Consider the following 72,089-nt stretch of genomic DNA (forward strand, 5'->3'; position numbering starts at 1 on the left):
TACATTTTTGAAGATCTAGCGGTATATTTTACTTTCAATCTAGCATTTGTGTGAAATCCATGCTGGGCCGCGCAACTTTGGTAGGATTTAATGGCTTCAAATCATTCATTCTAGCCCTTCCAACTTATACTCTATTTGCTCTACCTCAGCAATTGATCTCTCAGGACTAGTGCAAATAGAAATGGGGATAGACTCTCTCACCACCAGCTCTGTTGACAGCCACCAGATGAATATATACTTACTTATTACCTCTTTTGATAAAATATATTATTTACATTTGTGAAACACGTCTTATTTATCTTAGTTTGACTATGATAGTTTCTAAATACAAACGTTTCCAAGGTCACTTTTTCATTTCAAAAATATTTGACCACTTGGTTTTGGCCCATTAGTACTAGTAATAACATGGTTTAGAGGGCTATTTTGAAATGTTTTCAATGAACCTCGGGGTTATTAATCCCAAATCACCCGAGAATACCATGTTATTCCGCGTTAATTATATGGTCAAAATAAGAATTGAAGAACACTCAATCGCTATTCTTTTCGAAACTTATAAAAACATTCGAAACTATAAAAAAACATTCGACTGACACTCTTATTTTGATTGGCTTAAAAATTTTGTACGATATTTTGTTAACCAATCAAAATATCGTACGATACTTTTCTTTCAACCAATAGAAATTTTTGTTTACATCAGGGCGATTACAAAAAAGCAGGGCTATTACGGATTTATCGCCCCGCTCGTCCTTTACAAATCTAAGCTAAATGTAATCAACCATATAATTAAAGATTGTAATTTCCCTCTTTAAACTTTTTGTATTAATATTGACTAATTTTCTTTAACTCAACTAATTTTAGAGCTCTGAGATCTCAATATGGAATTAAAATTTGACTCAAAAGAAGATTTAGAAAAATCTATTCGGGAATATGAAAACAAGAATGACACTGCAGAAAACCTTAATGTGGATTGTAATTTCTATATGGATCAGAATACTTTCGAAAAGCTATCTTCTTCAGTTATTGGTCAAAACATGGTCTGTCTCAGTTGTATGCCTCAATATCAGAATTGCTCTTTCAAAATTGATTTTTCAAAGGTTATTTTGCCGCAATTGAAGAACTTTGATCTTAGATGTCAAGGATTTAAAGCTATTCATTTCACCAAGGGAAGCACACCGGTGATCGAATCGATTTCAGTTGATCAACCAAATGGAAAAAGGCTTGAATACTTTCTATTAGATAACTTACCTCATCTAAAATCTCTTGATTTAGAATTTGTAACAATTGTCAACTCAACTAAATTTGGTAAGTCTGTCAGCAGTTGCCCAAACTTAGAATCTATCCATTGTTACAAATTATGGGGACTTGGTGTTACTGGAATCAGACCCATCACGCTTGTTCTCCCAAAATGTGAAACTCTAGATTTCTACAGAAGTGATGATTTGGACCGATTGAAAATCTGGGCACCAAAATTATCTTCGCTTAACTTCCAAGCTTGCTATTCAATCAGCTCTGTAGAAATTCTTGATCGAAAACCTAAAGGATATACAGGCCCAGATTATAAATTCAGAGGAAAACCAGCTGATTATGAGGTGAATTTTTATAACACTTCTCAACCTGAAGGGAATATAACCACACACAAACGATGCAAAAGCATTTTTCCGGAAACTGACGAGAATCACTCAGATATTGACCCTATGGAATGGTTTATGCGTAAATAAGACCACCTGAAAGACTTTATTGTTTGTATTGCTAGTGTTGGAAAGACTTTGGAAGGTCAACAAGACTCACATGTTTTGACCCTATGGAATGGCTTATGCGTAAATAAGACCATCTGAAAGACTTTATTGTTTGTATTGTTAGTGTTGGAAAGACTTTGGAAGGGCAACAAGACTCACATGTTTTGACCATATGGAATGGCTTATGCGTAAATAAGACCATCTGAAAGACTTTATTGTTTGTATTGCTAGTTTTGGAAAGACGTTGGAAAAGCAACAAAAATAAATTCACACACAAGACTGCTGTCCCTCAGACAAGATCAAGTTTGGTTTTTAATTGTAAATACAAAGTACATATTTTATGAAGATTTATGTCAACTCTTGTGTTTTAAAAACGAAAGCTGTAATTATGATTTTATTTTAGATAGAAAGAAACTTATATATTTTATCCAGACATATTCTCTGCTTAAAGTTTTATTCTAGATGCAGTGAATAAGAACATTGGTTAGGTGTACATGCCCTTCTGCAGACTATGTAAGTACTACAGTCAATCCGCTGGGGGGGGTACTTAGTTTACAAGGTGACCGAGCCAAAAATCGAAAATCGAACCTCGGAGAGAGAAAAAATTGGCGTTTTTGGGACACTTAGAGAGATTTTTCTCAAAATTTTTGTTGATTTTCACTCGCTATTTGTCCAGATTTTTGAAAATCACGGCCCTTTGAGAGAGGAAATTTTCGATTTCGTGACTTTTGGATCCTTACAGAGACTCAATCTGTTTTTTAATGAGTTTTGTACATGACTAGTAGGTTACAGTCCAGTGGAGCATATCATGAATACTTAGACATAAATATTATATTTTGAGTTCAGCATGAATTCATTTGCAGGACAAGAACCTCTTTATTAGTTTATACTATGTTAAAAGTTTCTCAGTCTAAGGAGGATTTCCGTCTCAGTAAAGTATAATATAAAGAGGCTTTTCTGTCTCAAAATTCTGCATAATTTACCAACATTTTAAGAATAATATGCTAATTTGCTTTGAAAAAGCCATTTTCTGGCTCAGACGAAACACCTCGCTTTGACTTTTTAGCCTTTTAATATAATTTCATTTTCTTTTTGCAGGAAAAAAAACTAAACAACAAAAATAAACAATTAATTGCAAAAATAATGGCTTTCTTTCGATATCTTGACGATTCGACAGAGAAATTCACCAAATTGGATAGAGTCATTAAAAGTGGATTCAAATTGACTACTGAAGCAGCGGATGACCTTGAAAAGGGTGATGAAAATGTCCGAGAATTGCGAGATTTAATGATCCAATACGCTTCTATGGAGCATGATATGAAGAATTATTTGAAAGCCGCAGCTGAAGCGAAATTGGTATTTGAAGATAGTATGAATGGAGACCCGGATGGGTAAGGGTTTTTTTTGTTTCATCGCGTTTACACGTCAATTTATCTACCCAGGACCAAACTATTTCCACCATATTTGATCGGAGTTTTTTTACTGGTCGATGTGGCTCAATTTATCATTCAATGAAATTTTCTGCACTGCATAGTGCTACTATTAGGGTACCACATTCAAAAGGTACTGCGATCAAAGATTTTGTTTGGCTGACACCGTGAAATGTGTCCAGGTATATAAAGCTCAAAGATATCAAAATCAAAATATCAAAAACTGAATCGATGATCGAATCAAGCGAACTATATGGAACGCAATCGCGATTCTCAGGTTCGATTTGCTCAATTGGGTTCTTCCAGAAAATATCCGTACATGAGGGGTGGAGGATATATTGTCCGAGGGGTAGCGAAAAATCATCAAAATTTGCTTTGTCCGGGGGGTAAATTTGCTCTGTTCGGGGGTAATTTGGGTTGTCCGGGGGGCAAAACCCGTTGTCCGGGGGGCAAAAGTCACTTTGTTCGGGGGTAAATCACTGAAAATTCTTATATCCTCCACCCCCATATTCAAATTTTTTTCTGGAAAAGCCCAATGACAGATATCAACGGAGATTCATTCAATAAATTTTTTCTAGAACTTCGTCTCTAATTGAGATTCTTTACATTTTTGTTTCGATTCCCTATTTAGGTTGTCTTGAGATTTAGGGTGATTTCCAAGTACAGATTTTATAAGAACAAATGATATAAGAACATAAGGATTCAATTCTCAAAATATTTAGAACATTTTAAGGTTTCACGGACCCTAAAACTAAGTTTTGAATATTATTATTTTTTAGGCTTAAAACTCAAAAATTTACGAACATCCGAAGGCCTCAAAATGTTGAATGGTCCTATACAAAAAACTTGCACATAATCTAATTATTTACTTTCTATAGGGAGAACGAGGTTGATTTTGAAGTCATTTTTGCCGACAAACTTCAAACGGTATCCACCAAAAACTCCAAGGACGATTTCAGTAAACATAAATCAGTCAAAGCATTTGATGAAACTGTTATGGAACACCATTTTGGTGGATCCCAAAATGAAAGTGAAAGTGGTGAACATGGGTCCGTTGCGAATGGTGATAATGATGACGATGATGATGAGATTGAAATGACACAAGATGACAGTCAACGGTTTATATGTCCTTTGACCAAGGTTTTTTTTTGTTACTTTTTTACGAAGAACCTGTTGATATGCAATCTTTTCAACGAAATCAGAGCTCACACAATGATCAGGAACGTAGAGGGGCCAAAATATAGTGACTATATTTTGACCCTCTGATATGCCTTAAAATGACGCCGTTTCAGACTGGCTTGGTCTAAAAACAAGCTACTGAAAGAATGAGCAGTGACTCGTGATATTTTAATAATAACGTTTTATTTGAAAAAAAAGTGACGGGGCCTTGCCTCCCGGTTGCTTGGGCCCTGGAGATATAACTTTTGATGACTTTTTTTATCCCTCGTAATATTAGGGGTCATTCTTAAGGATACACGATAAAGATTTTATAAAAGATATGCAATTTGCTAGTCTTAATTGGTGTACCTTCTCTCAAAAAAGTAATTTAGCCAAAATTTGCTTTTACATTCTCAAAAACAAAAACATTGTGACTTCATTTCCTTGTGAATTCATTACCAGTCCAGTTAAGAGTTAATGGGTGTATTACTTTATTTGGGAACTAATTTTCGCGGGAATTAATTTTAGCGCTTGAACCCCGCGAAATACAATTTTTTCCAATTTTATCGAGAAATTTGAAAAATCCCTAGGAAAATGAAAGAAATATGTCCAAAAAAGCGAAAATTAAGGGCTCTGACCATAGTCCAAAAATTGATTTTGGTATTTGCGTATAAAAGTTATGTTTCAGGTTCCTTTACACTTTTAACAAAGAATTGCCCTAACAAATTGCTTTTTGATCAAATCCCTTAAAATTAATTAAGAATTTAATTGCAAAAATGATGTTATGAACTAAAAAGACGTTAATAATATGTTGCATCACCCTCTTTTATAAAAAGTGCTAAGTTTTAATGGGTAATTAACCTTTTTATTTCGAATTTTTTTTCAAACTGCAAAGAATTGAAGTGTTTCAAATTTTTCGGAAAAGTTTTCTAAATTGATGCATCAAAAGTAATTGCGATTGCTATCTTTCTATGAACAATTGGGATGAAAAATTGGTTATAAAGCACTTTTTCAAGATTTTGAGACAAGTAAGCATGAAAATATATTTTTAGTTCGGTAAAAGATACACCATCTACCACAAAAGTTTTTTCAAAATATTTTTTCTTCGACCGAAATAAGCTCTTCAAAGATGAAATACTCTTCGTCGCAAAAATCTTCATTTTCTTCTTCATCAAATTTTTTCTTTGCGATTCTTTAATTTTCAGACTCAAGGTTAGTCGGCCTAACAGAAAATAAATAACATGTCAAAGTTTCGTTAGCAACATCAGGCAGAAATTTATATTTTGTACATGACAAATATCAAAATTCACTATGGTCAGAGCCCTTAAAACCTGCGAAATGCTATTTTTCCGATTTTTTTTTTTCGACCGCGAATATTAGTTCCCGCAAAAATTAGTTCCAATAAGGTTGACAGTTTGTCTTCAACCCTTTTGTTGTCTTGACAAGCCTTTTTTCATTCTACTAGATCGAAATGGTGGACCCTGTCAAGAATATATGCGGTCATAATTACAGCCGAGTTGCCATAGAAACACATATTAAGAACAATAAAAACCGTGTTCAAGGGATAAGATGTCCGGTGGCCGGTTGTGCTCATATGGTATCACGTGACACGCTTGAAGACAATGCAGTGTTGGCGTACAAAATTAAACAAAAGAATCGAAATTGATTTTTATAATGAGATCTGGTTTTCCTTCGGTTGGTTTTTTGCTAGAGGAAAACAATGTGGTTCTAACAATGAAAATAGAGATTTATTTTTAAATTGGGATCTCTTTTGCTTTTGTTGGCTTCATTTTACCAGAGGAAAAATGATATGGTGCCAAAAATGAAAAATAGAAATTGATTGAAACTTGGAATCTGGTTTTCTTTGGATGACTTTTTACCAGAAGAAAGCGTTATGGTGCCAAAAATGAAAAATAGAGATTGATTTTTTAACTGGAATCTTGTTTTTGGTTGACTTTGTACTAGAAGAAAACGATCTGGTACCAAAAATGGAAAATAATTTCATACTGGGATATTTGTTGATTTCCCCTTGGTTGGTTTTAAAATGGTAGTAGCAGTTTTGGTTGCCTTGTTTGAGATTTTTTATGATGTTAAGAGAGACTGGATATGAATAAAGCTAACACTTTGACTGAATCAGATTGAATCGGATTGAATGTCACACAATCTGACATTAGATGACACATGTTTTTATTTGGTTTTTTAATTCATTGACATTCTGATTATAATATCGAGTTAATAGTAAAGGGTCATAGGACCCGTAACGTTGCAGGAGCCCAAAGATTCAAAAATGGCGACCATTTTAGGAATTTTATGATCAAACAGCCCCCCAAATCAAAAAGTTGTATATAAAATATTTATATTTTCTTTCTTGAAAATCTATTATCTTACAGTTTTATTTAGTTCTCCCTCATCTTGGTGTAGACAAAGATCGCCAAATTCGTTCTAGCCTAAATTTAAGATTTTACTCACGCGTCAATAAAAAGTTCTCGTTGAAATATACATTGTTTTACATTTTGCCAAAATAACCCCTGACATTCATCAAAATTGCTTAAAATGATGCAAAATGGGACAGATTTAGTCAGTCATTCACCAAAATTAGTTCTCCTTTCTGTAATTCGAATTAAAGTATTGGTTTCCTTAACTTGAAAGTGCTTTAAATTACTATCTGTAGTTCGAATCTTTCTTCAATTCGAATAAAATATTTGGTCCCTTGAAAATTGAATTAGACATCAAATGTAAATATGAATGCAAACTCGTTCTCTTTTAATCTTTTTTTTCTGTTTCAGAAGAAAAATACATTATAAAATTATACACTTATGTGATGGGTAAAGTCAAACATTCATTCTAAAAGCATAAATTGTCTTCCCAAGCTATGTAGTTTTGGAACTACCGTAATCTGATCGTTGTTGTTACTGCTGCACCAGTCTATTGTTACAAGGTATTAGATTTTATAACCTTCATTAACTATTTTTTCTTTGAATCTATTTCATTACATCAACTAATTAGAGAACACGTTTTTTTATAAGAACATCCAAAATTTTTAAAGCCTTCGGATGTTCTTAACTTTTTGAGTTTTAAAGCTAAAAATGTTCTTATTTTCACCATTTTTGAGCATTTTTGTCCATTTTCCTAAGAAATTGGGTGTTTTAGAGTCCACAAAGCCTTAAATTGTTCACAACTTGTTCTTAACATTTTGGCCATGTTCGAAAACAGTTTTCTTATGGAAAGATAAAAATGAGGCCCGGAAAACCTGAGTTACAAAAACCCGAGTTACAAAAACCCGAGACGAATGTGGCGTCATAAGTTTCAAATTATGACGTCATATATCATTATAATAAAAGTTACGATCCCAGAATCTGTCCTAGGTACGACGTTAGTTTGGTCTGATTTAAAAAAATGTCAAACAAATTTCTTTTAAATAGATGTCAAATGAAAAGTTACAAATAAAATATTTAAATATTTTACACAAAACGAATTAAAAACATTAAAAAAAAATACTCAAAAATCTTGAAATAAAATTTCATCAAAACTGTACAAAATTCAATCTCTTAAAAAATAATTGTATAAAGGAGATCATTTTAATCTTGGCAAGCGTTCCAGGCTAATACCTTTTGTCTTGAAAGATAACAGGCTAAATTTTCGTTTTCCGCGAAAGGTATTAGGTTTCTTAATTCGTTTTTCCCTATATCTTGTTTTTCGGACGACTGTCCGGAAGAATCGCGTCTGGATCCATTTTCTTCCTGTATTTTTTGAGAGGTACCTTCTTTATTGGTTCTTCCCTCACAAGAAATCGTTTCAGAACCAATCAAATCGCTCAATTCTTCATCACGTGATATGTCTAATCCAATCACATCGCTAGTGTATTGTTCACATTCTATATCATTGCTCAACTTGTCATCACTGGAACATTTGAATTGTTTTTCGTACATAAGCTCAGGGCCAATCAAAGCAGTTGAGTTTTCGTCGCGTGATTGATTTTGACCAATCATATTCTCGGTATGTTGTTTACAGTTTATCCAATCACCTGTCTCTCCAGAAATGTCACGTGTTATGCCATGGCCAATCAAAGCAATCGGGTTTTCGTCACTTGAGTGATTTTGACCAATCATATTATCGCTGTATTGTTTACAGCTTATCCAATCACCTCTCTCACCAGGAATGTCACATGTTGTACTGTCACTTTCACTTTCGTCAATTTTTGACATGTTATTTTTCTCGTATTGATCCATAAAATGTTTCAACTTTCGTGAAGTAACGGAACGCCGTGTAAACGAAGAACTGTCTCCTGACCATAAGGTGCTTGAATCTTCGTGTATTTCACCCTAAATTACAATTCCGAACGGTTAGTTACTTTCCTTGAGCAGTTGAGGGCGGTCTGAAGACTCACTTACACTTTTCATATTGCTGTCTACCCGAAGGTAGGGAAGGGTGTCATTCTTTTCCATGGATTTCTCCACTTGACCCTTCTATTTAGTTGCTGAGACCAAGCTGAGCAGGAGAAGGTTAGTGTACAATAAGCGGACTGGCTGGGTTTAGAAAGCACTTTTACAGCAAAATCCCCCAAAATGTATTACAAGAGCCCTTAGATTGTACAATATACTTGATTGACAAATGTTTTTTTGGAAAAATTGACAAAAAGTTTACGAATATATAGGACAATTTTTCCCGAGAACTGAAACACCCCTGTCTTACAGCTCCGTTGAAATGTTTCCAATAATGGGGATAGAAATTATATTTTCTAAGCTCAAAAAATCTATTAAATCCGATTTTTTCCATTGAATATTGAATGAGGATGAAATCAAAATAAATTCCCATTGAGGCTTAAACTGTAGAGTATTTTTCCCACCGGGGACGAAGTTTTGGTCAAATTTTCAAATGGGGCTGGGGTACCGCCGGGTCTTTGACACATGTTGTAACATGTGGGCGGTGGTCTTTTTAGGAACGACTCAAAATAAAAACACTCCAGTTATTTTCTTACCTGTAAACATTGGTGGCTGAAGCATTGTTTGTGTAAACCATTCTCTATATGATCTGCTTGACTTTTCAATTTCTGTAAGAAGAAGTCTAATTTCAGACTTAATTCTCGATTGGTGGTCGAATCTCCTGTCATGTGATGAATTAGTTCCCTTAGTTGCATTGGTACTTGAAACCCGTTGGATTTACTGGCGCATAAAAACGGGGGTATGAAATTGAAGATTTGTTCATAATCTTTAATGTATATTGGAATGTAACGTGAGATTTTATTATGACGGAATGCTAAACCACTTAATATTTTGATTGTAAAATCGAAAGGACGTTGCAGTTGGATAATGTCTTCGTTTTCTAAAAAGAAAAAAATTTGTAATGTATTTATTTGCATGCGTGGATACGATTTTTTTGCTAAGAACACTTATAAAACCTTTATGAAATTCGGTTCTAACCACAAAAATATCTCAAGGACTAGCTGAATAACGCGTAAAGCATCGAAACGATGCTGCTTTTTTCGAAAAATACCACTTTATAATAATCAGGGTCATAATGGAGAAAAAAAACTTGAACATTGCATATGCCAAGCCTTACGGGTTGAAAGTTGAAAAACGTCGCATATAATACACCTTTTTGACCGTAGTCGCGTGGTCAGGCGCGTGCCACTTTATTATTTGATTATCCCACTAAATTCGATCCAACCTTGTTTACACCTTTTTCTATTGTCTATAGGTGCGAAAAAAAACTGGGACGGTTTTAGGGTGGTAAAACGGACACAAAAATGTCCGTGCGGCAACGGTCGAAAAGGTGTATTACAAGAATGAATATACAATATGTAAACCCCATTGTTCGAACATATGCATTAGTTTTGATCATGAAAATTGTTTTTGCCAAGCAATAGCCTAACGCCGTACACTAACGGATCCCTTCTCTTTTTATTACAGTTGACGCTCTCTAATTCGATCTTCAAGGGGAATTGGATTATCATCGAATAAGGGAGCGTCGTTTATGCTGGTTTCTTGTTGATGGTGACTTTAAATTTCAACGAATGAGGGAGCCTATCGAATAGTAGAACGTCGAATTAGAGAGCTTCAACTGTATATCACCGGCGGTTTTGTAGAGGTCATTTTTCTCATACATATAAAACATCGTGTAAAAGCTTACCCTTCGAGTAATCTGTCACCAGGATTAAAACATAAGTACATTGATCTATGTTTCGTTGAATATAACTCGCCAATCCACCTTCAGCATCAATATTTGACATTTCAAGTAAAGGTGACGTCACTATGACGTCATAAGAATGTATAATAAAAGACAAATCTCGGACAAAGGTGTCCAATAGATCGCAACCTGGTCGATGGATCAACATGATTGAGATTTCTAAGAATACAAACAAAAAGAATTTGTGTTCAATTTACAATATTTTTTATAAGAACTTAAAAACTTACCGATGATCTTAAAGCTATTTCTCAGTTTCTAGAAATTGCAAGAGAATCTTGATTTTTCATTACGGTAATAAACCTTTTAGAACCTTTTAGTTTGTAAACGTTTTATCCTAACATTTTACTTATTAAATTTAACCCTCATGATGTGAATAAAATAAAAAAATTTTTAAAAAAGTAAGAATAATCTGGCCTAAACAAAAATTTTATTTTAATTCATATAAAATCAGGCCCGGCGGAGACTTCAGCCTGCCCACTGTGAGCAATTGAGATTTTTTTCTTGAATTCCTATAGCGAATTTTGTCTCATTTTGAACCCTCAGCCTCCCCACTTTTACGGTTGTTCCGCCGGGCCTGAACATGATAGTGTATCTTCTTAACTCTATAGACCAGTTTCTCAACCCCTAGAATCCCTGTAGAGAACTTTTAATTTATAACCTAATAGAAGAACTACTCAATGTGGGTACTGCATTTTATAACGGATAATGTACCTCCTTCGGGTCTTGTTGGTGATAGAAGCTCAACCGTATGATCTTCGCTTGTCTCAACACTGCTTTCTTCTTTGCTTCTATCTTTACGGCGCCGAAAATAACACCATAAGACAAGAAAACTGGCTAGAAGAGTTGTCAACACTCCAACCGATACCCATATAAGCATTTTTAGATCAATGGATTTTTTCGGTTGCCGGTGAATTGTTTGAACTAGCGAATGTTGGGTATTTTTTATCGATATTTTACAACCTTCCAATTTGAGAGATGCGTTTATGGCTTGCTGTATTGACTTGATTGTTGGTTCTTTGTATGTCTTGTATAGTCGTTCGCATATTGTATCTGCCACAATGAAAACATTCCATTCAGCTATAAAGAGATTAATGTTAATTATTCGTTATCAACAAAGACTATACGCTCCCTGATTCGATTTCACTGCATGAAAAGTTGTCTTCTCTAACGCAAGATATATGACGAAAAGTTAACTTTTCTCTTAATTTTCTTGTTTTGAAATCATTGAATTTTCTTCTGTGCGAAAACAAGTAACAGTGAATCTTCACTGTTTCTCGAAAAGCCTAAATTTTCTAAATATCGACATGATTAACTTTTCGATGTACAAAATGATTACATTTTTAGCCACGAAAAGTACCACTTTTCTCCGAAGTGAAAATATAAGACTTTCTCCACGCAGTGAAGATTCACTTTTACACTTTTACTTATTTTCTTGTACATGGAAATGTTATATTCAAAATTGAGAAAAGGCGAACCTTTTTTGTAAAAGAAATTACGAAACTTTTTTAATAAAAGGAAAGATTAACAATTTATTATTTACGTATTTTCGAAAAGATGCAGATATCTAAACCAGGCTGAAATAATCAACTTTTCGTTATTGATAATATATATCTGGGTAAAAAAAATGATCCGTCTCATTTCATTGGAAAAGTTTTCATCAACCGACATTACTGCCATTTTAATGAAATTAGGCGGGAGATGAGATTTGATAAGACATTGAATTATTAAATATTTTTGGATGATTTTCTTCTTTAAAATTAAAGTCAATGTTAAATAAATTCATAGTTATATCTATTTACTCATAATTCGTGTTCTAAAAATCTAAAGTATGCCTGCCTTATTTACATAAAATGACTTAAATTAATAAGATAATAAATAATTCATAATATATATAATTTTTTTTAAATGACAATAATCGATGTGGTATAGAAGGAGCTTATAGGGTTGGGGGATATTTCTGACAAAATTTGACATTGTAAAGCACCCGTAAAGCACTATTCGAATTTAAGAGATAAGATTTAGGTTACGGTTCAAGAAATTGTATTCGTATAAAAAAGAATGAACTAACTAACAAAAGAAGTCGAACAATTACTTCTTCAGTTGTGTATCGTGCTTCTTTTCCCGAGTGCTCTCCTATTCTCCGTCTGATCTGTTTCTTTGGTGGTGTTGTCAAACAACCATCTTCACTTCTTTTTCTTAATACGAATTATTTCTTGGTCTTCTGACGAGACGATGTTCATTTTGTGATAAGTTTTCTCCACACGTCTTTGACATTGCAGAGAATTGATATTTCAGCTCCCTCCGCCGAGCTCGCGATACGTTTTTCGACTTTCTGTAGAGAGAAAATGATAGAAATATACTCTACTTCTTAAACAGGACTATCAAACAGATTAATTACCCATTTATCTTTATTTCAAATTGAAAATAATCCAAAATGACTTGAAGATTACAAAAAAAACATAATAGCAAGAAAGAAATAACGACAGGTTATTCCAAAAATAACTTGAACGAATGAGTACTTACATGATCATTGCAGTCTTTACTTCTTAATTTGGTTTCACTCTTTGGCTTACTGTAAAGTTCGTATGAAAGCATATTACAAGATTTCGTGACAAGTCAAGGGCTTTTCTTTCCCTCTTTTAATTTCTGCCAATTAAAATCTCTTTATCAACATTTTTCTATAAGAGACTTAATTGGACTGCGATTGAAAATATCGTAATTTCTCCACAATTATAAATGTGTTAACAAAGGGTCCCAAAGGGAATGGTGTTGGTCAGTTCAAACAGTTAATTGTAATTGTTCTTGATGAAACCGCCGAAATTAATTTTCAGCCTTTGAAATATCGCCAAAAAAGAGAAATTACGAATCGTTATTTTCTTCCATCAAGTCAAAGCATTCGAGTTTAATTTTAACAAGTTTAATTAATTGAACTGTTTTATGAGCTCTTCATACACACCATTGCCACAGGCTTACGAGGGTTAGTTAACGCAAAAACTTAATACTACATCTTTTTTATAAGAACAAACTATATAAGAGCATAAGGCTTAAATGGCCAAAATGTTAAGAACAAGTTGAGAACATTTTAAGTCTTTGGGGACTCAAAAACACCCGATTTCTTGGGGAAATGGACATAAATACTCCTAAAATGGGGGAAAATAAGAACATGTTTGTCTTAAAACTCAAAAAGTTAAGAATATCCAAAGGCTTCAAAATTTTTGGATATTCTTATAAAAAAACGTGTATTCATGAAATATCAAAGCGATTTCTTTTTTTATACATTCCTGATTCGTTCTTTATGTAAATCTCGTCACACTTACTAGACTATGAAAATTATTTCCGGCTGATTTGCGAAATTCCCAATAATTTTATGCTATCTATAATGTAAAATACAGGCTTAATTGCAGCCTGCTAGCCATAAGCGCAGCGTCGCAAGCATTGAGAGGCCCAAAACAGTGAATCGCTATAAGTTCAAAATACTCAAACGAAACAAAGGTAGCTACCAAAGCATTATACTATTTTCATTTCATGAAAATCTCAATTAAATTGTTCTTCATTCCTTCTACAAAACGCCTTTGTACTTGATTCAAATATGTAGGGAGTAAAATTTGTCGTGCATTACATTTTTCAACTATAATGAAGTAAATCGAGATTTAGAGAATTAAATAAAATATCTTTGTAGCCATTGTTGCTAGACATTCGAAAAAAAAAACTTTGAACATTTTGAAAATAATCTCAAAACGGAATGAAATGAAAGTCATATATTATGTATTTGAAGAAGATTGATTTGAGCACGTCCAGTTTCCAACCCTTAAACAAAAATCGTTTCTAAACATCTCCAATTAGTCTCGTTGTAGATAATCTGGTGAAGGTGCTGAAGCACAATGCTTCAAAGCCAGAAATGGGAGGATTTGTAGAGCTTTGTTAGTAGAATGAAAAAATGTACAGAAAATGTTTTAAACTAACACGAGCAAACGTTTTTATGTATAGATTTTACCGTTTTTTTGTAAAGATTATAAATTTCCAAGAATAAATTCAGGTGAACTTTTGGCAATACCCTCACCTAAAATCTTTATAATGAATTAATGAGTTAATAATTTTATTTTAATGCGTATAAAATGCATTAAAATTAATAAGCAATTTAAGAGGGAATCTTCATACACAACTATTTACTCAACTCCATGCGACACCCCTGTGTCAAGACCCGCAGTGGGATAAAAAATTCCTTCGAAATCCCAATGGGGATAGAATTTTTATACTTTTTGAGTTCAAAAACTCAGTGGGATTGTTTTGAATGCAGTTTCTTAAATATAATCTTAAATTCAATGGGGATGAATTCAAAGTCGATTTCCCTGTGGGGCGGAAATAATAGGGTATTTTCCATCAGGGGATGAAGTTTTTGCCAAATTTTCCAGTGGGTTGGGGTTTTATTACAGCCCTGGCGGAGCTTCTCCTACTGTGAGGATGATAGTTTTTACAGGGCATTTTTTCAGCGGTGACAAAATTTCAGCCAAATTTTGTAATGGTCTGTGATATCGGCAGTACCTTGATGGGTTAATCAAATATGGGACATACTAAGGAGGAAATACTTGAAGTTTGGATTTTTCAAAGTAAAAAGTGTAGGTTATTTTTTCTCTTTTCGCCTAAAAACTGCTAATTCTAAGATGCGAAAAAGCAAAGCGGCATCTAGGTTGGTCAACAGAGGACACCTCTTCTTTTTTCTGTCACGCTAACAGACACAGGGGTGTTTTATTGGACATTATGACATTTTTTAACTAAAATATAATCTTTTCAATCAAGAAATCACTCCTAAAAAAGGCATTATCATCTTGCTCCAAAAAAATAAAAGAAATATTTATATTACTTTTGCCAAATCAGCTGCAAGAAAAGCTGCTCCTTACATTTATCCCGACGTAGAAATTATAATGTTTTTAAAATACGAAATTATTACCCTTTTTTTTACTTGATGATTATATTTTCGATAAATTCGGCATGAAAATTTGATATTTACATGAAAAAGCTTTTCGTTTAAATTTCAACAAGAAAACTTTATATTTTCTTAAAATTCAAACGAAGAAAAGACAATCAATCTAGAAACATGTAATATTTACCTTATGCGATTTTTTAACTAAAAAAAAAATCTTGTCAATCAAGAAATCACTCCTAAAGAAGACATTCTCATCTTGCTCCCATAAAATTGAAATATATACCTTTCCCAAATCAGCTGCGCAAGAAAAGCTGCTCCTTACTTTAATCCCGACGTAGAAATTATAATGTTCTTTAAATACGAAAGTGTTACCTTTTCTTTTTTGATGATTGTATTTTCGATAAATTCGGCATGAAAATTTGATATTTTTATGAAAAATCTTTTCGTTTAAATTTCAAGAAGAAAACTTTATATTTTCTTAAAATACAAACGAAGAAAATATAGTCAATCTAGAAACATGCAATATTTACTTTTTAATGAAAAACGACAAAAGGAATTACCCATCTTTTCGAAGCAAGAAATAATTAAAGATAATCTTTTTTCAAAAACTTAAAGAAAAAGAATCTTTTCTTAAAACTGTAAGGAAAATTCAATGTTTCCGCAATTTTACGTTCAAAAATATTAAGTTTTTAAAGACAAGAAACTGGAAAGACTTATATTTCATGCAGTGTTTTCAAGGGGAATTGGATTTTCATCGAATGAGAGAGTGTACCAAAACGTACAGCTTCGTTAAATAACTTTCACGACTTTTGAATTAAAATGAAAAGGATTGTGGGATTGAGTTTTGGTCACATGAGTGAAGTAATAATCATGACGTTTGCATGACGAAGCGCTATTGCCCTTTCCTAATAAGACATGAAATATTCTTAAGTTCTTCTTAATATGTTGGCCATCAGAGCCTTATGTTCTTGTATAGTTTGTTCTCATAAAAAACATGTGTAGTGAAAAATAACCTAGCCAAAAAAAAACTTACCGAAATAAGAATTACAAAGGGTTTGTTTCCTGTATTCTCTCCAATAAACTGAATATATAAAAAAAAAAATCCGGAATCATTCACGTGGTTGCAGTGAATCATGTACATTCAGGACTCAAACAAAGAATTTTACAACCCTGTCTCACATCCCAGTAGCGTAGACAGGAGGGGCGCAAAATTTGTGTAGGAGAGCAGATTTTTATGACACTGTAATTATCTTTTTATATTATAAATTGATAATTACAGAGTCATAAAAATCTGCTCTCCTACACAAATTTTGCGCCCCCTTGTCTACGCTACGGCAGCCCCGGTGGAACTTCGTGAATTATTTTTTCAAAATCCTATTGGAGATTAAAATTATATTGCTTTTAGCTCATAAAATCCAGTGGATATGGTTTAGGGTTGCAAGCAATTGGTCTTCAAATTGAAGATCTTTTTATATGGTTTTTGTCTGTACACAAACCCGGTATCTATGGCTAATTTCAAAATTCATTGCCGTAGAGGGTCTGTTGTCATTGTCTCTTCTCATTTGAGATTTTTCAACCCGACCGCTGCGATAGAGTGCTTGTGAGAGAGGGGAGACGACAAGAGAAGTTGTTATTTTAATTTATGAATCAAAATTCATCGCAGAGGTCTCCGTACGGGAATTTTTCATCAAACAGACAATGCGCAGAGTGTACTACGAAGCGATAAAAGTGAGATACACTCTGGTATAGAGTAAGTTGGTTTACAAAATTCACGAAAAATAACCCACTTAATGTGGATGTTAGCTCTCATTCTCTCCTCTAGAGCTGTTGGTTTACGAAAAATCCCTTACTTACATTCAGCTGTTGCCAGATACGCCTTCTTATGACATTTGTTGCCTATGGTGCAAGAAAACAGAAAAATTACAAAGACTTTTTAAACTTTTCAGGATAGGCTATATCTTCCTTCCCTCCGAGCGAAAAACCTTTATTCTTTGGTATATGCGCACTGCTTGTGTTTTGAATAAAGTAATTTTCGATTTACATCGCATGCACACTGAAGTTTTAGAGAAACATATAAATTGGTTTCTACTCTGTCTCCTCGTAGTTCAGTACCCTGCTTTCCGTGTATTGAAAATGAAATCTAGCGTCCAGACCTCTTTTCATCAAATTTGTTCTTTGCTTAAAGGTTTTGTTTTTAAATAAGAGTGATATCGTTTGCTTACTCATCAATTTATAAATTTTTCCACATTGGATGTGGAGCAAAATCTGGTCAGAAAGAAAAAAAAGTATCAGCATTATATAACAATTGGCAGACACTATCCTGATATGAAATATTTGTCTGATATGAAACGGGAACACGTATGTAAAAATAAAACCTTTAATGTTACTTTTTTCTTACTTTTAAAGTAGCCTCTTTTGATTTCGTGTTTCTTTCCACCAGGGATTCTTACGAGCTTAATAGAGAATATGTCATCGAAATCTTGTTCTGTTTCATTCCATGGTAAACGATACACTTCTGTACCCTGGTAAGTTAAAAATTAAATTGAAATTAAAATTAATAAATTATATAAATATTATAATAAAAATGAAAGGGAATAATTATAATAAAAATGAAAAGGGAAAATAAACTGAACAACGAGAGGCGTTTTTGGCGCCTTTTGTCTTTCGGCGCCACCAAAAAAATCGGTCGTTACTTGACCCACCAAAAATCAGCCAGCCTCTGTGTTCTTACTGGTAGAGCTAGAAATATCGAAAGGTCATTATTTCGAGGATATTATCTGCATACTTTAATGGGACTATTTTACGCGAGATTAAATTTCGCGATTTCGCGAATTTTTGCCATTTTAGCGAAATTAAAACTCGCGAAAACACGTGAGATTCCTGACTCGCGAAATTAAATCCACAAAAAAATTTTTTAAATCACATTTTTGAGCTGAAACCAGTCCAAAGTCTCCATTTGTGGAAGAAAAATGGCTATTTTCAGCTTTTCGCTCGAGAAATTTGATCCTATTATAAAAGTAACCTTTTGAAATCTGTCATTATAATATACCTTCGTTTTTTCATAGTTAATGTACTGATGTAAGATGACCTTGTCATATTTCTTGCTTCGAATCTCAAAATAAAATGCCCAACAACCTGTAGTAATGAACAAGTCAAAAGTTTTAAGTTCATTGAAAGACATCTCTCATACTATACTGCACTTTTTTCACCATCAAGATAACTTATTCCGTTGGTGATTCTAGAACGATTGCCCCTGAGCACGACCTCACTAAAAACCGGGGTTTTTCATCTCGTTTCTTAATGAATTCCACTTTGACGATTTTTGAAAAAAAGAAGCCTTTCAAGTGTTTTGACGCAAATTCGATTTTTCCCTACTGCAAGGACTTCAAAAGTTAAAAGTGACTTCAAAAAATCTAATGTTTAGAGTCCGAAAACCTGGCTCAAAACATACCAAAAATAGTCGCAAAGTTGAACAGACGTTAATTGCGTAGAATAGACGGTTGCCCGAAGTATAACTTTCCCGCGTATTGACGCGTGCGCCTTTTTCTATATCATTAACAAGATATTATCTTAAGTCTTACCTGGGTTTTCTTTTACTTCAAAGGCACCTGTTTGGAATGCACTGGTCTTCAAATCAATGGTGAAATACGAGTAGGCTGTGGATTGACATTTCTTGGCACAATTCCTATCCATAAAGTTACTGATATTCGAAGGTAAGATTTTATCTGAAAGAATAAGTTTATTTACAATAAGTTCCATTGATTTTAAAGTGCTAGATTTGAAACTCTTAGATGGGACATAAAGCCAATCCAAAACGCATGACTCGCGTGGTTTTCACACAAACGCCAGATTGAACTTATCGCCAGATTTTGAAAATTGTTAAAAACAAAGAAATGGCTGGTTCAATCCGTCATTCTAGATTCTTGTATGGTTCCAACTAGCCAATAAGAATGATGCTTCTCGCGTAACTGTTAGCACTATATATTAAGGTATAGGGTGTCTGGAGAGCGCTGGGGTATTCCAAAAGTCTTTGTATGGAAAAGTGTACACCCCTCCTTTTTTTTCAAATAGTCTTTATTGGTAATGCGTTTTTTTCTTACTTTGTTTGACGAATGTCTCCATGAAAAGTTTCTTCTGTCCACAATAATTTACTACTGCATCTGTAGGAAAGACGATTTAAACATATTTTTTTGATCTGCTTTGATGTTAAAAGTTATCAAATGTACCCCCAAATGAAACACTAACAAGTTAATGTATGTGTGTTTTTCTAGGACAGAGACGGTTAGCTTCTGATTTGACTACATCCTGAATGACTGAGGATAACCGTAAACAAGCATTTTTACCGTCTTTGATTTTGTGGGTTGAAAATGCAGTTTATTCCAAATTGTTTCAGTCACTCCGCAGTCCTCAAAAGTGCAAACAAATCAACTTGTTTCTGTACTGAATCTCGTTTAAGTAGAGCTACACTACAGATAGGCTTCTGCTCGTTCTCTAGCAAAAAAAGTTTCTTACATAGGAAATATATCTATAGAGGTCTGCGATTCAGACTAAGCTACAGAAGTACGTTCAAGCTATTTAGAAAAAATTAAGAATCCAAATTAATTTTAGCCTACCTGTAGTTTTCTTTTCAAATTTAGCAGCCCTCTAAAATAAGAAAGGAATTTGCATTGATTCAATCTGTCATTCGTCCTTTTTATTGATAGCCATTTAGATTTTTGCTCAGCGCCTCAGTCGTCCTTTATTTATCGAGATAGAACTTTTAGGCTTCAAGTTTTCCTAAGCGATGCTCTTAAAATGTTTTAAGTTTATTTACCTTACTGAAAATGATCTTGTAAAATTAGTTAAAATCAAATATTTTAAGCTTTTGGAAATATATTGACCTCACTTAACCCTCCCTAATTCGAACTCTAACCTGAAGTCTTCTTTATTCGAATTACAGAGAGATTCGAATTAAAGAAAGAAAGTTTGAATTAAAGAGTAAATCCCTCCGTTACACGTTTTTTATAAGAATGTTGTTTTCCATTTCATCATGGATATTCATAACTTTTTGGCGAAAATTTCCCTACTAAAATATTTGGTATATCTTACGGTATTCTTAGGTTAGGCGCCAAACTAAGCCTAAATCTACAATACAATGCATTCCTCAAGAAAAAAATTGGCCTTTTTGTCAAAGCTTTTAGAATTGCAGCAGATAATTGGCAATTTACAGGAAAATTGCTCTAAAAAAGACCAATTTTCATGTTATCAAAAATTATTATCCATATAGCGGTCATTAAGTAAGCCATTAAAGATTCGAACGGCGGGCGGTATTGAAAGGTTCTATGACTCAAATAGTCATACCCGCGCTGAGAAAGTAAGTAAGTTAATTTACAGTCAATTTGTTTAATTCGAACCTCTACTATCTTTCTGTATTTCGAACTAAAATATTGGTCCCCTCAGGTTGAAAGTCTTTCAAAATACTCTCTGTAATTCGAATCTTTTCTTTTAACTCGAAGAGAATTCTTGGTCCCCTGTAGATCGAATTAGAGAGAGTCAGTTGTATTTGTTTTCACTTACCAAAAAAGTGACAATGGTGGTTAATGCGAAGATACCAAAACATTTGCATACGGTACAATGATGCATATCACATTGATAGCCTCTGAATGTTTTTGTGTGGATTTATTTTTCTTAACAAATTTAAAAACCATTTAGCTTAATACAGTAGAGTCTCTTTAACTCGAACCTCTATAACTCGAATGTCTCCCTAAATTGAACAAGTTTTCTCGTCCCTTCAAGAATGCCTTATAAACCTTATTCCATAACTTGAAAATTCTTTAACTTGAACAATATTTTCCCCGTGTTGGCTCGAGTTATGGAGACTCAACTATGATTCCATAGAATTGCGAGTGATTTAACTTGAAATCGTCTTGAAAAAAAGTTAATACGCAATACCATATGACCTTTTTGTAAGTCTAACCCTTTGTTTATTTTGGTTTTTCCAGGATTATACGTTTCTGTTCCTATATTTCTATAAAAAACATTTTCCTTCCTGGACTCTTAAAAAGCTTAAGGTCTCAAATTCCGGATTCGAAAAGTTTACAGAAATTTCCTCATGGATAAAATCATGCTTTGATTTTAATAAACTTTTGATTCATTAGACTCACTCCAAAGACCACATAGGAGAATTTAGTAAAGCCAAGTCTGTAATTGTAATGGCCATGGATTTTGGGGGTGTTCTAGCTCCGGAGTCCATACAGTCTGCCCGATTTTAGTTGTTTTTGGAAAGTAAAAAAAAAGGATAAAGCAATGTTTTTATTTGAAAATAAGGAAATTGTTTGTTTCTTTCCTATGTTTAATTGTAGTTTTCAACTCCAAGAAGTTTTTTTGTTATCTGGAATTTTTGTTTTTTTCTTTCAAAATGGCGAGCTCGTCAAATACTCCTTGTATTATAATGGCTACTACTTCACTGGACTTAGCGCCATCAAAAGTCTCTAGTCTAGGGATGTTCCCATGTTCCCATTTCTGGGTAGAAAACTTTTTTTGGTGATTCTTAACATGTTCCTGGACCTGTGCCAAGTTTTATCTTTACATCATTTTGTCTTTTGTTTCTTTCCGTTGTTTCTTATTTGCGTTTATCATGTGATTGAGTCTTATACTGATCCCAAGAGGAGTACTTGGTCACGTGATCAAAAACTGAGTAAATCGATTTTTAAGCTTTTGATATTAACAAAGGAAAAAGCTAACAAAAAGTTAAAACAATAAGCTTCTAGACTATGATTCCAACAACACACCCAGTTTAAGCAAGTTACATTTCTCCAATCCATGTAGTCTAGCAAACTAGACGACTAATTCAGACATAATACACCTTTTCGACCGTAACCGCTAATTGCCTGGCGGGTATTTTTTTTCCTCTTTATCCCACTGAAACCGTCCCAGTCCTTTTTTTCGCACCTATAGACAATAGAAAAATGCGTCGATTGGATCGAGTTTAGGGGGATAATTAAATAATTAAGTGGCACGAGCCTGACCACGCGACTGCGGTCGAAAAGGTGTATTAAAATAAAGCAAAAAGTAACGGAGGGAACAATTTTATAAAAACTAAATCCCGTAGCAATAATCGTATTATCATATAACACGCCTATACTACTGTATTACACGCATTATAAACGACTCCAGCCCTCAATCCATGGTTGCCATAATCTGCCTCTCAAAAAAAAAAACTCTAAAAGTCCTTCAAAAGACCAAAACCACTTCATTTTTACAAATGAATGAAAATTAATTCACTAGATACTCATTTTCCTCAAGATAGTAGAGAGTATGTCATGTTATTTTTCCTATCCACTATCTGTTTATAAGTCATATATACTGTTTTTTGTGGTTTTTTAGTAGATACCGCCACCAATAGTGTCATAATATCAACTAAATGAAAGATATTTTACGTTGCAAGAGCTCCACGGAAGGATTTTCATATTAAGAGAAGGAAAAGATAGAGGGTAAACCCAATGAAGTATAAGCCTTAAGGGCTAGAAGTGAATCTTTAACCTTTATCTGGCAAGAAAAAGTGAAGCCTTAGAATATACGCCTTTTTTATGACTGATTGGATTTAGCAGTTTCTTTGTTTTTGAGTGGTATATTTATTGAAATCTAGCGGAAACTTTTACTTTCAATCCGGATTTTGTATATAAACCACACGGGCCGCTCACGCCCGTGCAATTTTGGTAGGATTCCAAGGAGACTCGGTTCTAGCCCTTCGGGCTTATAATTCATTGGGTAAACCATGCTTTAGTTACAGTGGAGTCTCCATAACTCGAACACGCACGGGAAACACAAATTTGTTCGTGAGTTATGGAAATTTCGAGTAATGTAGTAAGGCTTATATGACATTGTTAACTGAAGGGACCATAAAACTTGAGTTAAGAAAGTATTCGAGTTATAGAGATTCGAGTTACAAAGACTCCAAAGTATATCTAATGAATGATTCCGTCTAAAGCATTATATTAAGATTATAGCTTAGTTAACTAAGCCCGTATTCATAAGGCTAAGACACACGGTATATAGCGTTTTCGGCGCTTTAAAGATTTTTTATATCTACGGATTTTAAGTTTGTCTTTGGAATACTGTTATTCAATCACAACTTGCCATCAGATTTATTCTAGTAACTGATTCAAACTAGCTTAGATTTCAAGGCTAGGAAGATAAAAGGTCATCCATGCTTTTGTTATATCAAACGTATGATTCGGCGTATGAAAAGCATATTCCGCGAGCAGAAACTTTCGCGAGCTCAAAAAATCGCCAAATTTACGACATTTACTTTAGAAAATTTTTCACGCGAGCATAAACTTTCGCAAATCTGAATATTTTCACAATTAGTGCAACTACTCTACCGACTACCCATTAATTATATTATTACGTAATTTGGCAACAAATTCCTCATATTTTAAACAAAACAACAAAGTTTTTAAAGATTACATCAAGTTGTTTTTAAGAAGTGATTTCCGAGAATTTTCCGGAAGATGAATAAAAACCGCCTCAGGTTATTTGCAGAATGAACCACTTCCGTATAAATGTGCGATTAACAATTGAATCTTTATGAACTTTTTTATTGTAAGAAACATTAAGTCTAAATTGCTTTTAGCGACCGTGGTGCAGTGGTAGAGCATCCGGTTACGGCTCACAAGGTTGTGGGTCAACCCCCAGCCGGGTCATACCAAAGATTCCCAAAATGGTACTTGATGTCTCCCTGCTTGATGCTCAGCAATTGAGAGAAGGATAAAGGGTAAGTGGAGCAATCCAGGGAGAAAGAGTGGTGCCCTCTCCTACCGTCGGGTAGATAGCTATCGAAAGAGGAGCCTTCAAGTCGCCTCCGACTGCGGTCACAGACTTACTTACTAAACTGCTTTTCCAGAGAAATGGGTACGTCACATCACGCTCATTTTTGACTGAATACCACCACCAGTAGAGATCTAGGAGCGCTGCAAACCTTCCACCATTTGATTGCACGCAAAGAGGTGGTTCAATCGGGGCGTTGACTCTCTTTAAAGTAGAAACGTCAACCTTTCCCGAGCAATAAAAAATTATAGTAAAAGATTGTAAATAGCCCTTTCTTTGTTTTCACGCGGCTTTTTGTTTTTTTTGAATCAAGCGATATATTTTATATTCAATCCGGAGTTGATAAAAAGTGATAGAATGATATATCTTTTTGTAAAGATACATCTTTATCAGATGGGCCTTACAATTCATGAAGAGAACGAGTCACTAAGAGTACGAGTGCGAGGTCCTTGACGGAATAAATAGATTGAACAAAATTCGTTCCGAGGAACAAATGATAGTATTCAACCCTTCAAATCTATGTGACGTATATATACGTTCGAAATAAACCAATTTACCAAGTCCCAGACTTACTTTACTTTTAAAGAGTAACAATAAAACACCTTTCTGATGGTACCAAAATTATTGTATGTGAGTTTGAATTTTGGATTTCAGAAAAATAAGTTGACAATTTTCACAATTTTTCAAGAAAATGTTGCACGCTGGAAAGAAAAATCCAATTTTCGATTTTCAATCCAGAAGTTTTTGGCATCAATATATAATAACCTCAGTTTCTAATATTTGTAAAAAAAGATACCACATTTTCTTTCAAAATCGATAAAAATAGAAATTTTGTTTTTCATAAAAACAAAGCTCACTCGATCGATCGGCGGTTTTTTTATGACGTCATATACATGAGGTAAAGTTTCAAGGATTCGAAGTTTTATCCTTTGATATAACATCGTTAATTTTTCTGCGGGTTTTTTTCATTAGGGTGTCCTTTTTGAAAAACTTTTATACAAAATTACAAGCAGGCAGGGGGGCGTTTACCTTAGAATAACTCCACCGTTGTGATTCTTACAACAAACTTTTCTAAGAGGGACAGTGAGAAGCGTAAGAAACGACGAAGACGGGTCCAAACCATTGAGTTTGAAGCCCCGAAGGTGCTTTTCCAAAAATGAAAGGACTCTTCGTCGTAAATTTTGAACCCCCATCGGATCCGCCAACCAAAAATGTTCAATGCAAAATTGGACATTTTTTGCAGCCCTAAATGTAGATGGGACCATTGATTTCAAAGCCCCGAAGAGGCTAGATCCGACACTTATTTCCCATCCAGAACACGTGACCCATGTGTCATTTCAAACAAAGTTTGTAAGTGTGGGGCAAACTTAAGGCTTCAATTTTTCTTGCTTAAGAAAGGTTTTAAGATTTCTCTCTTAACCCTTAAAAACAGTGTTTTTCAGCATCGATGTTTTTAGCCAGAAACAGCTTTTTTGTCCAGATTTTGCAATTTTTGAAGCTCAATATCTCGAGTTAGGTACTGAAATCACCTATACTCGCAATATATCTGTAATCTTTATTTTTTGAGAGCTTTCCAAAAATATGAACAGGTCTCCGTTTTCTCAAGCTAAAATTTTTGAAAAAAAACGAAAAATTTTTTCCCCTACAAAAGTTAACATCGATATAAGCTGGCTGGATCTGTTTGTTTCCTTTCGATAAATTTGGCAATGGTATCAATATACAAGAAAAAGTTCGACAATGAATGCTTGCACTCTCTTAAAATAGTAACAGAAATGTCTTATTTTTAAAGAAAATAAACACGGATTGACTTATAAGCCAACAGAAAATTACCGGTCGTTTTGTCTATGATGATATGTGGTATGACACTAGTACGGATATCTCAAGGATAGCTTTCCTTTTAGCTTGGGAGTTTTGGTTGGCTTGAGGTCCCTTATTTGATCCTCAGATATACGTTTTTTATAAGAATATTCTTTATAAAAACATAAGGCTTCACTGGCCAAAATATCAAGCTAAGAATAATTTAACCTTTCGTGCGACTTTAAAGTGCCATAAAAGCATGTAGCCTTTGATTTAGAAAATGGTTTTGGTACCATTGAAAAGCTATTTTATTACTCTTTCTAAAAGCATTGCAGTGGTCAGGAGCTATGGCCTCAAGACTGAGACTCAGTATTTTGGCTTGTTTTGGACGCCTATTGGCGTCCTTCGGGGTCTAAGGGTTAAGGTTTTGCGGATATTCTAAAACACTGAATTTATTAGGAAAATGGTTAAAAAATACTCGCAAAATGGTGTGAATTTAAGGACCTTTTAGGCTTAAATCTCAAAAAGTTAAGAACACACGAAGGCTTCAAAATTTTTGGATGCTCTTATAAAAAAAACGTGAATGATGATTATGTGGTATGACAGTTTCACGGATATCTTTGGGATAACTTTCTCTTTAGTTTTGGGAATTTTGGTTGGCTTATAGTCCCTATTTGATCCTCATATATACGCACTTTTTATAAGAACTAAAATAAAGGCTAAAATTTAGTTATTTGAAATTGTTTAGGGGTAACTGTCTGCTGGTAATTGTCTGCTGGTAATTGTCTGGTGGCAATTGTCCCGGGGTCAATTGTGCCTTCACTACGATTATAAAGGAAAATTTGACAGTAAAAATAAAACAAAACATTACCCGACCGGGTTTTTTATAATGACTAATGTTCTCACAAATAAGAAATCGTTTAGATTTTAAAGAATTACTTCTCGACTTAAATTTCCTCAATTCAATAATAGGTATAAAGTCCTCTTCAATACACCTTTTCGACCGTAGCTGCCAATTGCCTCGCTGGCATTTTTTTTGTCCGCTTCATCCCGGGGGGGGGGGCAGTGGGATTACCAACTGACGGTATGTGCGGCGAAAAAATTGGCTTTTAGAATCGCACCCTTACAGTGCAGAAAAAAATCGGTGAAATTCATACCCTTACAGTGCATTTTTTCAAATTTTAAACTCTTTTAGAGCAAAAAAAATCTATATTTTCGAGCAAAAATTCGCAATTTTTCGCAGATTTGCCGAAATTTCCACCCTTACAGTGCATTTATCAAAAGTCCACCCTTACAGTGCATTTCTGATATTTTGAAAAACATACCCTTAACCGCCGCACATACCCGTCGGTCAATTTGCCTGACTGCCCCCCCCCCCCGGGCTTCATCCCACTAAAACCGTCCCAGTACTTTTTTCGCACCTAAGACAATAGAAAAATGTGTCCAAAAGGGATTGGATCGAGTTTAGGGTGATAATTGAATAATTAAGTGGCACTCGCCTGACTGCTCGACTACGGTCGAAAAGATGTATTTATATAAACACACCTGTCTCACAGCCTCGGCGAAACTGCTTCCCTAGAATCGTAGTAAATAAAAGGCATTGTGATTTACATACTTTTTGATCACGTTACCATTTTCGACTCTAGGGATTGGTTTATTTTCTAGTCACATGATCATAAAATATGCAAAGTAAATCTATTTACGTGGGAAAGATGTAACTGTCAACAAAGTAAAGAAACAAAGCCTTCCAGACCGGATTACTTTTATGATGACCATGGTGGAAACAGTTTTTTTATCTATTAGAGTCATTCTTTAGACAAGCCCGGGGGGAGGGGGCTTAGGCAGGCGAAGGGTACGGGTATGTGCCATCCTTAAGGGTACCTTTTTTGGGACCTTAATGTCCCTGTAGGGGTTGGAAAAACCCAGAAAATTAAATGTCAGGGTCAGAAAAATAGGAAAATTTCTACTTTTTGCTCTTTGAAAGATCAAAATTTGGTCAAATTAGTCCCAGTAAGGGTCGTAAAAATCGCTAAATTTTCCTTTTTTTTTCTCCTTTTTTGTCCCGTCAAAGGTCCGAGCGTAGAAAGTCCGGCGGCACATACCCGTCAGCTCGCAACCCTAGTACCCCCTCCCCCGGGAGATAAGCAAAAGGTGCCTCCTTTAGAGGAATTACAAATTATACTTATCATGTATTATTGATTAATAAATAGTCAAAATATTCATTTCACAAAAAAGTTTCACTTATGAACTTACACAGTTAATTACAAAATTGTAAATAATTAAAAACAAACAAACTTAAATATCATCTTATTCACAAAATAAATTCCATCGATTTCACTAAATTATATCAGCATTTGTTCGATTTTCGAAGTCATTGCATTGACACGTTAACACACCCTATTCCCACACACCCGGTGGGGGTCCCCCTTCCACTGAAACAGTTGGTTGAAACACGTCCCAAATATAAAAATTATAACCCATTTTTGTCCCCGCTGAAAACAATCAAATAAACAAAATCCTCACTGCAAAATATTGTGCTATTGTTTCCATCCCACTGAATCTTTTGACTTGAAAATTAGATTCAAGTCTCCAGCCATAAAAACATGGGAAATCAATCAAAATTACGAAAATTACGAAAACCCAAAAATAAGGTAAATATAGGCTAAAATCAGGCTATTTAGAGCAGCATAAGGGGACTTCTCTTTGAAAGTTGAAAAAATTTTAAAAATTAATAAACGGGGGGTCCTAATAAGGTCCCGGGGGGGGGGGGGGGTGGAAAATTTTCGAAAAATTAACAAGCGGGGGGGGGGCGTTTATTTGGAACCTAAGAGTAATATAATAGTAGCACTACTGGATGTGGATCATAATTTTCGTGGTGTATACCCACCTAGGGAGGTTCCTATTTTCTCCAATTTGAGCCTCTTTAATATACCTATTTACATAGAATATTTCTGAGAATATACCATTATAATGTCTTTTTCACTATTATAACCATCTTATCAATCTCGTACTCAGAGCCACTTCCACCACTTTTTATTGGGCTCTTCCAGAAAATGTCCGTATATGGGGGTGGAGGATAGTGTCCGGGGGGGGGGTAGTGAAAAATCTACAAAATTTACCTTGTCTGGGGGATAAATTTGCCCTGTTTCTAATATCTACACATATGGTAGATTTACGATTTTTACATATCTACACATATGGTAGAAATAAGTGCGAGATTGGCCTGGTTTAAGGGTAATTTTGAATGTCCAGGTCAACTAATGCTTGTCTGGGGGGTTAGACCTGCTGTCCAGGGGAAGGGGTCAAAAGTCACAATATCCGGGTGGTAAATTTCCAAGAAATGTTATATCCCCAATATTCATTTTTTTCTGGAAAAGCCCATTTTACTGATAGACATGATACAATCATGCTCCTTTGTGAGCGCTATCAAAATCATAGAATTGGGAATTAAGGGACTGGGTTCGAGTTTGTCATCTCATCCGAAGGAAATCAACATCGCAAAATACGTTAGGATGCTCACAAAGATCTAAAAAAAAAAGAGAGGAAAGATATAAGAACAAAATTTTAAAACTTCCAGTGAAAAAAAATTATGCCGATGCTACCCTAGTTGATACACAGCGTTGTTTCAACATTCATCTAACGTCATATGGACGTTGTGAACATTAGATAAACGTTGAAAAAACGTTGTGTACCAGCTGGGACATTTTAAACAAATGAAGACTGGTAAGTTCATGCGACGTGGTCTGTCGCTTTGTGTAAGCCAAAACCAATAACATTGCTCAATGTTAATGATAATAGAGCTTTATACTACGAGGGGAAGAAAGGTCCTATTCCGAAGAGTATACAATTTCCCCTAGAAAGCCTCTTCTACACTTTACAGATCATCTAAATAATGACGCAATGTTTCGAGCTCCAACCCTGACCCTAACCTATAAGATCGAAATAACCAAAAATCGAAAATATCGAAAAGGACAAAAATGAAGAATAAAAAAAGTCCCTTCAAAGTCTCTCTAAGGGTCGGAAAATTCACGATTTTAAGGAAATCTTTTTGAGAGAATCTCTCGAAGGGTAGGGAGTTTTTCAAAAATCGAAGAGATTTTTTCAAAAATGTCTCTCTAAGGGTGCCTTTTCAGCAAAAATCAGTCCCTCTAAAGGTCGGTTTTTTTGTCCCATCCGCACATACTCCTCAACCGCCAACCCTAGTACCCCCCGGGCTCCAGGGTCTATACAAAGATCAATGGATATTACTTACCGAAACGATAATTGATCGATTAAGAGGTATCATTTTCCATATTGTCATAACAACTGGCTCGCTACCAAGGTGAAACATCAACAAATCTAATTCAACTTTGTCATCAAGTGTCAAATTGTCCAATTGTAATTCTTGGATCACTTTACGCATGGTTTCACCCTAAAAAGAACGGATGAGTATTTTACATAGCGTATTGGTTGGTTAAGCCTGAGTTTCTATAATCAACGTTAAAACATGTTAAAAATCTTGGGTATTTTAACGAATTGCGATATCAGTACTTCCACTTTAGTTCATTAGATTTTCCGATTTGAGAGGAATTTATTGGCAAGCCTTATTGAAACATTTTTGAGCTTTTAGATCCTCAAATCCCAGATCATACATGGTTTAGTTAAAACTCTTCTTTCCAACCTTAAAAGTTAGCGAGCCAAAAATCACTTGCGGTTTAAAACTTACTGTATCGTAGAGATCTGATGCTCGTTTGGATAGTGTCATCAATGAAAATACTGGCAAACATAACCAAGCGATAGCAGACAAGCGTGAAGGGATATCTGTGAAAGCGAAAACAACCATTCGCAAAATCAAACAAACCATAACAATATCAATGAAATACGAAAACATCATCATCAATGACATCAAATTATCAAAATCACCGCACAAGTCGGTCAACCGTAAAAATTTCCGACGGACGTCACGTAAAAACATTTTCCGACATATGTCGTCTTTCTGTTTGGTTAACTCGACATATCGGTAAAACTCTTTAAAAGTGTACGTCAGACTATTAATCAAAACGACACATAACGCGACAGGTGTAATCCAAGCTGTTAATAACATAATATCAGCGATAGTTTTGAAGTAAATCCCGTTCGAAGCTGTCGATAAAAATTTCTTCATAAGCATATCAACTTGACTTGTTCCTGCCCCAAAAGCCATCACCACAATGGCAATAGTAAACAATAGAATCCCAACAATATTGATCACAAAATTCGCCCAACATTTTCGTAAAAATCGACATTCAACCACCGAACAATTTTGCAGTTTGATTTCTTTGAGAAAATTTTCCAAGTTTTTGATAAATTTGAAAATGTGGTTTGTGTGACAGATGCGTAACAGTGTTAAACCTTGGATGACTGATTTGAGACCGTATATAACCAGTATTGTTACCATGTAATAATCATTGGTACTTTCCGAATACCACAGGACTGAAATGAAAAAAAAAACTCATAGGATAAAGGGAACACTTGGGAGAACGAGAAGTTTTTTTCGCGTTGGTACAATGCAACATACTCTATCCCACCAACACAAGAAAAAAGGTGTGTGTCCCATGGTTTCTTTTTTGTTTCATGGGAAAAAAGAGAGTAAAATACCCATAAGATACGCTAATTTTGTCCCTGGGCCAAAAGTGAGATTTCACCTTAGAAATAAAAAAGGGATGGAGAAACGAGAAAGCGTTTCAGATTGTTGGGATGGAGCATGTTACATTGCACCTTTTTGACATAGCATGTCAAAGTTTTAGCATGAGACTTAAGACTTAGGAACTTAGGCCCTTGGGATTTAAAAGCTCAAATTTGCTCCAATAAGGCTTGGCATATAGCCTAGAAGCCACCAAACCCCTCCAAAATCGAAATATTCAATGAAAGAAAGTGGTAAAAATAGCAATTCTCGCTCGAACTTTGAATTCAAAAAATCGTTGAAATACACTAAAATCTCAATATATTTGGACTATGATTGTAGTTTGCTAGGCTAAAATCTTACGTGTGATGTTGAAAACAAAGGCACTTATAATTATCAAATTCACCAACAACATATACACATGATGTATCCAGTACGCCCATTTTCCTCGCTTATTACGATTGATACCATATAAACCACATATTTTCATCATGAGTAAGCAAGGCAACAATGCTTTTTTCAGTACCGGTCTTCTTATGGGTGTTTCCGTATTGTTTTCGTCACCGGACATGTTGATATCCGTATGTTCCACTTTCACTTTGTATTCGGCAGTAAGGGATGGTTCCGGAGTTATTTGGAAAGTTAAGTTATTGCTGCCACCGGTTTTGGCTGTTTTAACTTCATCTTGCTGGAAGTGCACCATAATATCGTTTTTTCTAAAACTAAATGTAAATTTAAGTACAGTTAAAACTCTCTGATTCGATTTCCAAAGGGATTTTAATCGAATAAGCAGGGCCGGCGAATCGGTTATAAAAGTGAGGGGGCTAAATGATATAGTGACTAAGGAGGCCCCACCATGGTTGGGGCCGACGGGAGGGAAAATTTTTGAAATTATGGTACTCTACATTGGCTTAGAATCGGCCTAAATTTAATTTTTATGAAGTTATTGGAATGAAAAAATCAAAGAAGTTTGGTGTCTTTTTATACTGATAATCGCCAAAAAATATACTACTACTATATAATAACAAAATGAAAACTATAAGTAAATAAAGGGGACTTTTACTTTTACATGTTCAAAATTTGTACGTAAAATTAGATTTAAAGTATGCTTTTAACAGGCAGTAAGCATACAGTAATCAAAGATTAAAATTGTCCAAAGTAATTAAAGCGATTCTTTCGAGTCGACACAAACTCTCTACCAACTTCGTTTCTTCTTTTTCTTTTTTTCTTTTTTTCTATCACCCTCTCTTTCTCTCTCTCTCTCTCTTTTTTTTTTTTTTTGCAAAAAAGTGGGGGGGGCTATAGCCCCCCTAGCCCCCCCGGTTTCGCCGGCCCTGATAAGGGAGTGCAGTAGCGCAGACAGAATTTGTGTAGGAGAGCAGATTTTTATGACAGAGTAATTATCTTTTTATATTATGAATAGGTAATTACAGTGTCATAAAAATCGGTCCTCTTACACCAATTTTGCGCCCCTCCTGTCTACACTACTGCACTGGGAGCGTACGGAATGGTAGAGCGTCGCAAGGCTATCTATTTGCTAAATGGGGTATTGGAATAGGGAGCGGGGATTGGAACCAAGAACCCATTGTTTGTTATATTGACGCCTTAGACCACTTTGATATCGTTTGTTTTTGTGTATCGCGGTGTAGTGTATAGAATATAAGTAATTCAAAATTAAACCCAGAGCCCTGAATCAACTTGACGATTATTTTTATGTATTCCCATATTAGACACTTATCAGATACTTTCTTTTAAAAGCAAAAACATTTGAGACTGATCGAAATCCCCCGGAAGGGGGGGGGCACTCGATTTCTAAACGACGGCATGTGCCGCCATAAAAATGGCTTTACAGTGTAGCCCTTGAACAGTGAAAAGGTACCCGTACAGTGTATTTTACCGAACGTTTCAGACCCTTAAAGTGTAGGTTGATTTCATATCTTATTTTTGCTTAAGGCTCCAGAAAATGAGCTTGAGATGCCCCTGAGATGTCGGCACAATGTTCAAAGGAAATCAAAATGGGTGCGAGTCAAAGCTTGAAAGAAACATCCGATTTTTACTGTCAGACTTGCGATTCAGCATTGTCCCAAAACACACCCTTACAGTGTATCCTGCTAGAAAAAGACCCTTGTAGTGTGCACTCTATCAAAAGTACACCAGTGTATTTCGTGGCTGGGTCTCGTAAAACCTAACCTTAAGAGCGAAACAAGCCGTGGGTTGGTCCATATGAGTGCCCCCCGGATCGAAACTGACCTAGAAATGGTCATTTGCTAAGTTGAGGAAATTATCCCTGTCAAAGGAATTATCCTGAATTTTGATATCCCATCGGAAAGCTAGATTCATACACGTTTTTTAAAACAACAAACTATATAAGAACATAAGGCTTGGATGACCAAAATGTCAAGAACAATTTAAGAACATTTTGATTTTATTAACCTACAGCTATTCAAATATTTGATATAAAGATATCTCATTATATAATAAAACATTCTAATCAAGCTAATCAAGTTTTTAAAACTTAACAACACAAAGACGGAGGTAACTCTCGGACGGGAATTTTATACACGATGCGTAGCCTCTATATCAAAACATATCAGAGGGGATGGACGCAACCTAGACTCCAATCAGGCAACAAACAGAACGACAGCTCAAAACTCACTAACCTACATTCAAGGTCATAATATTTGAGAAAAAAGGGAAATTCACCGGGAACATTTGAAACCACAATCGATTTTTAAGTGCTCTAAAGTAGGTTCGAAGGGTAGAGTTTTAACTCTGAGATTTAACGCTAGACTTAAGACTTAGAAGGACCTTACGATCTGAGGATCCAAAAGTTCAAAAATAGTCCAATAAGGCTCAGAATATAGCCTGGAAGTCTGATAGCCCCCCCCCCCCAATTGAAATATTCGATTAAATTAAAGAGATAGCCCAAAATCAACTTTCTCGCCGGAACTTTAAATCTTGAAAAACGTTAAAATAACCGGAATTCTCAATATATTTCAACCATGATTGTAAAATGTTCAACTCGTGTCAAAGCAGGTATGAAAAAAATCGCACCTATACACCTTTATAAATCATTGCTACAACATCCATTTAGAAATTTCTAGCATCTAATGGTATTTTTGTCTCGATCTTCCGTCCAATATATGTTTTTTTATTTCTAGAACATCCTATATGTTCCTATAGTCTATATATTCTTTATATATAGCCTATATATAAAGTAGTTCCTACTCTCACTTGTATAAGTTTTTTTATAAGAACATCTAAAATCTTTGAAGCTTTTTTATGTTCTCAACTCTTTCAGTTCTAAGCCTAAAAATGTTCTTATTTTCACAATTTTGTGAGTATTTTTGGGCATTTTCCCTAGGAATCGGGCGTCTTAGAGTCGACAAAGCCTCCAGATGCTCTCAACTTGTTCTTAATATTTTAACCACCGAATCCTTTTGTTCTTATACAATCTGTTCTTATAAAAAACGTTTATATCAGTGTTTATATTTTCCGACTTAATTAAAGAAAGATTTTTTTCTCTGATTACATGAAATAATCTTTCACATATGTTTGAGCTTGAGAGTGAGGTCAAATAGAATTACCCTTTAGGGGGCTGTTTTGAAGCAACCTAAGCAGGGGACATAACAAAAGTGTAATAGATTTACTAGTTTTATTATTAAGAACTTTTTAAATTACACGCTTTTTTACAAGAATATCTTCTATAAGAATATCAGGGTGAAATTTGACCAAATCATAAAAAATACCCTAAGAATACCCTCTAGCGTGAATTTCACAGAATTTGATATGAATACAGTCATTTTGTATTTGGTTAACAGAAAAAAACTGCTTCCTTTGTTAGAGATAAATCGAGGAAGAAATGTAATTTTAACCCAAATGTTCACTCAAAAGTCCAAAACTCTCAAATTGATAATTTCTCGCCTTTTTCACGTTCATCTCTCAAGTCTAAAAAAGCAAGAATAAGTTAAGAATATTTCAGCCTCAATTTTGGCACTTTCTCAAGAATACTTGACCCTTATACAAAGTACACTATTCTTATAAAAATACGTGTATTCTTTAGAGCATTGTTTATGGCTTGTTAAAAGTTTTTCCATCGTATTTTGTTATTTTACTGTCTTCAGCAGCATTGTGAGTCAAAATATTTCGCAATTTGGTATTTGGACGCCCGCCCGCCCGAGAAAAATATATATGAAGCAATTTCTCGAGCGAAACTAGACGATGTTATCGTCCATTAGTGATAGTAAAGGCGGGAAAATAATGGCGGTATACGGGAAAAAAATTGGCGGGAGGGTTTCGAAGTGCGTAAAAATATTAGGATAATTTTTCCTTTTTTGACAAAAAACATGATCCTTATTTTAGAGGGTGTAAGAAAGCAAAGGGGTGCCAAAATTAGCGATTGCCTTTCGATTGCCCCGATGATCAAATGGTTTGAGATATTTTTCTTGTAGATTACTTCTCAATGGTTCTACCCAGCTGACACACAACGTTGTTTCAACGTTAATCTGACGTTATATGGACGTTGTGAACGTTAGATAAGCGTTGAAATAACGTTGTGTGGCATGCTGGGTAAACATTTTTAACGATACTTCATATTTTCATATCTCGACTTTGTAACAGAGTTGGAGAAAAAGATTTCAAAGATTTGCTCAGGACTATGAAACAGATGCACATGCGATGAATCAATTTTGGAGATTTTTGTCATATGCATTTTTTATATGAACATTCAAAATTTTTGAAGCCTTCGGATGCTCTTAGCTTTTTGTATCTTAAGCCTGAAAATGTGCTTAAAATGGTCTTATTGTCTCCATTTTGTGACCATTTTGACCCATTTTCCTAAAGAATCGGGTGTTCTAGAGTCCGCAAAGCCTTAAAATGTTTTTAACTTGTTCTTAGCATTTTGGCAATCGAAGCCTTATTTTCTCATATATAGTTTGTTCTTATAAAAAAACATGTAGCCATGAGAGGGAATTATTGATTATATGATAAAGGGTGCCTATCGGGAGGGATCTTATAGTTTCCGAGTGATGAGTTTAAGGTGATTAAAGATTTTGCCAGTAATAGCTAAAGTGGCTCTAAAGGAGGAAAAAATGAATGGATCAAAATAAGTTGTCGCACCAAATTGGTGTTGCGATTTTTGTCATCTCAGAGAAGAAGTCATTGCATTGTTTTTTCGCGCGCGTTCTATTTTGCGCCAATCAAATTGCGTCACGCATTCGAAAGATTCGAAAATGTTGCAATCAAAATCAAAACAAAAAGTTCTATTTGTGACTTTGTCAGTTTGGCTTTTGAAAAGAACACATTGAGCTTTTCAAAAAATAAAACCTTTAATTATTACTCTCATTCTAAAAAATAAAACCTGAGAGTGAAGGAAAGTTGTAAAATTAATTAAGTTGAGATTTGATTGGAAAGATGTATGTATGTAGAGAAATGGAATGCTTTGTTTGCTTCAGTTTTCGCTGTAGACTTTCCTGCCTTCGAAATTCAGTTTTCGAAGGTAGCCTTTATTATTTATCCCAACTTTATTCTTATCAAATGGTGATTCAATTTTGGATATCAAAAACTCCCAAGGATGACCAGTAAGTTTTTATTTAATTTGGAGATGAAAAAAATGGCAAAAAAAGGCTGAGCTAGAGAGAACTGTCGGCCATTTGTACGAAAAAGGGATTCCTTTTTCGAAGTTTTTCTTCCAGTAAGACTATTTTATACAGTACAATATTTGAAAATTAAGCTGCTAGTTTAAAAATCAAACCCAGCTCGATGGATAATTTACTTTGTAGATCAATGTAAAATATGTTTTGGATTTGTATGCTTTGAGTTCTTTATAAAATTAAAAACTAATACTCATGTCAAAATTTCCTATGTCCTTTACGTCAAAATCTAGATTTTAGAAAAGTTACACAAAACTTTTATCATGCCATCTCTTCTCGTTCAAAAACCACCACATTCCTCATAAGGAAACCCCATAACATTATACATATTTGGAAAGCCCTTTGATTATACTTTTCGAATGTTTTGTCACTCTAATTATTCTATATGGCTAAAAGCGGGTTTTCCCTTGACTTGTAAACAAACATTGAAGCTTTCGACGTAAAACATGCAACATTTTCAAAACGAAAATTCTGTAGAATGTTGACCTTAAAGTATATTGTTATTATACATTTTTGAATAGCCCTAAGCCTGAACTTTCAGAAACGATTGTCACTATTAAAAGATAAAACTGCCATGATTCACTGTAAACCTTGGAACACGATAGAATTTCAGATTTTTGTTAAAAAAGTCAGTGAAGTTCAGAGGCTGTAGTAGTACACAAATCTTTGGAGTTAAGAGTCCAAATAAAAACCAAATGGTAGACAAATTATTGTATTTTTCAGAAATATATACATTTTATAATTAAAAGTGATTATAAACACTTAAAAAAGTGATATTAGAGTGGGCTAAATCATTAAATATGACCCGCGCGCCATTTCTGACGTAATTTCGAACGTTTTACCCCCGTCTTTTTGACATTTATGATTCGAACGTCAAAATTAGGAAACCCCATTCGGCGCGATGTTGCATGTGAGATATATTAATGACTTGTATAAATGTTCCACAAAACTACATGGTGAACCATATACCTTATTACACAAATATTACTAGGCAAGTATGTAACGGCCTTGAAATTTGCACGATCTGAAATTAACACGAGTTTTTCTGCTTTTTCAAGGAAACAGCGGCCGGTTTTAATTAAGGGGGTTTTATTAACACGAAATTTTTCAATTCTCGTTAATAAAATGACTAGTAATATTTGTGTAATAAGGTAAGCAAATACAAGCAAATGAGCTGAACTTACATTCATTTCAAAAGCACAAATAAAAATAAATTTTTTTTATCAAAATCATTCGACTCTTTTCCAAAATCTCATGTTTCCAAGACCAACGTTTGGGTCATTGTGAGTTAGCCCTCCTGACAAAATCCTGAGTCCGACACATTTGTAACTTTTTGTGTGGAAATCATTGACAACACAGCGTTGTATCTGGTAACGGGTGGACACTTTCAAACCTCTAAGATCTTCATAGAGAATGGTCCAGGGTGAGTATTGATTGCAATGATCATCGTTACTACCGACAAGTTGGAATTCTGTTGGTACATCTTTAGGATCCTCTGTTAAGAACAAAAAAAGTGAAAAAAAAAGGTCATAGAATGGGCTCTTCCAGAAAATGTCCGTAATGGGAAGTGGAGGATATATTGTCCGGGGGTAGCGAAAAATCATCAAAATTTGCCTTGGGGTAAATTTGCTCTGTCCGGGGTAATCTGGGTTGTCCGGGGTGTCAACTGATGCTTGTCCGGGGAGGGGGTAAAACCCGTTGTCCGGGGGGCCTAAAGTCACTTTGTCCGGGAGGTAAATCACTGAAAATTGTTGTATCCTCCACCCCCATTGTCAAATTCTTTTTGGAAAAGCCCAATACACGTTTATAAACATTTAAAATTTTTGAATAGACTTTGGATGCTCTTAAATTTTTGAGTTTATTTAAGCATAAAAATGTTCTTTAAAAGTGTACTCAATTTAACCATTTCGTTAGTATTTTTTTGTGAAATTTCCTAAGAGATGTTCTCAAAATGTTCTTAATTTAACCATTTCGCTAGTATTTTTTTGTGAAATTTCCTAAGAGATGTTCTCAAAATGTTCTTAATTTAACCATTTCGCTAGTATTTTTTTGTGAAATTTCCTAAGAAATTGGATGTTTTAGAGCCCATCATAAAACCTTAAAAAAAATTCAATTTTTTAAAATATTTATGTTCTTATATGCTTCATTCTTTATAAAGATATAAAGAGACGAAACTTTGGCGGGAAGAAATTTTAGTGAATGAGCCCATTAGCCAATTTAAGTGCAATTTGACGGAATTCATTTTCGCGAAAAAGCAAGCGGAATTTATTTTAGCGATTTAATAAAATTTCTAAATTTTGAATATTTAAGCTTAAAAAGGATGAAAAAGGGGTTTTTAGGAGAAATAGAGATTAGTGTGAAAGAAATTTGAATTTGGCGGGAAGAAATTTTGGTGAATTTGGCGAATTTTTGAGGCAATTCGTCAAATTCGCCACAATTTCTTTTCGCTAAAATTTCTTCTCTTAAGGTACAATCAGGGTCGAAATATATTGGGAATTTTGGTTAATTCCTCGTTTTCAGCAATTTAAAGTTCGGGCGAAAAAGTCGCTTTTGGGCAAATTGATAAATTTATTCGAATATTTCAATTCGGGAAGGGTTTAGAGACTTCCAGGCTATATTCTGAGCCCTATTGGACCATTCTTGGACTTTTAGTTCCTCAGATCCTAAGGGCCTAAGTCTTAAACTCAAAGTTAAAACGCTTCCAAATCGTTCGTGTTTGTAAGATTTCGTGGGAATTTCCCTTTTTTCTCAAATATTAAGACTTTGATTATACGTGTATTAACTTACGTGCTGCTCTAAAGGTAACTTCAGCTGGTCGGAAAGCTTGTCTGAAATGATACCAAATCATTTGTGGTGAATTACCATAAGGATCTTTAGTGTGATATCCAAACTTATAATCTGTTTGATTGAAAGCTCTGTCTACACTCCAGTTAGAATCCCATCCAGGTGATGAGGCCCCAGGTGTTCCTTCTTTTGCAACGACTTCTTGGATTCTTCGCAGACTGTGATTGATAGCTGTGTAGTGAAACAATTAAGTAATTTTACGACCTGAGTCAAAACCTTAAGATGTTCTTAACTTGTTCTTAAGATTTTGGCTAGCTGTGTAGTGAAACAATTAAGTAAGTTTACGACCAGAGTCAAGAGCCTTAAAATGTTCTTAACTTGTTCTTAAGATTTTGGCTAGCTATGTAGTGAAACAATTAAGTAAGTTTACGACCAGAGTCAAGCCTTAAAATGTTCTTAACTTGTTCTTAAGATTTTGGCTAGCTGTGTAGTGAAACAATTAAGTGAGCTTACGACCAGAGTCAAGAGCCTTAAAATGTTCTTAACTTGTTCTTAAGATTTTGGCCAACCCAATGTTCTTATATAGTTTGTTCTTAAAAAAAATGTGTACTTGTATTCATCATAATGTTTGACTACGGGTATAGATAGCTGTGTAGTGAAACAATTAAGTAAGGTTACGACCAGAGTCAAGAGCCTTAAAATGTTCTTAACTTGTTCTTAAGATTTTAGCTAGCGAAGCCTAATGTTCTTATATAGTTTGTTCTAAAAAAAACGTGTACTTGTATTCGTCATAATGCTTGACTACGGGTATAGATAGCTGTGTAGTGAAACAATTAAGTAAGGTTACTTGTTTTTAAGATTTTGACCAGCCAAACCCAATGTTCTTATATAGTTTGTTCTAAAAAAAAGAACGTGTACTTGTATTCATCATAATGTTTGACTACGGGTATAGTTTTAATAGGGGTTATGGGTTTAGCTGTTTGGCGGCATTAGCTTTTTCTGTCGGTGTTTAAAAAGACCATGCAATTATTTCGACTTTAAACGTGTCATATGGTGACATAATAAGGATTTCAGGAGATTTCACTCCAAGTGTTTTAGATTGTGATCTATTGATATTTCGGTGTTTGCGACCCTCGAGCTTTATTTTATCAATCCTTATCAAAACAGTATATCGGATGCACCAAAAAAGTATACAGGTTTTTCGAGATATTGTGAGCTTCATGATTCAAAATTTTTGTTTATTCTTTTACTTTTTATTGATGATTTTTTGAGAATTCGACATTAAAAAAAGTCAGTTTTTTTGAAATAACTCTCGAACTTCTTTTTCAAACCTAATGTATGATAGCTCAAAATTCAAGTTAGAGCATCCTCTATACGATAAAATAAGAATGAACAAAAAATTTCAATCCTGAAGCTCACAATATCTCGGCAAATCTGTATACTTTTTTTTGGTGCACCCGGTATATATATGATTAGTTTTACTTTTAAAGATAATAAACATTTTTAAAATTTAGCAAACTTCATTGATTTATACAGAAACAATTATCCACACCTTTATGGCTCTTTTTACGAGCCCTACCATCACCCGCCCTACCTTAATGTGTGGTTTTAAGAGATAACCAACTTACTAAAATCCTGTACTTCTCCATTGAGGGCGGTAAGGGCGGAAGTTTCTTCATCCATAATTTCATCTTCGACAATAGTGTTGCTATAAGCAACTGCGATTAAGCATGCCAAAATAATTGACTTCATCTAAAATTGAAATTAAATTTTAAAGTTTTGTAACATAAGTTTTTTTTAAAAGAAAATCCAAAAATTTTAAAGCCTTAACTTTTTGAGTTTTAAGCCTCAAAATGTTAATAACATGTTCTTATTTTCACCATTTTTGGGCATTTTCGTTAGTTTTCCCTAAGAAAATGGTCTGTTTTATGTTCTGCATAGCCTTAAATTTTCATGTCATACGTTTTTAAGAGTTTCTATTTTAAGCTGGTCTGAGACCAAATCAAACCACAAAAACTATTATTCTCCCCTATTAGATATCGTTTTAAGGTGTTTTGAGGGTGTAAAAAGTGAAAAAATTTTCTTCGTCGCCCAACCATGGTGGCCGACATTTTTTTCCAAAATGTTGGCCCCCTCACTCAAAATGGCTTGCCGGGGCCAATGTTGATAAGCGCTATATACAGTATTCGAATGGCTGGGTTGCCGCCCTCCGCCAACTGAGTCTACTTTGCTAATAGCCATGTGACGTCATGTTCAAAATGGCCATCACATCTCCCTGTTCAAGTCGACGCTCTAACTGAAAGCTGACAGGATGAAATATTTTACCTCCCTCCCTCCCTGCAGTTATGGTTGTAGGCGATCCTCACTTATTTATACTAATATTGTAGTTATCAGGATAAATTTTCCCCAAAACTTCTTATTCGAGGATTAGCCATAATTTCATGCCAAACTTATATCTAACGACTCACACTTACTTCTAAGCCGTCTGACTACTTGATTGGTTTCTACCCCTAATGTAGGTCATAGGCAAATGGAAAGTTAAACATATGTAATATATTGCATCTTCATATTACGGTAAAGAAATTTTGTTTTGTTCCTCGAATTAGTATATTTTTTTTGTTTTTCTAAAAAGCTGGGATCTGGGAGTCTGGGCTGAAGGTGGGAATTTTAGGATAAGGTGGGACCTGAATTTTCAGGTGGGACCTGGAACCCCCTTGCACACTATGATATTCTCCCCACCACCATTGCTCAAAGACAAAGGATACGTATAAAAATTATTGACAGTTTAAATACTTGCAATTTGTGACTTTCCTGTTTGACAAAAAAATATACAGTAGTGGATGAAAAATCTTATGATAACTTTTGCAGGGAAAAAGTAAAAAAGTTCCAGCTTGTAAGCTTTGCAGTATGTTGATCTTGCTTTGATTTGAGCTTGAATTTCTTTCTACTCAAAAAGAGACATTAAAAATGAGGATGAAATAGGAGAAAAGTTAACAAATTCCCAGAAATTAGCTTAAAATGGAAAAATACCAATTAGTATAAAAACCCTGAGGCAGATTTAAATGACATTAAATTTCTTATTTACAAAAACTGATAAATAGGTAATTCAATCATAAACTGTTCTCCGACAATATATATCGTCTCGACTAATTCCAGAAAGCTGGTGTAAATTTTTCCAAGTTATAATCTCAAATTATATCAGGACGTTGGTAAAATATTCCAAGTCATAATCTCAAATTGTACCAGGACGTCAAGTGAAATAAGTTATAATCTCAAATTGTTCCAGGACGTCAAGTGAAATATTCCAAGTCGTAATCTCAAATTGTACCAGGACGTGAAGTGAAATACTGCAAGTTATAATCTCAAATTGTTCCAGGACGTCAAGTGAAATATTCCAAGTCATAATCTCAAATTGTTCCAGGACGTCAAGTGAAATATTCCAAGTCGTAATCTCAAATTGTACCAGGACGTCAAGTGAAATAAGTTATAATCTCAAATTAAACCAGGACGTGAAGTGAAATATTGCAAGTTATAATCTCAAATTGTACCAGGACGTCAAGTGAAATATTCCAAGTCATAATCTCAAATTGTACCAGGACGTCAAGTGAAATATTGCAAGTTATAATCCCAAATATTAAACCAGGACGTGAAGTGAAATATTGCAAGTTATAATCTCAAATTATATCAGAACGTGAAGTGAAATATTGCAAGTTATATATAATCTCAAATTATACCCAGGACGCCAAGCTGCCAAATGAAATATTGCAAGGCATTTTCTCAAATAATACCAGGACGTCGTGAAATATTGAAAGTCTTAATCTCAATAATAAACCAGGATGCTGTGCCAAATATTTCATTTCGGTATTGTGCTCTCTGCAAAATACTGCCACACAAATATTCTCATTATTTTCCCATGCATCCAATTTCTGAATTTCTGATTCTTACCTAGAAAATTTAGAATAATAATCTGATAATTTTTACAGGTACGACTAGGTAACTGAACTTCTCGACAATTCAAATCAAAATGAGAAAATGTGAAAGTTTTCAAAGTTGTCAAAGAGATATGAGGGTATTCACATATCTAATAAAACACTGCCTGTGATTCATAGGATTCATAAGAAATATACAAACTGACTTACCTACTTAGTTTCTCTGTGTCTTTTTGCTGTATGTCAGTATGTAGACTTCAGTTGAAAAATCATTTTAAAACAGCTTCTACAGAAGCATACTTGAGGAATAAGTACTCCCTTAAACTAAGTTATCTTGTAGTCTCAATAAAGCAAATGAACCAAGAAGAAAAAATCCATAATGAGCTGGATTTTCACAGAAAAACCACAGATCCATCTTGCATCTTGTCCTTGTGTCTTCTTCCCAGAGACCAGCGTGTTTTTGATCGTTTGAACCAAGCTCGGCCTTTAAACTTAGGCGGTTTTCACCACGGAGCGACTAACCAGTCTCACTGGTTGGTCCAAGCAAAACCGCAAAAAAAAATTTATGCCAAAGAGTTATCGTCCGTTTCTTCGAAACTCTCCCGCCGATTTTTTTCCGTATACCGCCATAACGCCATACCGCCATTTTTCCCCGCCTTTACTATCACTGTAACGGACGATAACATCGTCTATATATCTCGTAGAAAAAAGTGTTTCGAACGAATAAAAACCTGAGGCACATGATATTGTCATATAATGATGATAACAGCAAAAAATGGGTACCCTAGAAATTACTTCACTTCCCCTTTAAAATCTGAAAAACAGTGAGCAATGACCAAGAGGAAAACGAAAAGGCAAACATGAAACTGAAACCCTGCAAAAACCAGTGTGAAAAACTCAAAAAAATTTCCAAAAATAAAAGAGATCAAAAATTGTTATAATTTCTGACGTCAGAAATAAAAAATGAGAGAAATGATGTCAACGCATTGCATTGTTCATTTTCCTTTGAAAAAGTGACGTCACTCTGAATTTTCCTAACGACGACCAGTGTAGGCCCGTCGTCATGCGAAAAGAACCAATTGCATTGCGCAAAAAGCCGTGTAGCCCGCTTCAAAAAAACCCGGTTAACAAAATGCTGTACTTTTACTTTCTTGGTAAACGTTCATATTCTCTTACTATTAGGTTCCAAATAAACAGGGGGCTATTTAGAGCAAAATAAGGGACTTCTCTTTGAAACCTACAACTAGGTTTTATTATTAAAAATCAATAAAAGGGGGGTCCTGATGAGGTCAGGGAGGTTGGAAAATTTAAAAAAAATAAACGAGCGGTGGGAGGGCGTTTATTTGGAACCAATGAGTAATCCTTCTTATCTTATTCTTAAGTTTAATGAGCACTTCAGTTTAATGAGCACAATCAGAATGTTTTTTGGAAGAATAAAAAATACTTTTCCAATGATACCAAAATTAGCTCATAAATCTCAGGCTACAAACTTGTACGTTACAAAAACAATAAACCTTTTCAAAAACAGTACCTTTTTTAAAGACCGATTTTTTAAGTAAGGGGTTTTTTTCTTTCACGCTAATTTACTCAAATTTTACCAAATTTTGTCAAAGTCATTTTGGGCCTGAACCTCGCTCTGCTGTCTCTAACTGAAAAAGATAAAAAATTCCTACTTTTTGAGACCGGCTACAGGGGGCTCCATGTCACTTGTTGGACAGCCTTCTTCTTCAATATTTAGATGAAATTGTCGAACAAATAAGCTAATAAGTACTGTTAGGGGTCGATTGTCGAAGTCATTTTGGGCCTGAACCTCGCTCTGCTGTCTCTAACTGAAAAAGATAAAAAATTCCTACTTTTTGAGACCGGCTACAAGGGGCTCCATGTCACTTGTTGGACAGCCTTCTTTTTCAATATTTAGATGAAATTGTCGAACAAATTGAAATCTCAGTTATTCATCAGCCGGTTGTTCGACAATTTAGTTGATCGACAGGGACTTTATTCCCTTTCCTATTTTTCATTCAAACACTTTTTGTTTTATCAGGGGGGGGTACATGTTCAGTGTAGTGACCCATGGCCGGTGGGGTGGTGGTTTTTCTAAGTTATTTCCATTTAGTACATGGTAGTAAAAAGGGTGGTCTCCTAAAAAAATCCCAGAAAAAATTACTACCATGTACTAAATTGGGTGGTACCAAAGTAAACTTTAATTTTAAAGGATAGTACAATGTAGTATAATCAGCTAGATTTGATCAAACCAAATCGAAAAACTGACAGTTGTATTATCGTACTGCACTGTACTGCATGTGCCATAACTAAAATCTTTCTTTCTTCTTTCTTTCTTTTTGTTATGTTTAGAAATTTCAATTTCGAATGTTTGAAATATTCGAATTTCGAATGTTTACATAAATCAGTGCTGATTTCGCCGTGACGTTTAATGTTATTGAAGCAGATTGAAGGACTTACTTATTCAAAACGTAAAATAGTCATTAACTCAAGAAATGATTTTCAATAGGTTTACCGTATTACTTCGAATAAACGCACCCTCGAATAAACGCCCCTCCTAAAAGAAAAATTATTTAATAAACGCCCCCTCAAATAAATGCCCCCCTGGAATGAACGCCCTCTCTAGTGGAGGGGCGTTTATTAGAAACTTGTGACTTTCAATACAGATTTTAGTCATTTCTTGTAACCAGAGCAGTTTTCGATGCAATTTTAATCGTTGAACCAAAGAAGTTTTGCACTAAAATCCTGATAAAGAACTAAAACAAAGAAAGGGCATAGTTGCTCTAAATATTGAACCTTAGACTAAAATAATTAAAAAAACGCCCCCTTCTTTTAAACGCCCCCCTCGAAAAAACGCCCCTCTTAAAATCGAAAAAATTAAATATTAAATAAATGCCCCGGGCGTTTATTTAATATTTAGAAAATTCTATCCCAAAAATTTAGAATAAAATCATGGTTAGTATCAATGACTGTATTTGTTATTGCTTTTCAGTACTTTTTCAAAAGAACCAGAAAGAATGGTTATTTGTATTGAAAATAAAGACAAAGTAAATGGTACAGGTGTGGTTAGTTTCCTGCAGCGTATTAAAAGGGTGGTATGAGGATTGAAATGGGTGGTGCTAGCTACTACAGGTTACTAAGAGGGTGGTATAGGGATTTATATGGGCGGTGATATCTACTACAAGGTACTAAAGGGTGGTATAAGGATTCGAATTGGTGGTAATAGCTACTACATGGTAGTAAAAGGGGTGGTCCCCTAAAAAAATCCGAGAAAAAACTAGTACCATGTACTAAAAAAGGGTGGTGGTCCCAAATTTTTTAAAAATTACTGAAAATCAGGTTATTACCCCATGGGTTACTACACTGAACATGTACCCCCCCCTGGTTTTATTGACATTATCATTTAATTATCTGAGAAGATCGGATAATGAATGGGAAATATTATTTCTCGAAATCAATAAGGAGAACGCGGATACTGACAACCGTAATAGTCAAGCAACTGGTTCGTCGAAATAAATCACTGACAAATTATGCAAAAACTCAGCGGTTTGATGTTTTCTATGTAAATGTCGAAAAAGTCAGGTTTCTGACAGCTAGACTGTCAAGCAACTGAGCGTTCGCTTGTTCATCGATGACTTGTTTGACAGTGCAGTTGTTTGAAAAATCAAATGTAGTCAAAACACGTATTATCGAGCAAGTCGGATTTCTTCCTATAATGAAGCGATGATCGGTTAAATAGATACTAAACTATGAATAGATAATAAAGGTAGCGAAAATCTCTTCAATCATGGTCGTAATATTTGAGAAAAAAGGGAAATCCAGCGGGAAGTTTTGAAACCACAATCGATTTGTAATTGATCGAAAGTAGGTTTAAAGGGTAGAGTTTTAACTCTGAGTTTTAACATGAGACTTACTAGTATCCACATTACGAATGGAACCAACCACTATAAAAATCACGAGAGCGACAATCTAGAAATATCATAACAATCCATTTTTTATGATACTCATTGAAGGTATAACTTCCTTACTTTGATAGTGAAGACTTAAACTATTTCATCACACAGTACTTAAACAAGATAAACTTTCATTAAGCAATACCAATGCCAAGCATGCATTTTTATAAAACTTAAAGACCTGCAAGAAACAGTTACAATAAACACATGAGAAACTCACAGAGTTGTCATTTCTCAATGAATAATAATTTGCAACAAAGAACAAAACGTTACACGACATACATGCATACTCTTGTCTCCCGAATAGACGGGGGGGTCCGAATAAGCAGGGGGGTAGGAAAATTTTCTAAATTCTAATAAGCGGGGTGGATGAAATAAGAGGGGGGGGGGTATTTTGAAGACATAATTTTTTTTAACTGATATCAATTTCAACAACAAAATTGAAACTTTAACAAATGAACACGTAAAAAAGAACCAATACTAACAAAAAGGAAAATTTTAACAAGTTTAAGGTCTATCTACACTGTAATAAAAAATTTAATTATTCAAATTAAATTAGCTCTTAATTGTTAAGAGCAAAAAAAATCCATCCCTCCGCTCTTATTAAGACGTCTTAATAAGAGCGGGGGGATTTTTTTTGCTCTTAACAATTAACGGGGGGGACGTCTATTCGGGAGACAAGAGTAAGTCTTAAGACCTTAGGATCTGAGGATCCAAATGTTCAAAAATGGTCCAATAAGGCTTATAATATAGCCTGGAGATCTATAAACTCGATCTATAAACCCGAGCCAAATTGAAATATTCGATTAAATTTGAGACATGGCCCAAAGTCGACTTTCTCGCACGAACTCCAAATTTCGAAAAACGAGGAAATAAGCTTAATTCTCAATTGATTTCGACCATGATTGTACTCTTCCACTTAACAAGAGCTGATTTAAAGGCTGAATTTGGTACGATCATTCCTCTTTTCTTAATTCATATTTGTGCAAGAAGGGATGTGACTCTTGAAATTTTGCGAAGTGGCCCCGTGGCCCTTACAGAGTCAATTTTTGAAGGATTTCCTAATGCATGAGTGATTTTTTCAATTTTTATCGGTTTCAGTACCCTTAAGGAGATCCAATCGATTTTCGAACTTTGGCTCAAACATACCCGTCAACTCGTAAACCTTACATCCCCTAGAGATTATTTTCCAATTGTTTTTGATATTTTGTAATTTTGGGCCTCATCGCGCAGAATTAACGTTATCTTTTTTGTCATGAATCAAAATCCGGGGGTTTGACGTCACTTTTTAACGTCCCAAAAAGACGTTTATCAAATTTGCTTTGATTTTGGCACTTACACATTTTTTTAGCACTTTGTAAGAATGTCCGTGATGAAAAAGGCCAAATAATTAAGAATAATGCTATGAATATCACCATCATGGAATTTGGCTACTCAAGCTAAGAATGCCATTTTGAGAGCATTTTCCATTAAAAATTGCCAATTACCCCAAGTAAGGCTCACTCCTTCACAAAATGTCATTTTATGCTTGAGACGTTTGTATTAAATGTTAAATCTAGTCTGAATTAGGATCCTAACCTAAGAATGATGTAAGAATTTCTTAAGATGATTTTCTCAAAAAAGTTATAATGTCCATGATGAAATCGATTGTACACCATTCTTATAAAAAAGGCGTGTATTACGTTTCTCTTTAGTCTTCAAATGACTTCTAGAAGGCTAAGGTATTTTCGAAACCCTGTAACTTACCTCTTTTAAATGATATCAAAATTGTTTTATTTTAGAGTTTTGAACAAAAAGTCTGGAGTATTTTACAAAGACATTCTTTTCCAGCTATCTTTTCCAACCTAAGACTTATCTTGACTTATCAATTTTGTAAGTACTTTAAAAGAAAACCCTGGCATTTCATTCATTTTAATTTTACTGTACTGAGGATGGTTCTCTGTTGAGAAGCCGAAACGTCTACTTGAAATAAATTTTACCAAAATGAACATGAAGCTTCTGTCAACTATAAACTTTACACTTAAGTTGTATGAAAGGATTGATTTGTTTAACTTTAAAAGAAAGAAAAATCCCTCCTGTAATTTCCTAGTACTCTAAGAAGAAACTTTCTTTCTTCTTTCCAACCCGGGGGGGGGGTACTAGGTTTGCGAGGTGACGGGTACGTCCGAGCCAAAAATCGACCCTTAGAGAGAAATAATTAGTGTTTTGGGACCCTTAGAGAGACTTTTCCCAAAGTTTTTGTCGATTTTCACTCGATTTTGGTCCAAATTTTTGAAAATTACGACCCTTTGAGAGAGGAAATTTCAACTTTGGTGAATTTTGGACGCTTACAGAGACAGGAGGTCGTCAGTAGTCCGACACTTTCTAGTCCGATAATAAAAGTGCCCGACGTTGGATTTGACGAATGCGTCAGTATTCCGACAACAATTTTGTCCGCGGACAATGCTGGACAATGAGTTAAAAAAACATGTAAAACAAAATATGAATCGCCGAAGAGGAAATCCAAAGTTCCGACTTTGAGGTTGGGCCCCTAAACCCGACTTTTCTTAAATTTGGGGAAGCTTATCTTTCGTTTTCGGACAAAAGTGACGTCGGAAAAAAAGACTTCTAAATTGTAAATTTATTTTATAGATTCGGACTATTTTACCGTCGGACTAGAAAGTGTCGGACTAGTGACATGCACCGACACAGACTTTTTAATGGTTTTTGGCATTTTCATATAATTTTTAAAAACAAAAGGGAGAAAATTCAAGCGATATGATATAGTGGGCGCGTTCACACTGGAAAGTTTACCTAATTAAATCTATCAAAGTTAAACAAAGAGATTTATGATGGATGAATACACTGGTTTATTACAGTTCTTTGTAGGTTCACGAGATCTATTATAACATGTTAATTGATTTTGCTTAAGGCTTCTCATTGGTTGATTTTTTATTGAGAGTTTCGATTTCACCTGTGATTGGTTGATATTGGTATCCATATATCACTTGAAATCCGCAAACATATTTGTTCTAATGGTTTTACTCATTAACTGCATTCATCTTACACATCAACAACACCGTTTGCACTACAGGGTGTCCCTAATTGAAGTATCGAGTTTGTTTGTTTTTAGTCAACAAAAGATTCTCCTAACTACATTTTTATTAAGCAAGGTCGGTAGTGTGAACACGACCAGTCATACTGGCTCTAGCAAACGTTATAGAAATTTAAGAAAGCAAAGTTCGGGGCAAGAATTAATGTGGCGTAAAAACCAATTGTAATCAAATGACAAATGTAACATTTTTTAACCTTGAGTCATTTTGTCTTTTATGTTTTAAAGTAATTCAAAAGGAAGAAAATCTTTAATGATATTGCGAGGTCTCTAGAAAAATGAAATCAACAGGAGTGTTGTCAATTTCATTCCTAAGGGAATTTCTTTATCATATAAAGAAAATCTCTGGTGCGTTTTTTCATTCATTTCTTATTTAAAGGGAACGACGCATGGTATATTTATGAAATGCTGATCTAGCATTGGCGCAAACATCCATCTGGAGGAGTATTTAGGAGTGCTGGATCATAATAAAAACCAAAAGTGACTTTATTCCAAAAAAATATACTCAAAAAAGTGAATATAATTTACTATAATGTTCAACAACAACACAAAAAGACTTACATAAAACTGAAAGAAAAAAAGAATGTCTTTTTCTTTTGAATGGAATCGAGTGTTTCTATTTTTAAATGAAGACATTCTATTGTGAATTTATTCGAAAACTTCTTTGCAAGCTTTTTGTTTACATTTTGTCTTCATTCACTTTCGTTTACTGTTGAAAACATAACAAAGTTTTAGCTATACTCTTAAACCGCGTATAACTGTCGGTTAAGCCAATCAGCTTTCGGGCTGACATCAGCATGTATTTCAGAGTATACCATGGAAGTACCAGCAAATCCGACCCTTACTATAAGTATAGCGCTATTGCCTTTAATTCGATGCGGCCTGTTGAGTTATTTTTGGAATATTGAATAATATTTCATCAGGTAAAATAATTTATTATACAGTAGAAGGAATTTTTTTCTGAAAAAGTTCTATAGACATGTTGAAAATATTAGTTTGCTCTGAGAAAAGATTTTTCAAAGTCTTTTATTCGGGAGAAACAGAACATTTGATCGACTAAGACATTTATCTAAAGTTTACATTTTACCCAAGTTTAAATAATTTTTTGAATTTCCCTCTTGGAAAAAAAACCATCGGGATAGGCCCTTTTTACAGACTAAAGAATACGTGTATCAAACGATCCATTCAATTTTTCAAGCGAAAGAAATCGAAATTTACAAAAAAAGATTTTTTTCAAAATTTTGAGATTTGAAATCTAAAATTTAGAAAATGAGAATTTTAAAATCAAGTTTAAGTTTCAAACGTAATTTTGTTACCATCAGCAAACGATTAATTTACATTTCAGAATAAAATATTTTGAGTATCTTTCTCGTTTTTTTTTCCTTTTAACTTTTAAGTCCGAAAGAATAGTGACGTATAGTTTTCTTTACTGATCGAAAGTTATTAACAAAGTTATAATTATTTTTTCTCCATCAATTTGGAAATCATTTTCCCAATCTTTGTGCAAAATTTTAACTTGGAACGATTTTCAGTTCTCTAGATATAGAAATTCAGTTTAAATTGTTTGCAGTCACGAATAAAAATGATTTCTTGCTGAGCAAAAAGTTTTCATTTTAAATTCCAAATTTTTTCGCCATCAATTCGGAAATATTTTTCTCGTTCTGTTCACTAAATTTCAGCTCCAAAGTATCTTTGGTTCCTGAGATATCGAGATTCATTTTTTGTTAATTTTTTTTTTTTTTTACTCCGTGAAAATTTTGAATTTCTTCTTTTGTTCTTCAGATGTTTGGAAAATTTTGTTGGAAAAGAAATTCGCGAAATTCGAAGAAATTTTCCGCCAAAAACCGAACATCGTCAACTCGTTGCGTGATGGTGATCTTGGTTGGACACTTCTCATGATGGCTGTTCGTGTAGATCGTTTCGACGTTTTCGTTCACTTGATGGATTATCCTCAGGATTTTTCACTTGTGGACGTGCTTGGTCGGAACGTTCTTCATTTTGTTGGTTCGAATGAAAAAGTTCGTTATTTGGAACAATTTGATCAACAAACAATCAAAAAGTTGATCGATGGAAGAGACGAATGGAACAACGAAACACCATTGCATCGTGCAGCACGTTGCAACAAACATGACGTCATCGAATGGTTGTTGGCCAACGGAGCGGATCATGAATTGAAAGACATTCTTGGTCGACGCCCTGATGAACATGGTGATTGTGATGGTGTTACCAAAGAAATCTTTCGATCGTTTCGTTCGTCTTGGTAAGAAAAATATCAACTTTTTCATGATTTTTTTTAGGATTGAATTAAAAAATATTTCTATTATTGCGAGAAGCGTTGAAACTTTTTTTATCATTTTTTAAATAGAAGTGAAAATTTATTTGGAAAGTTTTTAAATTTTTTTCAGTCGGATAAATTTTATCTTTTCGGAGTTCGAATGATTTTGAATGAAACGAATGAATTGATTTCGATATTTTGATTGAGATTTTTCATTGCATTGGAGCAGACATGTTTTGGAGACGGTTGAAATTTGCAAATAGTTGTTTGTGAAATGTTTTCTCAGGTTGTTATGAATTTATTTTTTCGGTGGAGAAAGAAATTGTCGTTTTTTTATCGTACGTCTCTTATGATATTGTTCAAGTGTTTCAAATGTTTTTCATTCGATTATTTATTTTTCAGATTGATTGATTGTTTCCATTGTTTGTTTCATCGTTTCCAATGACGTCATCGGTTCCAAATTATTTCCACGTAAGTATATTTAATCATGTACTTGGTTTGTGGCTGATGTGAAATTACCTAAATTTTTCTGCATACCGGAATTTTTTGAACAAATGAATCCATTCAAAAAACTATTCCTTGTGGACTGAAAAGACCAAGGGAAATTCAGTATACTAAAAGTGTTGAACTATTCTCAATTCATGATGTAATCTTTTATACGGAAGCACACAAAATAATCCGGAACTAGTCTTTTGTTATTTTGCCACTACTTCCGGGTTATCTCGGGGGGGGGGGTGTTCCGTATAAAAGATTACGTCATGAATATCATGAATATTAAGTATCTTCGATTAGTAAAATTAATGCAATTTTTTTGTACTCAGTGTTTTTTAAACTTTTCCTCCAGACCACATCAGCATTCTCATTAGCCGCTTCTTTAAAAAACCATTTATTCATCTTCGAGTCAGCAAGTTTTGTTTTGCAAATTAACCTCCAAAATGTTTAATTTTTTTATTTTTAGATTCCCAGCACGACAGCACTCATGAGAAGTTACACCCGTCATTTTTGACGCCGTTTCTACGATTACGTTATTTATTCATTCCGTCTCTACATTTCTGTTTGCGTTCAAACATTACTACCTTCATTTTGGCTTGTTTTTAGATGTATTTTTACCACTTGACTAACTTGACTATTATTACGTCAACCGTCACTAGTTTCGATGGCATGTCTATTCTTACGCCCTTACGTTTCCACCTTATTGATTATCTGGTTGAATATGAAAAAGAGTACAGTGCTAAAACTCATGTCACTATTGGTTTCGATTGGATCATTTCCCTTGTAAATATCCAATTCTTTTCGCTTACTCGGTGAAATTTTGTTCAGTCAGTCAGGGAAAAATTTAGATACTATTTTTAGTGGAAAACCCTGTCAACGAGGCCCCCCCCAGCGGTTGGCGTGATGGCGTGATGGAGGGTTTTTCGTAGCGTGATGGCGTGAAATTAAAAAAAAAACGGCGTGATGGCGTGAAAATGAAGTGCCGGCATGTTCGTGAAATCGAGTTTTTTTAGGCGTGATGGCGTGAAATTTACAGTTCAGCGTGATCGTGAAAATTATATTTATTAGTTGAATCGTATTTCAATGTCCATTTTAGCCAACTTAGAGGGTTTAAATTTCAAAATTTTCTTGGTCGGCCCCAACTATGGCGAGGCCTCCTATAGGATAGGGCCTCCTATAGATCTCATTTTAAAACATAAAAGATACGGTGCAAACAGTTCCACTTTAATCGGATTAATTTTCGCGAGATTAAATTTCGCGATTTCGCGAATTTTTGCCATTTTCGCGAAATTAAAACTCGCGAACACGCGTGAGATTCCTGATTCGCGAAATTAAATCCACCACAAAACTTTTGAAATTGTATTTTTGGCGGACTACTTTAGGCGTACAAACTTTCGCGAGCAGAAACTTTCGCGAGCAGAAACTTTCGCGAGCAGAAACTTTCGCGAGGATGAAAAATCGCGAAATTCACGACATTTACTTTCGCGAATTTAACGGAAAAATATTTTTCGCGAGCATAAACTTTTGCGAATCAAGACGTAAAATTGAGAATTTTCACATGAAAAAATGGCTTAGAGACACAAATACTTCTTGGGTTGGCTTGAAACATTTGTCCTTTGACTTATTTGTCTTTTAGCAGACTAAAAAGTGCCATAAAAGTTACATTTTATTCAAAGTTTAAATTTTTACAGATTTTCTATTTTGTCAAAAATTTTCGCGAGCATAAACTTTCGCAAATGGCCCTTCCTAGAATTTTTAAAGACATTTACTTTCGCGAAAAGGGCCAAAATTCGCGAAAATCGCGAAAGTTTCTATTCGGGAAAGTTTCTACGCCTAATGTAGTTCCAAGTCTCCATTTATGGCAAAAAATGGCTATTTTCAGCTGTTTTCTGGCTTATTCGTGAAATTAAATCCATGCGAAATATTTCAAAACTCTGACTCGCGAAATTAAATCCAGAAAATTTCACGAGTTTTTTAGCTCGCGAAATTTAATCTCGCGAAATTTAATCCGGTTAAAGTATTCATCTGCCATTTATCCTTGTAACTTCCGATTGTTTTTAGCAGATGCTAGCTAGTCTTCAAAATAATAAAGTCGAATGCTATGAGAGGGTCGAAAATTGAAAATTTTTCCCCGTCAGCCCAAACCATGGTTTCGCTTCCTCTATAACTAACATTTTCCTCTCTTAGATGCTTATTCTTATATATGCATCAAAGACATCAGGTCCTTTATTTCAGGAAAACATACATTTGTAGCAAAGCCTTAAACAGAAAGAAGCAACATGTTTATTATGAGGTGTAATTTTAAGTAGATTGATCAAAGGAATCCTGTGATGTTTAAACCATATTTTGGAAAAAAAGAGAGTAAATGAAATTGAAAATTTCTCCCGTCGGCGCAAACCATGGTTGCGCCTCCTCGTTCCCCTTTTGAACACTATTCACGCTAATTCACAATTAATGCCCATGGGTCCCGTCAACGGGGGACCAGGGGGCATGGCCCTCATGTTGCTTGTACTTTTAAAAGATTTCCATTATTTTTACATGAATTATTTTTCAAATTGAATTGAAATGGGTCCTAAAATAGCATTTTGAACCCTTCAAAATTCAAAAAATTTCTCTGTTACCCAACCATGGTGGGCTTTGTCAATTTACTCAAATATACCTCAGCCCTCAAACCGGTGCCCTTTGATGTGACCAGTTGTCCAACAATATTTGATATGCATAAGTCAAGAGTACGTCATTTTTCCTATCGAAAACACCCAAAAAAACTGGAATTTGACCCCTGTGCATTACTAAAAATAGAAAAACAGAGGTCAAATTTTTCGGGTGTTTTCGATAGGAAAATGATATAATCTTGACTTACGCATATGAGAATGCCGAAAAACTGATTGACGACCAAACACACATATATGTGGGCAAAAATTAAGTTTATATAACAAAATATGAGCGTGAAAACTAAATTTTCTAGTCGTAATGGCGTGAAATCGAAAAAAAATTGGCGTGATCGTGAAAATCAAATTTTCAGGCGTAATGGCGTGAAATCGAAAAAAAATTGGCGTGATGGCGTGAATTTTGGGTCCGCTGGGGGGGCCTCGTCAACAGTGAGCTCGGTGAAAACATGAATTTTTCTAACCTTTGCTCCCAAGATTTTTTTGTATGGCTTACGTTTGACACCTCCACGGGTGAAACAATCAAGGTTAAATTATCTAAGTATGTACTGTCAAAGTTTTTACGGTCTTTTTCGGAAGAGAGACTCATGGGTGGTAAATATTCGATGGTTTCAATTTGAAATTGCTCTTCATTTCAAGCCGATGAACGTTTTTTTTGTATATATACGACAAATATCTATATTTTATTTAGATAAGAATATTTTATTGTATAGACTTAATAGCGCTCCGCAATGCATACGTCATAATTATTACTTTTCACTTTTTTTTGACATCTGTACGAGTTGCAATCCCACAATTCAACGCGGCTCAATTAAAGATACGCGCAAGCTGTTATACATCTTTTTTCAAACGATGCAATTGACGTGCAAAATAGATTAACGCAAAGGTTGATGGGATTGGAACTCGTACAAACACATCGAGAGTAGTCAAAAATAAAATATATTTTTAGATTCAGCGCGGTGCGCTATTGTAAATATAATTGTAAATAGTATTTGCTCTCATTAATTAATTAATTAACTCATTATGAAAAATTACAAATCGACCTTAGGCGACTTGAGACGAAAGAAAGAAAGCCTGAAAATCTTGCTATAATTCTTTTCTGCTTAACTGTTTGGGAGAGAGAGAAATATTGCTCCCAATGGAAAATAAAGCCGTATTTTTTTTTTCTTTTTCCAATTTTCTATTTTAAATATTTTCAAGGGCATTTTGAAACGTGAACAATCATTTTCTTTTTCTTTTTTAAAAATCTAATTTTCAAAATTTTCAAAGATATTCAAAGTCTTTCAAAGTTACCCTTGAATGTTCGCCCACTATTGTTGAATGTCTCCTCGCATAAGAATAGTCTTATAAGATGCTCAATAATTGTGGTATATTCGATTTGCTTTTAAAATAACATTTTTTACCCTTTCTTGAAAAATCAGCTTGGTAAAAAGTAGCAAAAAATTGCTATAGATATTTTCTTGCTCATGATATTCATGACGTAATGTTTTCTACGGAGAGACCTCGGTTTTTGCCAGAAGTGGCAAATTTTAAACAACTTTTGTTTAGTTTAAATTTTCCACTACTGGCTAAAACCGGGATATTTCCATAGAAAACATAAAATAATGCATTCCCGGGGGGGGGGCACTCATATGATCTGGCCTACGTCATGTGCCGTGCTACTTCTCGTTTGTTTAAAAAAATTTCTATTGTCTGATAATTACAGCTGACAAGAATATTATTCTCAGTTTTCCCGAAAATTTCCTAAGCTTCTTTTTTCACACAGATTTACAGCTGAGAAATATAGTGCACTGTGTATAAGGGTGGAGTAAATCAAGAGAAAATGCACTGAAAGGGTACCTTTTCAGCCATGGGGCCGCCCACATAGTAAGTACGCACTAAAATGTCGAAAATTGAGTACTCCTCCCCCTTGATGTGTATGAGAAGCGTCAAAGCCGACAAAAAACGGGCGAAAAACAAGCGAAAAAGGGCAATGAAAAAAAAAAATTCTCTGAGTACGTACATTTTCCTTTGACCCCTCCTCTCCCCCTGTACGCAAGTATACGCTTCCCTTTTCGTATAGCTGTCTACCCGAAAGTAGGGGAGGGCGCCACTTACTCTTGATCCGTCTCTTAAGTTGCTGAGAGGCATCAAGTACCATTTTGGGAATCTTTGGTATGACCCACAACCTTGCGCATCGTAGCTAGATGCTCTACCTTCATGCTACGGTCGCTAAACTCATTTAGCATAGTAAGATTAGTTTAAAAAAAAGGAATAATAAGAGGCAAATAAATCTGAAAAGTATCACAAATCCACATCGAAAGGATGGTGGCATTACCTTGCCATCACGCCGGGACTAGAGGACTAACGACAAGAAAGCAAAAGTGTGAAAAGAATCTCAAAAGCAACGAATCTAAATAAAATTGACTAAAAATCTCTCCTAGGAACTTCATGAATTTCAATTTCATTCATATCAATGTTCAATTTTCTAACAGTTCTCGATCCACGTAAGCATAGGATAGCTGAACGTAGCAAGTAATACGAGAGTTTAGCTATCAACCAATTCAACATTATACCAAATTCAATGTCTTTTTTGTCTGAAGAGGTTCTTTGCAAGAGACGTGATGATCATCTCTATTCCAAAAATTATTGACCAATCTCTGACGTAAAGAAAACGACTGGGTAAAGAAAATCTCAACCTCGAAAAAAAAGACAGCCCGGTTTGTTATTCAATTGACATTTGAGTGACTGAAGCGATATGAAACAACCCGCAGTTTTGACCCAAAAAAATCAAGGACGGTGAAAGTGTTTGTTTACCGTCGTCCTCCTTCAGTAAGGATGTAAACAAATCAGAAGCTAACCGTCTCCCTCGCATGAAAACACACAAACTTACTAACAGCTGTATACAAGTGATCGAGGTATAAACATCTTTGAATTTATCAACCAAAACACCAGCCACAGAGGCCAACAAATGAATGCTAAATTGAAGAGGCAGAAGATATTATCTTCATGAAGCCATGACCAGCTGACCACTCCAGCTAAAGAGGATTGATTTCTGTAAGGAGAATGTAACTTGTCTTAGTGGAGAACAAAACTCTCTTGGATGAGAAAATAGAGCAGTAGGTATCTCCGATTCATCTTCAATATTTTCTACCGATTGTGAAAAGTACTCCACTTGAAATCTGTAATTACTAACTGATCAGAGATTTAACTAGGAATGTTAGCCGAAGGAACTCTAGGGATTTAGAGGGAAAATAGGGTTATTTGTGGCATACGAAAGAGTAGTGAAGGTGATTGTATAAAAGTGGAAAATAAATCTGAATGATTGTTGTTGAAGTAGAGAGTAAAACGAACCTTCCATCTTTGCATCCAAAAAAAGTGTATTCTTTGGATGGGTAATAACAAACACGTTCCCCTGAACGAAAAACAAGGGTAATGTCAAAAATGAAATGACTAATAAGACAACATTCTAACAGAAGAACAATCTAATCAATAGGTATCAATTAGTGCAATTTGCTAAAATTTTCCCTTACATATGACGTGAAGCGTATAAAAACGCGGTCTGGAGATTTGTTAGGGTTCAGGAGGAATACTCCTATCACACCAACACATTTACCGGCATAAGTTCAACAGTATTACTGTCTGTCATTCTCCTTCTTTCATTGACAATGGTGAGTATTATCATTCATCATGCTTTTCTCTTTTGTGTTTTGGTTCTCTGTAAAGGTTCAAGAATTCAACGTGATATGTTCTGCTAAAATCTTGCTTGGTCTGGTCAATCTATCTTGGAATTGGTGTGCCATTATGGTATTAAAGTTATTCGTAAATGTGTGAACTTATCCGACCATAAGGGAATCAAATTATTGCTGACTTATCGCTAGCTTGGAATACCCATCAGAGGCGATTCCCGGTGGGACAAGGGGGGGGGTTGGAAACTTGGGTGGTGGATGACCTCAACTTTCTGATGATTAGTTTTGAGTGGTCAAAAATGTAGGAAGTAAAAAAAATTATCTCAAATAAAAAGGTTACAGTATCCCTTTTTCCTATAGCAAATTCGACCTAACTTAAAAATCATCATCACCAGAAAATTAGCCAACGATTATATGTTGTCAATAGGTGTAGAACCCGCAATTAGGGTCATTCCACCATCCCGTCCATTCTTATGGAAGTTTTCTGATGAAGTTGAAGAGGGTGTGAGAAATGGGTCAAATATGTGTGCGTGTCTTTTATGGATGGTCTATGGAAAAATATTTTTTGCAATTTGGCTGATATCACAAGGACAATTATTGGAAGTTTTCGCTGATGACGATACTCTGCACAAAAGTGCTTCGTCTCTAGATGAGGCCCTCGAAGCTTTAATTCTAGACCTAGAAATCATTCTAGCTTGGTTTAAACACAACTCCCTTGTTGCAAATCCAGAGAAGTTTCAGGTGTTGTTTCCAGGCACAAAGAATACAAATATAGTTTTCAATGTTGGAAATATTACATTAGAGTCTTCCGAGAGCGTGAAACTGCTTGGAGTAACTATCGACAGTGGCCTCACTTTTTATAATCACGTACAGGACATCTGCAAAAAAGCTGCACAGAAGACCAAAACTATTTTTAGAATTAGAGCATATTTAAACCAAGAGCAAGCAGATTTATTATTTAATAGTTTTATTTTATCTGCTTTTAGATATTGTCCTCTCATCTGGATGTTTTGTAGTAAATTGGCTCACAACCTTCTTAACGAAACTCATTGTAGGGCCCTCAAGGCTAAGCAAAATCTATCAATCTTAACTAGGATGAACTTTTGAAGAAAGCTAAATGTGAGTCAATCCATACTAAAAATCTCCAGTTTATGCTTGTGGAAGTTTATAAAAGCGTCAATAAAATCGGCAATAAATTAGGCTGGGACCAATTTGAATTCATCCAAAGTCATTTAGATACGGATGAAGATGTAAATGAAAACGGGGACGACAATTCCAACGAACGTCCTCGTCTTCGAAGAGGCGCTCAAATTAGACTTCCACTTCCCAGGAACACAGTTTGCTTGAATCCTTTAATTTCCGAGCTGGCCAAGCTTGGAATAGACTACCGTTAGAATTCAAAACTACTGAATCTTTGGCTGAATTTAAAAGAAAAATTATCAAGGCCAAAATCTATTGTTCATGCAAACTCTGTTCTATATTCTAGTATTTTTAAATTTTAAAATATTATTTACTATATAGTAAATTTTCGAATGTCATGTTGGATTTAAAAAAATAAAAAAAAAAAGACAAAAAAATTCACTCCATTAAGAATTAGTGAATAAGATAAAAAAATTCACTCCATTAAGAATTAGTGAATAAGAACTTGTGTTGTGGGCTGGATGATCCATTCAAATCAATCACATAATCCAAAGTCGTGGATGTACAACTACAGAACCAACTTTGACGCTTCAATACCCGGCTGCACTCATCCCAGTGCAGCCTTCAGCTAAGTGGCTTTACTTTTCTGTACAATCCCAACAATACACCACATCATATTGACTTGTTATAATCATGAATCTCTCTCAAATTGCTCCATAACATATAAAGGAAGTACTTTTCTTAATAAACTTTTGCTTTATACTCTCCTGCACTCAGAACCATGGATTTGAGCGATCCTCCTCAGGAGGAGGATCAACCCCCGCCAGAAAACACAAAAGAATTAGAAATTGAAAACTTAATTGCTGAACTATGTTTAAATACCTCATCTGATCCAGTTAAATTCTGTTTGCGAAAATATAAGTATGGCAAAAGTGTACAAGACATTGAGAACGATATTTTTAAAGAACGTCATGATACCCTGAAAGCAACTGCAAATTTTCTGAAAGTGCCAAATTTCAACGATAAAAACAAGAGACCTTTATCTCATCTTATTGTGTGCAAAATTCAAAATCTACTACCAGATGACTGCTCGATCTGCGATAAAAGATACAGAATCAGTTTAGAAGAGGATCCAATACTTGAATGTTCAGTATGTGGACAAGGTGTACACAAACAATGTTGGCTAAGCCTTGCAGCAATCTCTCCATATTACAATACTGATATTTCCGACACAATAGATGCTGACACTTTTAAGAGTCTTTATAACCCATTAAGCCTTCCTGGATTGTTTTATGTTTGTCATGCTTGCCAACCAAAAACAATTCCCAACGATAATGAAGGGGATAACAAGAGGAAACGAAAGCATGTCAAAACAACACCGACAATACAAGAAGATGATACAAGACAAAAAGACACAACACCAAATCAAAATAATAACGATCTGACACTAACACATCAAGTAGAGAAAGAAGATGATCATTTGGCAATTAATAATCTTTCTGATCAAACTGATGACAAAGGAAAGAGAAAAACGATCTGTCGCTTTTTTAAAACTGGAAACTGTAAGCATGGCTTAAAAGGAAAAGACTGCAAATTCTTACATCCGAGGATGTGCAGAAAATTTACCTTACATGGTACAAACAACAAAAGAGGATGCACCATGGGAAAGAAATGTAAAGACTTTCACCCAAAAATGTGTTTTGATTCAATCAAAAAAGGTGAATGCTTCTCTGAAAACTGCCGATTTGCCCATGTTAAAGGAACCAAAAGACTACCACAAGGCATAAAGAATAATATGACACATGGCCATGAACTTCTAATGAATAATGACGAAAGGCCAAAAAAACTTGCTGAACCTGCCTCTTTTTTAGAGGTAGTTCGTCTGTTGAGGGAAGAAATTCTGGAGACCTTGAATCAGAGGATGGACTCAATGCAGAATCAAATACAACACATTCAACAGACGTACCAATCACCTCTACCAACCTCATTTCCAACACAATATCCAATTCAACCCATATCAATACCAAGACATCTACAAAATCTACCACATCAAAACCAATTCAATCCAATCCAGTGTCAATAAACAATTTTGCATTCTTTAATGTTCAAGGACTTTGCCCCCAAACTGTTCAGAGCAAAGTCCCTTTTATAAAAAATAATATATGCAATAAAAATTTACTGTTTCTTGGACTGTCTGAAACATGGCTTCATAAGGGCCATATGGAAGCAGAACTTAAGATTGAAAATTTTACCCTATTCCGATGTGATTCTTCAAGAAAGAAAAGAAACAGAGGGAGATACACAGGTGGAGTGTGCTTTTACGTAAGAGAAGACATTGGTGCAACATTTGAAGAACTCTATTCTTACTCCTCTAAAACTGTACAACTCCTTTGTATTTACTCGAAAGCTGAAAACATGGCTTTGTTGGTAGCTTACCGCCAACCAGACGATAAAAGCAATGGAAATCCATCGACATCCAATGATTTTATCACCCCACTCAATGGAGTAAAAACAGCAATATCAGAGCTAGGAGCCACCCCAAACATCATTTTTGGTGGTGATTTCAACCTACCTAAAGCTACCTGGCCAGATGGCTCACCTAAACCTGGTTGTCCTTTGGATGAAAGAATCATCCTAAACTCATTGAATCAATTCTGCAATGATTATTTCATCTCTCAATACGTGAAAACTCCCACACATAAAGATGGAAACATACTTGATCTTGTTTTCACAAACAATGAAAACATTATCCATAACTGCTCAACAGTTCCTGTCCTTCAAAGTACCTCACACCACAAAATTGTCCTGGTATCAACCTGTCTTAATGTTAACACTGTATCAGATGAAGATGAGCAGCCAGAACCTCGTACAGGTTTTAGCACCCTGAACTTCTTTGCTGATGAAATAGACTGGGAAAATATAAAAGAGACCATGCGTCATATCAGGTGGAAGGAAACACTTAGTGACGACCCAAACGAATTATTGGAAACCATAAATGCCCTGTGTTTCAAAATCTGTAAAGATAATGTACCAACCAGAACACCAATAGAAGGCAAAAGGAGATCAAAAGTTGAAAGGTATCGTAGATCCTTAACCAAAAGACGGAGAAAAATCACAAAAAAACTTATACTCACAAATTCTCAAACCCGAAAGAAAAAAATCAAAGAGGAGCTGCTGCAAATCGAAAAAAAATTGCAAAAATCCTTCCAAGATTCAAAAAAGTTTGCGGAAAATAAAGCTATTGAATCAATCAAAAAGAATTCTAAATATTTCTTTGCATACGCCAAGAAGAAATCAAAAGTGAGAACTAAATTGGACCACTAATAGACAAAAACGGGAACCTTACAATGAAGAATAAAGAAATGGCTGACATCCTTTCAAATCAATATGCTAAAGTCTTCAGTGAACCCATGTCACCTGACGATCAAGCTTTCAACACACAAACCACTGAAATATCAGAAATGGTAGTCACTGAAAATGACATAATGAAAGCCATTGACGAATTATCACCATCCTCAGCTGCTGGTCCAGATGGTTTCCCAGCAATAGTCCTGAAACAATGTAAAGAAGAATTAGCCATCCCATTGTGCCATCTATGGAAAAACAGTCTGGAAAAAGGAATTGTTCCAAACAAATTGAAAATATCAACTATAACCCCAATCTACAAAGGAGGAAACAAATCACTGGCTGCAAACTACCGACCAGTCGCCTTAACATCACACGTTATAAAGATCTTTGAGAAAGTCATCAGAAAACACATTGTCAAACACATGGACGAAAATAACTTTTTCAACCCAAATCAGCATGGCTTTAGAAGTGGAAGATCTTGTCTGAGTCAGCTCCTTGAACAACATGATCTTATATTAAACTTACTTGACAAAGAGACCAATGTAGATGTTGTTTACTTAGACTTTTCTAAAGCTTTTGATAAAGTGGATCATTCAATTGTTCTGTCGAAATTCAAAAGGCTAGGAATAACTGGTAAAATCTATAATTGGATAGAGTCCTTTTTGAGAGACAGGCAACAAACTGTAGTGGTTAATGGTGTGAAATCAAACATCCAAGAAGTTATCTCAGGTGTACCACAAGGAAGTGTACTTGGACCCCTGATTTTCCTGATACTCATTGGAGACATAGATGAGAATGTTATCCAATCTATCGTCAAGTCCTTTGCAGATGACACTCGCACAACCAAGTCAATAAAGAATGCTGAAGATGTAAAAATATTGCAACAAGACCTTCAGATTTTATATCAATGGACAATCGCAAACAATATGAAATTGAATGATGCAAAATTTGAATTGCTACGTTATGGCTCAAATACAGAAATCAAAAATGAATCTCACTATACCTCACCATCAGGAGATAAAATTGAAGGAAAGGAATATGTTAAAGACCTGGGAGTTCTTATGTCCAATGATTGTCTATTTAAACATCAAATTGAATCAATAATTGAAAAAGCCAAAAACATCATTTCTTGGATATTACGTACCTTCACTTCCCGCTCTACACATACCATGATCACTCTCTATAAATCACTTGTGATCCCTATACTGGAATATTGCTCAGCGTTATGGAGCCCCAGTACTATTAGTCTTATTCAAAGACTTGAAGAGATCCAGAAATCATTCTTGAAACAAATAAAAGGAACACACCAAAATTATTGGGAAAGTCTAAAGAAGCTTAGAATATACTCACTTCAAAGAAGGAGAGAACGCTACAGGATCATATACACCTGGAAAATATTGGAAAATCTTGTGCCAAATATCAATGATTGCTTCAAATCTAAAGACCATCCAAGATTAGGACGAATGTGTTTTAGCAAATACGCCGGTCCAAACAATTCAAAATTACGCGACAGTACCCTGACTATACAAGGAGCAAAACTTTTCAATGCAATGCCAAAGAGCATTAGAAACTTGAAAAATTTAACTGTTGACAAATTCAAAAATGCACTTGACAAACACTTGCAAAAAATTCCCGATGAACCCCAAATCCGTGGTTATACAGGGTGCAGGAGAGTTGACTCAAACTCAATTTTAGACATGAAATCTCTCTGCTAATCCATTTCTTCCTTCAGGAATTATGGATTGAATGAAGATTGTGGTGTGGATCAAAAGATTCTTGCCAGAGCGGTACGCTCAAACACATCCAAAAAGTATCCTAATTAGTACTTGTAACTATTTTTTATTACCAACGTTAAATAAAGAACAAATAAATAAAAATAAAATAAGTGGATATATGTATTTCTATTTTGGAATTTTTACAATTGATGTGATTGCTTATCCTAAAGCAGCTTAAATTCATTGAATCTCAAACTTATCGTAAATCGTCGTCATTTTAAGTCTTTGTTAAAGGGTTTGCAATTTCCGAAATACCGAATAATTTTGCTAAAATTTCCGAAATTCTGTAAAAAAATACTTGCAATTCCAATACCGATTTTTTGGGTATTTTTCCTTGTTTTGACTAACTTTTTATCAAATTTAATTTTTCATGTATGAATTCCGAAAAAGGGGATAAAAACTTCATAATACCAAAATTCCGAAGCAGAAATTTCCGATTTCCGAAATTCCGAAGAAAAAAGGGTTGATTTCCGCAATTCCGAAATACCGTACGCCCGGCTTGGGGGAAAAGTGACGAAATGCTTTGGCCATGTGACGAATATTTTTCCCCGACGAAAATTTTCCCCGACGAAGTTTTCCTCGATATAAGTCAAGGGCTCTGACCATAGTCCAAAAATTGATTTTGGTATTTGAACATAAAAGTTTTATTTCAGGTTCCTTAACACTTTTAACAAAGAATTGCCTTTATAAATTGCTTTTTAATCGAATCCCTTAAGAGTAATTAAGAATTTAATTGCAAAAATGACGTTATGAACTTTAAAAAGATGTTAATAATATGTTGCATCACCCTCTTTTACAAAAAGTGCTTAGTTTTAATGGGTAATTAACTTTTTTGTTTCAAAATTTCTTTACACTGTCCGCAAAGAATTGAACTATTTTAAATTTTGCGGAAAATTTTTCTAAAAAAATGTGTCAAAAGTTATGACTGTTTTTTTAAGCAAAATCCAGATGACAAATTGATGAAAAACCACTATTTTGAAGATTTCGAGACAAAGAAACATTTACAAAAATTTTCCGCAAAAATTTTTATTGTTCGGTAAAAGATACACCATGTACTGCGAAAAAATTTTCAAAATGTTTTTTCTTCGCCGAAACTAAGCTCTTCAAAGTTGAAATACTCTTCCTCGCAAAAGTCTTCATTTTCTTCTTCATCAAATTTTTTCAATGCAATTTTTGAATTTTCAGATTCAGGAATAGTTTGTCTAACAGAAAATGTATAACATGCCATAGTTTTATTGGTTACATCAGTCAGAAAACACATTTTAAACACGGCAATTATGAAAAATTCACTATGGTCAGAGCCCTTAAGTCATCGTTATCATTATCGTTTCATCCGATTTTTACAATATGCTGTATTTTCTGATTGCAAGCATATAAAGTTTTATGGTTTTCAGCATTTCTATAGTAAACTGTCGCACTCAGCCACCAACCGACCATTGATAATACAAAAATAACAATTCTTCTCGCGATTTCCATGATTCCACTGTGACTTCTTCGACTTACGTATCCAGACTTGACCGCAATCTTCGAAATGTCTGGTGATTTGTTCCTGTTAGAAAATAACGATTTGGTATGTAAACTTTGTATGGTTTGATTACTCGAAATTTGACATTTATGTAAACGAAACACTGAAAACTAATTTTTATCTTTTTGGAAGCCGGAAATCCAACGGATGTGAGAAAAAGCCAAATTTGCACAATTATTGTAGTTTTGTAAATTGCTAGCTATTTTCTATGAACTATGAACTATCGAAATTTTGGAATTACGAATATTGGAAATATGATTCTTAAATTCATAAAATCAGGACTCAAGTTACCCGTTTTTGCCCCTGTAGAAACCTTTCTGTTTATTAAAAAGCGAAAAAAGATTCTCGGCTAGAATGAAAATAAGTTTTCCTTCGGATTGCTTGGAATCTCGAATCTTGTCTTTAAAAATTCAAAATATTGGATATTTTCGACCGTAAATGACCTAAAACTTTACCTTGCCTTTCATCCTCATCTCACTCAAAATAGGTATATCTTCTTAATTTTCCGTATTCCTCTTCAAGTTTTAATAATTATGTGTATTGTTCTCCAAGGATTTCAATGTTCTTTTTTTTCGTCTTATTTAAGGCGAAATTTTCGACTTCTAGTCGTCTTGTTATATTTTCTTTCAATAAAATCTGAAGATTTTTGAGAAAAGAAAGAAAAGTTTTAGAAACTAAGAGGAGGATATCCTTCTCAAAGAAACGTTAAACATTGAAATATTTTGTCAATAATTGAGTTACTGTATCTCTCTTACATGCAAAGGACACGATAACGACCACCACCATAACTGCCGGGAAGAAAATCAAGGAAAGGATTTGAATGATCGCCAGGGCTGACCAAAAATAACTTTTCACATTTGAAATTTTATTGTTACATAAGTGTTCCTGTTTCATATCTGACACAAATTTCATATCCCGGACTGTGTCTCCCTAATGTTATATTGTGCTTAATAAACGAAAATTTTTTTCCTTGTTTATTTTCTTCTTTCTGACCAATCTTGTTCCACATCCGTGTCAATTCAATATTAAAAACTTGTAAATGAGTAAGCAAACCAAGGATTTATTATACACTGGATATACAAGTAACAGATTTTTGCTGATTTCTCGCGTACTAGCCACAGATATCTAAGCCCGAAGGGCTAGATAGGCAACTTTTAGCTTTCTCCAGCAAAAAAAAGTGAAGCTAAAATTTGACTTTTTAAATTTCGTGCCGATGGATAGGATCTAGTATTTTGATTGTTTTCGGAGCGCGAGATCAAAATAATTAGGCGGCAAACGCTATTTCACATCTCTCAAACCGGTGAAATTGCATATTTTAGTCACGTGACTCTGGTAGGAAATCCTTCCAAAGATGAGCTTCACTTTTTGAACAAAGCTGCAAATCTAGCCCTTCGGGCTTTACAGATATCTGTGGTACTAGCTATGTCCGCAGTAATGATATTATTGTTCACTCTCCTTCCCTCATTAAATGAATTTTCGAAGCATTTTTATTGCATTGTTTATCGAAAATCACTCATCCAATTCCCAAAAGAGACTTAAAACTTTCCTGTGAGAGTCAGATTCTTCCACTTAATTGATAATTATAAGTCGCTATGACGTTTCAAGCTGTGAGAAAGATGCAAAAGACGTGTTGTGCATAAGAAATTTAATGTTGACACCGGAGACTTTCAAACTTCAACCTCAAAAAAACCACCTTGCCACCACGTGCCTCCAAAGGATTTTCATACCACAGTGGAGCCAAGACACTCAAGTCTTATGTATGTTAATTTCAGCTCTTCTGGGAACAGTCTTGGAAAGATATTTCCAATTGAAACTTTTGTGTCACTATAAGCATTTTGGCTGGATTTCTTGTCTAATGATGTTTTTCTCACATTAGATTTCACAAATGTATCTGGCTTGGAATACTAGCCTTACTTTCAAACTTTTTTTTCTGCAAATGTACAAAAAGAAAGAGCTGGAGAACTTTTTACAAATAAGACTGATGAACATTTTTATAAATCAGACATCTTCGAGCCGCCATGACAGTTGTCCTTTGCGGACAAAGCTAGAACATCAATTCTTTTCTGAAACAAAGGAAATACAATCATCGCTCTCCATCGTTTTATGAGTCGTTTATCCAGTGTATAATAAATCTTTGAGCAAACAATGTCACTCTTATTTAAAAACAAAACCTTTACTAGAGGCTTTTCACATGTAATCTTTTAAACCTCAAGTCTCGAAGTAGGATCATTAAATTTGAGCCTGGATTTCTTGTAGCATTAACTAAACATTCCTATATTATTTACAAAGATTTCTTTTTCCTCACAAAAAAAATCCGCCTTCTGCTGGGAAAATCATTTTTAAATGAAATCATTTTTTAGAGAATTACATTACATGTGGTCAGGGGGATATGATTTCATCAATTGAGTAGTAATGAAGAAAGATTTTGTGCGTAGAATATATTAAAAAAGATATAAAACTCAGATAGAGCTGAGGAGATTTTAGAGTTTGAAGTGATTTTTAATTTACTGCTTTTTTTAACTCAAAACGGCTAGGGCGTGAATGCAGACTATCGTGTGCATTTTTTTGCCGACCTTGGTTATAGAAAAGCATATATTCATTCATTAGTGTCCATCGTTGACACTGTCTAATTGGAAAAGTTGAAAAACAGATCTCAATCAAGATGGCTGACACAGATGATGCAAAAGCCTTTCTGATAGTCAGGCAGCTGAGGTCACTAAAAAAATGGACGGGGTGCAAACAATCCAAAACCAATTTCAATCGAAAATACACACCCCAAACAACTAGAAATCATCAACCGGACCTATCCGGCTATTGCCACCGCAACGAGCGCAGCGAGTGAGGAGGCAGTTATAGCTTCAGGCGTAAGGAATATTGGACTGGAATCTCGAATTTTTGCGCGTTTCGTTTTGTTTTGTTTTGTCGCGCAAGCCTACCCGTAGTTAGTCTCTTCCGTAAATGTTCGGGTTTTTTTCCGGGACGGCAGTTGCTAGCCTAAAGACCTCTTCTTTATAATAGCAGGCGCCGCGGGCATTTTACTCAGCTTTCGACAGTAGATTCTATTCCGCTTGTAGAATTTTGCCCGATTGGTCAACATGCAGGAAATGGAATGGAGAAGTTTCTGGAAGTTTTTTTAAATTCAAGCTCTCTCCTCCTGCAGTCAAAATACTTTTGACACAATTTATTTTTGACTTTCGGATTAAACAAGATATATACATATACCAATCAGTGAATTTGCTGACAGTCAAATTACAATGTGTCCTGTCTTAGACATTCAGGAGATTGATTCATTTTTCGACCCAAACAGTTTGTCCCCAATAATGAACAATGATTAAAATGATAATAGTAGAACAATGATTGAATATGGACAAAAGTGATTATTGTTGGTGGTTGAATTGGCAACAAAATTCCACTGTAACTAAATTTATTCGACAATCGTCATTCAACATACTCTACTCCCAACAAGAATGCTTAAAGATCCTGTGTCATGGTACTTCGACAGTAAGTACAAATATTTTTTTCTTTGTGTACTTTTATAAGATTTGGTTTTATTAATCTTTTATGTTATTATCAAAGATTGAAAGAAACTTTTGTGAACTATTTTTGAGGAAATTTCAGTACACTCACCATATATCATCTAATTTCATGTTTCTTATTTTCCCTTTAAGCTTTTTATGAATGAGGATTCGTTTACCTTGACAACACAATATTACCTCGTTACTGCTAATATTACCACGTTAAGTCATGATTTTCCATCCTTCTACACGATATTGCTGTTACAACTGCAAGATAACTGGCATATCTTTTTAATGTAAACTATTTTGTCCATGAGATTTCTTATCATGCCGTTGGAAAAAGTCCTGAATGTACGCTATTTCCTGTTAATACCTGCTTCCTGCTCATCAATATTGCCTCGTTACTGATACTATTACCACGTTACGTCCTATCATCTTCCATCCTTTACACAACGCTGTTACAGTTTCTAGATTACCGGTAAATCCATTTAATGTAAACAATTTTCGATCACGATATCCTTTGTTAAACCGTTGAAAAAACTCCTAAGTACGTTGTTACCTGTCAATTTTTGGTTCCTGCTCGTTATGTTTCTGGCT

General features: G+C 34.7%; 4 protein-coding genes and 1 long non-coding RNA gene across 5 annotated transcripts; 2 read left to right on the top strand and 3 right to left on the bottom strand.

The window, feature by feature from the left end:
- Positions 1–2,838: 2,838 nt before the first annotated feature.
- On the top strand, positions 2,839–6,719 carry LOC136817403 (E3 SUMO-protein ligase NSE2-like). The gene is made up of 3 exons (XM_067073746.1): positions 2,839–3,127; positions 4,045–4,306; positions 5,790–6,719. Exons 1-3 carry the CDS (start codon positions 2,880–2,882, stop codon positions 5,988–5,990), a joined length of 711 nt encoding a protein of 236 aa, XP_066929847.1. The 5' UTR covers positions 2,839–2,879; the 3' UTR covers positions 5,991–6,719.
- Positions 6,720–7,861: 1,142 nt separating this feature from the next.
- LOC136817404 (uncharacterized) lies at positions 7,862–18,565 on the bottom strand. The gene is made up of 8 exons (XM_067073747.1): positions 18,484–18,565; positions 17,833–17,956; positions 17,289–17,330; positions 16,468–16,515; positions 11,222–11,587; positions 10,454–10,669; positions 9,303–9,646; positions 7,862–8,646 (listed from the first exon to the last, which is right to left on the bottom strand). Exons 5-8 carry the CDS (start codon positions 11,385–11,387, stop codon positions 7,903–7,905), a joined length of 1,470 nt encoding a protein of 489 aa, XP_066929848.1. The 5' UTR covers positions 11,388–11,587; positions 16,468–16,515; positions 17,289–17,330; positions 17,833–17,956; positions 18,484–18,565; the 3' UTR covers positions 7,862–7,902.
- Positions 18,566–29,383: 10,818 nt separating this feature from the next.
- LOC136817220 (gustatory receptor family protein 3-like) lies at positions 29,384–32,391 on the bottom strand. The gene is made up of 4 exons (XM_067073559.1): positions 32,044–32,391; positions 30,745–31,490; positions 30,292–30,450; positions 29,384–29,565 (listed from the first exon to the last, which is right to left on the bottom strand). The coding sequence occupies exons 1-4, from the start codon at positions 32,381–32,383 to the stop codon at positions 29,515–29,517; spliced, it is 1,296 nt and encodes a 431-aa protein (XP_066929660.1). The 5' UTR covers positions 32,384–32,391; the 3' UTR covers positions 29,384–29,514.
- Positions 32,392–38,235: 5,844 nt separating this feature from the next.
- Positions 38,236–41,863, bottom strand: LOC136817222 (uncharacterized). The gene is made up of 3 exons (XM_067073560.1): positions 41,744–41,863; positions 40,119–40,346; positions 38,236–38,826 (listed from the first exon to the last, which is right to left on the bottom strand). Exons 1-3 carry the CDS (start codon positions 41,796–41,798, stop codon positions 38,561–38,563), a joined length of 549 nt encoding a protein of 182 aa, XP_066929661.1. The 5' UTR covers positions 41,799–41,863; the 3' UTR covers positions 38,236–38,560.
- Positions 41,864–53,082: 11,219 nt separating this feature from the next.
- On the top strand, positions 53,083–57,602 carry LOC136817405 (uncharacterized). The gene is made up of 3 exons (XR_010848080.1): positions 53,083–53,348; positions 53,766–53,834; positions 54,322–57,602. It is a non-coding gene; the product is annotated as an uncharacterized lncRNA (long non-coding RNA).
- Positions 57,603–72,089: the final 14,487 nt, after the last annotated feature.

This window comes from Clytia hemisphaerica, unplaced genomic scaffold (genome assembly GCF_902728285.1).
Source record: "Clytia hemisphaerica strain Z4C2 unplaced genomic scaffold, Clytia hemisphaerica genome assembly, whole genome shotgun sequence".
Classification (NCBI taxonomy): domain Eukaryota; kingdom Metazoa; phylum Cnidaria; class Hydrozoa; order Leptothecata; family Clytiidae; genus Clytia; species Clytia hemisphaerica.

What these genes read in the sequence shown, in the direction of transcription:
- LOC136817220 (XM_067073559.1), bottom strand. Translation starts at nt 32,383, where the DNA reads ATGGTGCACTTCCAGCAAGATGAAGTTAAAACAGCCAAAACCGGTGGC. An exon ending in CTTTGTTTTCAACATCACAC is followed by an intron (nt 31,491 to 32,043) that starts GTAAGATTTTAG and finishes TTTTCATTTCAG; the next exon opens with TCCTGTGGTATTCGGAAAGT. An exon ending in ATCGATCAATTATCGTTTCG is followed by an intron (nt 29,566 to 30,291) that starts GTAAGTAATATC and finishes TTTTTTTTTTAG; the next exon opens with ATCTTTGTGAGCATCCTAAC.
- LOC136817403 (XM_067073746.1), top strand. Translation starts at nt 2,880, where the DNA reads ATGGCTTTCTTTCGATATCTTGACGATTCGACAGAGAAATTCACCAAA. An exon ending in ATGAATGGAGACCCGGATGG is followed by an intron (nt 3,128 to 4,044) that starts GTAAGGGTTTTT and finishes TACTTTCTATAG; the next exon opens with GGAGAACGAGGTTGATTTTG. An exon ending in TTATATGTCCTTTGACCAAG is followed by an intron (nt 4,307 to 5,789) that starts GTTTTTTTTTGT and finishes TCATTCTACTAG; the next exon opens with ATCGAAATGGTGGACCCTGT.
- LOC136817222 (XM_067073560.1), bottom strand. Translation starts at nt 41,798, where the DNA reads ATGGATGAAGAAACTTCCGCCCTTACCGCCCTCAATGGAGAAGTACAG. An exon ending in TGGAGAAGTACAGGATTTTA is followed by an intron (nt 40,347 to 41,743) that starts GTAAGTTGGTTA and finishes TTCACTACACAG; the next exon opens with CTATCAATCACAGTCTGCGA. An exon ending in AGTTACCTTTAGAGCAGCAC is followed by an intron (nt 38,827 to 40,118) that starts GTAAGTTAATAC and finishes TGTTCTTAACAG; the next exon opens with AGGATCCTAAAGATGTACCA.
- LOC136817404 (XM_067073747.1), bottom strand. Translation starts at nt 11,387, where the DNA reads ATGCTTATATGGGTATCGGTTGGAGTGTTGACAACTCTTCTAGCCAGT. An exon ending in ACCAACAAGACCCGAAGGAG is followed by an intron (nt 10,670 to 11,221) that starts GTACATTATCCG and finishes TTGTATTCTTAG; the next exon opens with AAATCTCAATCATGTTGATC. An exon ending in GGTGACAGATTACTCGAAGG is followed by an intron (nt 9,647 to 10,453) that starts GTAAGCTTTTAC and finishes TTTTCTTTTTAG; the next exon opens with AAAACGAAGACATTATCCAA.